The sequence below is a fragment of the Wolffia australiana genome, chromosome 13 (assembly GCF_029677425.1).
Source record: "Wolffia australiana isolate 7733 chromosome 13, ASM2967742v1".
Taxonomy (NCBI): Eukaryota; Viridiplantae; Streptophyta; class Magnoliopsida; order Alismatales; family Araceae; genus Wolffia; species Wolffia australiana.
Genome location: NC_135847.1, coordinates 13,963,551 through 14,034,588, shown reverse-complemented (window position 1 = coordinate 14,034,588; position 71,038 = coordinate 13,963,551). Strand labels below are relative to the sequence as shown.

The window sequence follows — 71,038 nt, the reverse complement described above, 5'->3', positions numbered from 1 at the left end:
AGGGTGAGGCAGAAGGAGGAGCGGCGAGGCAGCACGGGCAGTTGACCGTGGCTTGGTGGGCACAACCGGGGTGATTGATCAGCGTGGCGGGCGGATCGGTGCATGCATCCGGTGCGACCGGCTTGATGACACGAATCTAGCGGCGCGGGATGCAGTGGAAACGGTGATGACGACAACTTGGTGCAGTAGCAACTGTGGGTTCACAAACAGCTGATACAGCAAAGGGATTGTGCAATGGCAAAACAATGTAGGTGACCACGAGCGCCGTAGCGGCGAGGTTGCATGGATGTACACCTCGCGCAACCGGTGTAGCTACTGTAGAGGTGCGGCTGATCAATGGTGCAAACAGTTGACAAGTGCAGTCACGGGCCGTCGCAGCGCAGCGACGTAGTTGGAGAATCAATCAACTGGGTATTATCGCCGGAGTGTGGTCGAAGCAGCTGTTTTCAGCGACCCGGCGAGGGTCAGCGCGGATTCTTGAGAACGTCGCGCGGATCTGTGGTTGCCACTACATCGAGAATGGATGGGCAATCACACACGGCAGGCGTTGTTGGTGGGTGTTCCCACGGATGTATCAATGGCCGAATCAGCATCGTAATAATCTCGACAAACATATGTTCCGTAGATGAATAGACACACAGTCGTCTTCGATTGAATGCCAATCCAGTCTTCACCTTAGCCTGGAACGACAACACGGGAGGCATCGGATAGACCGTGGAGCTGACCAGTAGCAGATGGATCCTACCAAGGATTTTACGGACGTGCAAGGAACTCCCTGGATGTTAGAGCATGTAAGGGACGCTCACAAAACAACAACAATGCCGGCAGCTTTGCAAACTCGATGCTATAGGAGGGGCGAGCAAGGGTTTGACCGGCGGTGGCGGATGAGGCAACAGAGGTTCCCTCTTCTTCTCCTCTCCTTCCTCTTCCTCCTTTTCTTCTCATGATAAGATCTGAACACAAGGATGATAACTGCCAAAACACAAATGCCAGATCTAGAAATGAACGTGGGGCTCATCATGGCCTTAAATAGGGCCATGATGGGCCCCTTACAAGGAGTCCACTAGGGAGGTCCATTAGGTGACCCCCCTTCTTACAACAAGGATAAAAACTAGAGACATTAAAATGATGCAAAAATGACACGGACGGATACGAATATGCAAGGATACGGATGCATCACGACGAGTAGAATGCACTCGTCGTGATGAACACAAAATAGAGACTAAACCAACGAAAACAGATAACCAAAAAAAAATGCAAACATGTCCTTTACCTAGGGTACTTAAAACCAGACGTCGTCACGAAGGCTTTGACATGCCGGTCGGGCTGGACACGGACCGGCAGTGCTGCTGATGACGGCAAAGACGGCTCTGATGGCGATTCGTTGATGTCATCTGGGTGCATTCCATCAACAAGCAAACCAATACTGGCAGTCATGTTACGTAACTATTTAAGATAATTGAGATGATAATGTTTCTTTTGCTTTCCCTCTTATAATATAGCAATAATATTACCATGGTGGATGAACCAATAAATTCAAGACTTCTGCAATAAATGTGGCATGAGTTTCTAGATTCAAAATGTTTTTTTTGGTGATTTTACCAGCCCATGTGGCAAGCACTTAACTGTTGAAAAATCTGTCATTTTGCTGTTGAAACCAGCCTCAAAAGGCCGCTTAACCTTTTTTATCCTTTATAGTTGTTCTTCTTCTTGCTCGGATGACAGGTGCCAGCATGTGGTTGATCAAAGAATAAAAAAAAGAAAGGGGTGCCAAAGAATATGAAAGTGGATTTGAAACCAGCTGGAGTCCATGTGGAGGAGAGATAATACTGATCTAATGCCTCACAATAGTCCAAATTGTAAATTTTATATCTAGGGATCTAATTTTTCGATCGAGCCCATGTTTTGAGGGAAGTCTCGCCTTTTGACCCCCTACCCATTCATATAGTAGCACATTAAAAATAACATTGTGTTCTAAATACTCCTATCTGAAGGATACTCAAGAAGGACATCAAATTATCCAGATAGAATAACACTATCTAGCCTCACTAATATGATGAGTATGGTTGTTCCCATAGCCATTAGTGTGGAGACACTAAAGATAGATAGTGGGTGTTCTTTAATGTAAATAGTTCACTAAATCGATGCATACAAATCCTTGAATGGTATTATAACAAAGAGTCAATTAGGTTGATTCATGTCACGATTGTGTAAGTGGTTATTATACTTGAGACACCAAAGACGTCTTGTGAACAGACAAGTGTACTTTGAGTGTGACCTACGAGTCTCTAATCATGGTATTCTAAATAATCTTAGTTTTGGTGCATCAAGAAGCTTATAAAGATGATTGAGCAGTCAAGATGGGATCTTTCACCCTCGATATAAGAGGTGAAAAATCAAGGAAGACGATGAGATGAAGTCCTTGGCCAAGGTAGTGAATATCAGAAAAGAGTTCTCAGATGATTTCCAAATGCATCAGTACTAATTCGGACAATTGATTAAGGTTTGACAGTTGACCATACCCTAAGTCATCCTACGAACCTCAAGTGGATGAGGTGCTATGCATATACAATAACCGATGACAAACGAGTTTCATGTGTGAGATGGTATACACGCCTTTGTATTTTATAGAGCATGAGGTGTAGCTTAGAACCCCATGTTTTGGAGGTTCTATGTATCGATTGGGTTTAATCAATATGATATTGATTAATCTATATGATGATATAGTTAATTAATTTGAAAGCTCAATAAATATTATTGGGCCATTGGAGTCATTAACTACATTGATACATGGGCCTAGAGGGTCAGAAACAAATGGTTTTTTAGATATCAGAAGATACACTTAAGTTTTGGGGGTTTCTTTATGAAAAATACTCTCAGTATAAATAGCGAAGAATGGGGAATGTTCCTGAACAAATTTGTTCAGGAACATTCCCCATTCTTCGCTATTCTCCCCATGGCTCCTCCCCATTCTCGATGTGATCGGGATGACGTAACTATGATAATGGAGGTTAAATGGAGCTTATCAACATGAAGGAGGAGATTCAACGTGCCAAGGATCACGTGGATACTTTTAGAGGCTGCACACATGAAAAGATCCACCTGACTTGTTTGACGATCTTAGGAATCATGGATGTGATCTGTGCCAAGGTGAATCAATTTATGTTTTTGTTAACTTTGTTTTGAGTCTGCGACTACATGGAATCCATGTTTTCATCCATACCAAATCCTTTATAACACAACACTCTATACACACTTTTATATTTATTCATTTGTCTATGTCAAAATGTCATCCTAACTGCTCATAAACTAGTAGGCCTAGTGAAAGAAACTAATTTTGAGGTCCATTTTTTATTAGCGTCCATCATCAAAATGAAGTTAAAAAGTGAAAGAAGTAAAGGGGTCTGTCACCACTGCAAATCGCTTTGATTTTGGAAGGGTATAAGGGTCTCATATGAGTTCTTCTATTTCTTATTTTATCCTTTGCTACTTGAAATCCAGCCATCCTTATCAATGCATCCATCACATCAATTTACACACATCCATTCATATGTGTCATTATCCACCATCCTAGTTACATATATTCATTATAATATTAATTTCCTTACTTTTAATCATTCTTATATCACTCTATTTCTTATTTTATAAAATATTTTTTCATCCCTAATATCTATCAACCCTTGCTCATCACTAATTGGTAAAATTATTTATATAAGTTATTATAACTTTTATTGATTTTCTGAAATAACAATGAGGCTTACCTTTATTGAGAAACCATAATCTTACCTTTTCAACCTAGGAATGGTGCTCATTGAGGCTTGTGCTTTCCCATTATTGAGAAACCATATTCTTACCTTTATATCAGTACTTGAGAACCATCATTTCCAAGCCGCCTGCCTGCACACTAGTCTATCATCTTTCCTTTTATTTCATCTACATATCATATATATTATTAAATACGTGATATGGTATTAATATTTATCACTGCCTTCTTCATCTCACCATACATTTCATTACTAATATTTAATAAAATATTGTATTGAAATATAATAAAATGTCTTCTATAATTCCTCTATTTAATCCCACTTAAGCACAATACTGTTTTTAACAAATTAGGCCTACTTGAAGTCAAACCTTATTTTATGCTAATTGATGGCATATTTTTAAAAAAATTGATTTCTTATAATATTCATATTAAATCTTAAATGTAATTTCACCAAAAGTCAAGGTGTAAAACCTTTTTCTCAAAAGTGCTTGCGTAAAATTGAGTCTGATTCTATAATACAAAATACACTTTTGACTAGTCCAAAAGTAGGTTGATAAATGTTTATGTTTCCATTTTCTTAGAAATTATAAATGGAAAAAGGCAAGGAAAGGGGTCAAACCAAATAGAGGTATTTTAACTCAAGAAGGGCTGGTTTAAATTTTTATTCAGAAAATGTAAGGAGTTCATCAATTTGATAAAGGAGCATATGTTTTAAGGAATTCTTTTCAATTTTCTAGAGTTTAGCGAATATTTAGACTCTAATTTTTTAATACATATATACATATTAGGGATTTTGATAATAAAATTTTAATGCAATTATTTTTAAAGATGGGCAAGAACAGTGTATCCGCAGATCGATGGTGGCAGTGCAAGTGACGGTGGGGTGAAAATGGGGAAATCCATGCCTTAGTGGGAAGGAGAGAGTTGAGAGAATCACAAACAAGGTGGATGGACAACTTAGTAAACTATCAAGACTTGGCAACATATTTTATATATTTTTCCGTTCAAATCATGCCACGTGTCCATGTTACTAAATTAAATTTTATGTTATCAACCTTGTATGATTATAAGTGTATCCCCAGTGTTTATGTATTTATGTGATCTATATTGAAAAAATGAATCATCATAAAGTAATTTTTATCCTTGATGGATCTTTCATTGCTTCAGAATAAACCATAAATAGGCTTCATTATTAATTGGCCTTTCATGTCTTCAACATGCGTCATTCCTACCTTACTTTGTATGACAGTAAAGAGATCTAAACTTTTCACTTAATGAAGACATCAGCTATCTATTATCTGTATCAAAATAATGGATATCTATACCCGCTAATGATATGATCATTAACTAATTGATCTTTCACTTGAATGTTTTTTGTTAAATTGTACATTCAGATTTTGGGTCAAGTGGTTGGCTCTGGATTAAAAAAAAGAATATGGATACTACTTAGTGTGATTCCATTATATTTTATCCAAATATAGCCCGCTGCCTCTGAATTCGTGGAGGAAAAAAGGTGGAAATTTCATTCTAAGATGTCCATGAGATGAGAAATCCTCTAAGGAGAGCATATGATCCACTAGTGCCCTTCTTTTTTACTTTTCATCCAGGAAAGCATAGTAACTGTAACTGACCATTGCACACTTTTGATTCATAGATAAGCAAATTCTGGATGGGTTTTCTCTTTTAGATGATGTAGAATTAACTTGATTTCGCTTAAATGTGACCATTTTGGATCATGTCGAAATTGAGCATAGAGACTTATACTGAATTTCAGGTCTGGTTGATCACAAGTGAAATATAATAGGGCTATGATCATCCATATACATCGATATTGGTTGTCGTTGAGTGCAAGAGGCATCGGATCCAACTTAGTGCTTGGAATCATTGGAATTATCTTTGTGTAGGAATCCTCTAATTTAAAATATTTTCAAAAGTTCCCTTATCTGTTTTTCTTCAGATAAAAATATATTGGCCCTACTTTCAATAATCTAAATTACTAAAATATCTCTGATGAGGTTTCCACATAAAATGTAAGAATTCTTCTTGTTGTTTTTTTGCAGATGAATATAAAGTTATTGATGTTTATTTGGACTAAAATTAAGTCTTTTCCATATCCCTTTGAAGTTTTTATGTACATAAGTTTTGTACCAAGCCTGAAGATCTATTTTTATGCTAAGTATAGCCTTATTCAAATTCAAGAACATATTTGGTTTTATTGAGTTTTTTATTCTCGTCAATAGGTCAAGATAGTAGCTCCCTGATATTGTTCCTTTCAAATTATACAAGATCATTTTCCATGTCATTCACCCAATTTGGATATCTAAGAGCCTCATCAACTTTTCTAGGCTTTGTTTGGGATGCTAATTTCACGTCAACCAAGTTCTTCCTTGTGGATTGACTTATAATTCTCTGGGTTTCAAAGAACACATTTCTTATGGGTGATTATTTTAAGACTATACTTCTCAATACCCATACTTTCCTGCACTCCATTATCTTGTTCCTCCTGCAAAAATTCAAATAGGATCTATATGAATCATCTCATTCAATAATTAACTCATTTAGATTTATGTCCACGTCAACCTTCTTAACTTTAATGACTGATTCACTTTAGACCAACTGTTGTCTTGGAGCATTCAACAAAAAACCCTTCACAACTCAATGACTCAAACTTTCCTATATCATGTACATCTATGTTTAGAATGTAGCACTTATATCAAAATTCTCTGAAATACCCATTTGTTTATTTCCTTTCAACAATAAATATGGAGTTTTATCTCCGTGTTTGACCTAATTGATGCTATATTCTCAATGTATCTGGAAGTACTCAGAGCTTCTAAGAGCAATGCTCTGATCCTATTAAATATTGTCACATGGTCAAATCTGGAATTAAGAGCAATGCACTGATCAAATGAGTGTCAGCCTCAATGCTTGAGCCGGAACATCGAGCAAGCCTCACTTGTGCAGCGGAAGTCTTTAGAAAGCTTAAGATTGTTAGGAAGTTTAGTATAGTGGTAGAGCTAGGCCCTTAGCAGAATATCATGATGTTTCATTATAATAAGCAGAATTATATCACATATTGCTTCCACTAATGGGGCACTAGACATGGTCGTTCTGTTCTGTTCGTTTGAAACGAACAAAAAATTCCCACAAACAAACCGCACAGGGGTCTGTTCATTGTGTTGTTCCTTTTATGCGCAAAAATTAGAACAGATGTTTGAACAATTCGCACAAATAGAACAATTCACACACACCAAACAAATTCGCACAAAATAAAAAATGCGCACAAACCGAAAAAATTCGCAAAACCGAACAAAATTTGCACAAACAAACAAATTCGCGCAAAACAAACAAAATTCGCACGAAGAGAACATAATTTGCACGTAGAGTAAAAATTGCATACAATTGCTCATAAATTGCATAAAATTGCACAAAATTGTTATGCATCTACCAAAGTATATTAAACTAAAAATATTCTAATTTATTATACATTATACTAATATATAAAAGAGGGGGATAATAATTTAAATGGAAAGTTAATTACGGTGTTTTTGTTATCATGATGAAATAGTTTATTAAGATATTTTCCAATTCCAGAAGATGATAAGTGTTAGGAAAAATTTTAATTAATATTATTATAAGATGGATAGAGATTTTAGTAGGAGAGGTATTATAAATTTTAAATAAGTGATAATTCAATTAAAAATATAAATTGAGAGTTTAAATGACCAAAATGATAAAGAAACGAGCATAATAATTTATTATATATTGATAGAATGTGTGGAGAGTCGATTACAGCATGGGGTAGTAGATGTAGATAATTTATATATTTTTGGTATTAGATATGATATGCTATAATATAAATCAAGAGAAACAATATCAGAATTTCAGTTTAACTGAAGCTGCTAGAAATATTTCAAAGGAGCAATTGGATAGGTATAAGCCATGTCCTGGATCCCTCCACAACCACATAATTTTTGTTTTTAAGGAGCAGCATTTTTAAATGAAGTTCCAGAAGTTCAAATTCAACCAATGGGAAAAGAGGAGGTAATTGCAAGGAGAGAAAATACAGATCTTGCCTAAAAATGTCTGATCTGGGAAAAGGATAAGGATCCAATTTCATGAAGAGGCATTGGGGGTTCAATGCAACACTTTAGGACCCTAGATGTAAGGATTCATCATGATCAACATCCGTTTCATCTACTTTTCCTCCATTTTATATCACTTTCTCTCCCTATTTTCTACCATTTTCTCTCTTGAGAATCCAAATTGTTCACGCTCTAAAACATACAAAATCTCTAATTTCTTCATATAGGATGTCAGTTAAAACATCATTCCTATGAGGTTCTTAATTTCAATCCTGTTTTCATTTGTTCAAATCCCTTTCAGATTTTACTCTATTTTAAGGGTGCCACCTTCTGTTCCGTTATCCAAACTTAGCCAAGTTTTGTTTAAATCTCATTTGATCTGGGGGATCATTTTCACCTAGGAATCACATAGACCAGATCCCCTCTACTAAAACATAAATTTTGTATTTAATGTTCTGTATTATAATTAAATAAAATTTAAAATATCTAATAATCGTATTTATTAATTCTAGTTATTTTGGCATTTAAATAAATTCTAAAAAATGTGTAAAATTATTTTTTATCATCTCCATTCCCTCGTGCTTCTAAATTAATTCTGAAAATATTTCCAGTAATACTGTTTATCATTTCCATTCCCTTGTGCTTTTAATATAATTCTAAAAAAGTTATAAGATTTTAGTTAGTTTTTACCTCTTAAAAACTATATTATCTATAGTATTAAAAAAGCCTAGGAAAGATTGTATAAATAAATTTAACTATTTTATGATCCTTAATTCTGCTAAATCCCAGAAAATCCTAAAACATAATTTTAACTTATGAGCTTATTTCTTTCATTACTAAGCTTAGAAAAAAAATGAATTAGAATTAATGCTCCCCTGTGGATCAATCCCTTACTGTATGATATGTATGAAGCATTTATTGCAGAATCCTTATAATATAATTATTCTTTATTTTAAATGAAAATAATTGAATAAAACCCTAAGTTTCGACTCATCGGAGGAGAATATGGATATAGCAAAAAAAGACATGGAAAGCGATATAGATCAAGATAGAGATAGGACTAGAAAATGAGCCAAAGGTAACAGTAGCAACAGGTATGATTATTGATCATTTAATTAATCTTCAAACCACAACTGTTCTAGCTCTGCACCGAATTCATCCTCAGGTACTGTAGCAGCTTGGTCTAGGCCAGTCGTCCGTAGAAATTCTTCTCTGGCTGCATCCCATTCCTGCACAGCTCTTCCATCTTTGCGCCCACCTCGTCTCCTCTCTCAGCTATTATCCTTGCTTCCCCAAACTTCACCGTCTTTGACACCTCTGTGGATATAGATTCATAAATAGAAGAACAAATGTACAGAGAGATGCAAATGAGAAGGTGATATGCATTTAAGGAGAGATGCAAACAAACCTTAATAGACAGACATAACTGTCGATGAGCAGTTAAAAGATTAATAAATGAGGATATAAAGACAAAGAAAGAGAGAGAGAGAGAGAGAGAGAGAGAGAGAGAGATCACGCATAAACAACATGAGTGAAGAAAATAGGAGAGATGGTTCTCAGTTGGAAGAGCAATAGACATCAAATCATTGATTTACATAGAGGGAGAGGATGAAAGTGAGTAAGAGAGATAGGAAGAGGGAGAGGGTGAGGGTGAGTGAAAGAGAGAATAAGAGGGAGAGGGTGAGGGCGAGTGAGAGAGAGGAAGACAGAGAGAATGAGAGTGACGGAGAGAGTGAGAGACAGAGAGTAAGAGAGAAGGAGAGGGAGAGAGTGAGTGAAATATAGAAGAATAGGTAGAGGATGAGAGTGAATGAGAGAGAGAAGAAGAGAAAGAGAGGCTGAGGGTGAGTGAAAGAGAGAATAAGAGGGAGAGGGTGAGGGTGAGTGAAAGAGAGGAAGACAGAGAAAATGAGAGTGATGGTGAAAGTGAGAGACAGAGAATTGGAGGAGAAGAGGGAGAGGGAGAGGGAGAGAGTGAGTGAGAGATAGGAAGACAGAGAATGAGAGTGACAGTGAGTGTGAGAGACACAGAATTGGAGAAGAAGAGGGAGAGGGAGAGGGAGAGAGTGAGAGTTACAGTGAGAGTGAGAGACAGAGAGTAAGAGAGAAGGAGAGGGAGAGGGAGAGAGTGAGTGAAAGAGAGAATAAGAGGGAGAGGGTGAGGGTGAGTGAGAGGGAGGAAGACAGAGAGAATGAGAGTGACCGTGAGAGTGAGAGACAGAGAATTGGAGAAGAAGAGGGAGAGGGAGAGGGAGAGAGTGAGAATGACAGTGAGAGTGAGAGCGAGAGGAGAGGGAGAGCGCGAGTGAAAGAGAGATAAAAATGGAGAGGGTAAGAGTGAGTGAGAGAGAGGAAGACGGAGAATGAGAGTTACGGTGAAAGTGAGAGATAGAGAATTGGAGAAGAAGAGGGAGAGGGAGAGGGAGAGGGAGAGAGTGAGCAGAAGAAAGAAGAATAGGGAGAGAGGGAGGGAGAGGGAGAGGGAGAGGGAGAGGGAGAGGGAGAGGGAGAGAATGGGAGTGACAGTAAGAGTGAGAGACAGAGAAATGGAGAGGGAGAGGGAGAGAATGAGAGTGACAGTGAGAGTGAGAGACAGAGAAATGGAGACTGGGAGAGCGACGAGAGCGAGAGAGTGATATAGCGAGAGACAGAGAATCAAAGTGACAATGAGTGTGAGAGATGGAGAAATGCAGAAGAAGAGGGAGAGGGAGAGCGAGAGGGAGAGCGAGAGGAAGAGTGAGTGAAAGAGAGAAGAAGAGGGAGAGGGAGAGAGTGGGCAAGTTCGTACCTCGCCGAGAGATTAGGCAGCTGGTGATCCGAGAAGGTTCAGTGTCAGAAAAAGCTCCGGTGCGCTCCTCATCTGACAGCCAGAGCAATGAGCGAGGGGGGACTAGGAGAGGGACGGCCGACGAGGGATGGAGGGAGCAGGGGGGGCTGGGAGAGCGACAGCCAACGAGACACCGAGGGAGAAGGAGGGGCTGAAAAATACCTAAAAATCGAGAAGGGGATGAGAGAGTAGAGAAGATGGGAGAGCGACGAGGGAGTAGGGGGGGGGGGGAGGGGGGGGGGGGGAGAGACTGGGAGAGCATCAAGCCGATAAGGGAGGAACTAAGGAGGGATGTATTTTCTTTTTTAAAAAAAATATACAAAAATTTTTTCACAATTTGTACAAACCGAACCGCACATGGTTCTGTGCGATGTTCTGTGTGAATTTGATTTTGTTCTGTTCGGAAATCCGAACAGAACGCACAATTCGGTCCAACTCGCACAAAGCGAAAAGAACGACCAAGTCTCTGGGGCACACGGCCAATACAAAAACAATGAGACGGGGCGCAGCTCATGGCGTTGAGTAGTGGCGCTCCAGCTAGGGTGCTATGAACGATATCCATATGCGTTATCCGTAGTTGGATAGCGTGTTATCTGTGCAAAGAAAAATTCCAGACACCGATGACATCTGATCTGGATATGAATAACGGATATCATTATCTATTGCTAAATGGATAACATTCTGGATATCATTTGTTTGATAACAATATTGGATGTCAATATCATTAAGGGGATAATGATACCAATATCGAGTATGATGTCAGAACAGATAACAGATTGTGTGCATCTAACTTTGGGTTTCCCACTGACATTAAACATAATAGATATTCAGGTTCACTTGTTAGCAAAAATATGGGCTTAGGTAATATTTATTTAAAGACTCAAATATAAAGTGAAAAGTATCACAAATCCAACCAGTTGCAAACAATGTGCTTATATTAACAAAAGAGTAACAAAATAAAATGTTTTCTGGTGTTTGAAATAAAAAAATTAGATTTGTATTGCATCAGCATCACAATGCTGCACAAACTTCATCATAAGCCCATCGTCCAAACATCCTATTGCTCCAAAGCTACCGCGACATCTGAAATAAATGACAACTCACTTTACCATCCGTATGTCTAAAATATATTAAGATAAGTTAGAATCATACCAGATGGATCTGGGTCAACAATGATTTCACTATCAAGACAAATGGTGTACCAATTAGTTTTTTATCCTTGACACCAACACTTTGCACAACATGTGCCTCGACACTTGGCCTCCCCGAACGCGATCTCTTGTATGTGACAACTACTCTGCCATCTGACAACAACCGTTCTAAGGGATAACTTATAGCAGACAGTGATAGAAATTTGTGTAAAATTTTTGATAATTCTGGACAGACAAAAACACTCTTACTATCCCACCATGCACGTGCAGTATTTTCCCCTCCTTGGTGTGTTGTACGTAGGAAGGTCTCAAATTCCACCACAAGGGGAGCTGGTGATGTTGTTCTTATAAATAATTCGGTGCTAAGGGCCTGACTTTCCCAAGCCTTCAATGGTTTTTTTTAATGGGGCATGGTTGTGTCGCATTGATCATGTAATGATGGCGCACGCCATCAAGGATCACTAACGACATCGTTCGCGCCGCCCGACACTGTCGTCGAAGGTCGGGTGAAATTGCTCGATTATTGTGTTCTGTTTTCATCGTCCTTTATCGTGTTTGGTGTTCATTTTCCCGTTCTCTTCGTCGTGTCTTTGTCGCGTTCGTGATGTGTTTTGTCCGTCCACCATTTTATCGTCAAGGGAGAGGGGCCTTCCTTTTCCCCCTTTTCCCTTGTTTCTCTTCTTTCTTTTATTTCTTTAATTTCCTTAATTTCCCCTTTGTTTTGTAATGAGGGGGGCCCATTATATAAGGGCCCCCTTAATGGACCCTTTTCTTCCCCCCTTTTGACCCGATTTGGGAGCCCATTGACCTCTCCCCTTTATAAGGGAAGAGAGGGCGCCCTAGACATTTCAGACCAGAAGAAGAAAAAAGGAATCCCGTTGATTGCCCCTTCTGGTCTCACCTTTAGGAAAGAAAAAAAAGGAGAAAGGAAGAAAAAGAGAAAAAAAAAGAAGAGGAAAGAGAGTGGGGGGAACGGAATGGAATCGCGCCCATGCCATCCTGCTCGCGCGCGTGTTCTAGGGCTCCATTTGGCAGAGCCCACTCGTCGGAGCCCTACGCGGCCCCCACCGCGAGCGCGCCGCCACCGCGCTGCCCCGTGGCCGTCGCCGAGTTGCCCCAAGGCCGGCGCCATGCACCTTGAGGCCGTCACCACCATCGGCGCCCAATCGGTGGCTGTCAGACCCCCCCTGTCGTTGGCCCCCCTTTGTTCGCGTCCTCGCGTCGTCGCCACGCCATCGCTGGGCGCCGATCGGCGCCCGCAGAGCTGCCGCAGCGGCTCAGCTGCAGTGGCCAGACACCAGGGTGGCCTAGCAGCCAAAGGGAGGCCGCAGGCACCTGGAGCAGGCCACAGTCGCCTAGACCAGGCCGCAGCCCCCGAGCAGGTCGCATTCGCCAGACCGGCCGCAGCGCCATACTGGCCGCGGCCGCTGGAGCGGCCACAGCTGCCCAGCTGACTGCAACCGCCTGGAGCAGGCTGCAATCATTGGAGCAGCCGCCTGGAGCAGCTGCAGTCGCCAGAGAGGTCGCCACCGCCGGAGCGGCCGCAGCCACTAGGGCAGCTGCAACCGTCACCGCCGGTCATAGCCACCGGACATTGCCATTGCCCCCTGCGCCGCCACCGCACTGTGCGCTGCCGGCGGCACCTCCAATGCGTCCTGTGCCTCTGCCGACTGTCGCCGATCCGCGACGCTTCGTCGAACATCGCCTAGGGTCGCCATTCCTCGCCGTCCTGAAGGGGTCATTGCCCTGAGCACCGGACGTCCTCAACAATTCTTCCCCCAGCCTTAGATCTCTCCTGTGCCGAGCCGCCAGTTAAGCCGCTGTGTCTTCTCCGGCGTCTCTCCACTCCACCCGATCCGAATCGCCACCGACGTCGACGAAACCCTGCACCACGAGCCACACCGACAAGGTATGCCGCACACTCATTTGGCTCGTATAATTATCGCTTGTAGTATAATTTCAATTCGACTCCACCTGCTCAAGCTTGGTAGGTGAGAGAGGTAAATTGAGAGAAACTATGACTTTTGAGTGTCTCACCGGTACGGACGGAGACCTCTGTTACGTGCGAGCCCTATGGATAAATTCTGTTTGGCCGTAGATGCCTTCGTCGCTCTAACGAGGTTCAAGAGGCCACCGTCGCCGTCACCCGGCTACCCCGTCCCAGCTTGGAGCTCAGAGACTCCCTCGAGTCGGAGCCTACATGTACGACACGTCAGACACATCTCATCAACTTTGTCGGACGACGACACCGTCGACATTCTATGCCATCATCCCTTATCGACACCAAGCCATCATACTCAGTGTCAATCAGACGTCGTCTTGAGACGACGCCCAACATCAAAAGATCTCGATGTAGTTGGAGAATTCCTTGAACAAAGGATACAACCTTCAAATAGGATGCCTCGTCTAAAATTGACCATGTGCAAAATGGGTCAAGTAACGCGGCAATGATGACAACATTGTTCCACATCAACTTTTCATAGTCAGCTAGTTTTGTCTACATGGCGATGTATGCAGCCATCAATGATGTTCGTTCATCTTGATGTAGTTTCTTGCCGGTAAACAACATGAACTCATCAACCCACTTCATGTGATGGCGCACATGACCACGCACTATCACCGAATGTGACACCACTACCGCACGAGACATCCCATGTCATGACACATCGCCAACGTCAACTTCAGAACCAGGATCCTAGCGTCATTTAAAATTAGATTTGCATTTTATAGTTATCTTATGTTTTCTCCTTCCTCCAAGGCCTATACATAGGCCAATGCTGTAATGGACTACTTGGTGATTTTCTTTTGGGATTGAAGTTTTCTTCTTCTAAGAGAATTTAGCCCTAGCCTCCAACAGCCACCGCCGCCACCTCTTGCCGTCAATGCCGCCGTTGAGAGGAGGCCTCCCTACCTGCTCCGTCACCCGCATGTCATTGCCTCCACCCGCATGTAGTATCGCCTGCGCCCATCGCGCACGGCCGCTCCGCCCGCCGCGTGCACAGCTGCCCTGCTCGCCGTACACACAATCGCCTGCGCCTGCCCGCGCACATGACCACCACGTGCGTAGCCTCCTGCTCATTCTGCCACCAAGCGCAACCATCGCCTGCACGATTTCTTACACACAGCCGCTACATGTGCCCATTCTGCATCAACGCGATTCAGACCCTTCGTCCTGCATCAGCGCACCTCGTTTACTGTTTACCAGTTGGTTCCGTGACACCCTATCGAAGCACACGTCACTTGCCCCACCAACGATGCGTCGAGAATTTTGTGCATCACCTCTTCACACTACTCTTGTGCCAAAGGTCCATTCTTCCCTCTTTGGTGTCGGTGTTTCTCATCCCGTGTTTCTCGTATATTTTTCCACCATCGTCGAACTTAGTTGAAAAGGTTTGAATCTTCTCGTGATTGACCGTTTGAGATGTTGAATTTGGATTTTTGTTTTCACTACGGTGGTTGTAAGAAAGTCCTCCTACCCTCGATCGAGGAAGGGGGCTGCACCATTAACATCTTCATCGGATTTAAATGTTCAAAATCAATCGTGTTGATTTGTGGTCTGTTTTATCCATCCCTAGTTGAATTAGCCTATCCTACCTGTGTCAGTCCTAGGCATCCTGCATCATTATGACATCCTCCATCTGTCGTGATAATGCTCGCACATGAAGGAGGAGGTCTCCAACAATAGACTTTTTTGATCTGGTAACATGATCTATTGTGTATACAAAAAGGTCCTAGTAGGAAGGCAAACTCCTTAAGCAGCTCCCCTTTGTCATGTGAAATTTTGACTGGCCCCCCCGTCATGAAGAATGCAACCCCTACATGAATCGCACATCTCTTCACAATAGCGTCTTCTAGCATCTGATGTGTGCTACTACATCATGTTGGGCAGTCAAGTGAGGGCAATCTAGGTTTTAATTTATGTGTCCTAGAGAGATCAGAATTATATATTCGTCGCATTGTTGTTCGACGGGTAGCTTGAACTACTGGTTTCACTTTAGTCACTACGTCCCCAACAAAATGATGTCACATTGCGATGAGCCATCCTCTTCTCCCTCCATCACATCTGGTTCACTATCATGCAGGTCAAGAGTCATGCCAACATCACTCTCCTCCTCGTAGTGGGCATAGAAAAACTCTTCAATTTAGCTTGCATGACGATGTTCACTACATGTGTAATGCATGGAATGTGTCATGTGGCACTAAACTCCATGCTCTTGTCACATAATCTTCTCCCTAATATGGCCATCATTCTTTTGTTCCTTGATGTGTTATCAGTGGTCACTGCACATAACTACAACAGAAAGCACATTGAACATTATAACCTACATTCAACAATGTCATCACGGAGTAGTAGTCTTAACATTACCCACCTTTAAGTTAAGTCCAAATTCTTCAAGCACCTCGACAAGTATGATAAGTCCCATAGAACTCCCCATCGTGGTTCCCATAGAGCTCGCAAACGGTGAGGACACATTCATGATAAGTCCAACAAGTGTCGATCCAATGAACTATTATGTCCAAAAGTCCACAACCATTTTCTGTCATCAAAGCATCAGCTCTCATCGACAAACAGTTGACGTCTGGTAGTGTGATCATGATCTCCACCTTCATCCTCTCAAACAAGTTCATCATCCATGCCTTGATGACTTGTGCGCTAGGAGAGGGCACCTCAGTTTGTGTCGCAAATCTCTATGTCTCATTCTAAGCATCAGTATCAACCCAACGCCATAGCAAGTTTGTGTGACATACTAGTCGAATAATACCATCCTTGGTCTCTATTGGTGCTCGACCCCTCAATGGTCGCCTTTGGCCAAAGACACCCAATGTCTTGTCGTCTACTAAGTCGTCTATATATCGTTGCGTTCTAGTGCTACCCTTCAGCCCATCATGTTCTTTCAGATGAACAAATTTGAAATGTCGCCAAAAGACGCTTGTAATACTGTCTATTAGACGCTTCAGTTGGACAACCTTTGTCGCATTCTTCGGGCGACAAATTTCACACTCATAGTGTGTAACCCCCTACAAGTGTAAAGTACTTTAGTATGGGTGATCACTTTGCTCGTCCACGAAGCTGTGACGCATTAGTATTATGTTATGCTGGTGATTCCTCAAATGCCAACTCCTCATCTATTTGGGGTAAAGCGCTCTCGGCCGTTGACATGGCAGCTGGTTGGGTGAAGAGTAAGGTGTATATGACATGTACTGATGGTAAAAAAGGTACTCTAAATAATATGAAAAAAATAAAATATCAGCATAAATAAAATTGGAAAAATAAAATAGATGATCAAGTAATTCCAATGATAATTAATTTATTGAAACCTTCACTCATGATTGTTTTTAATATGACTTGGAATTTGGAATTTGATGATTGAACAATCGCTCCAAAAAAATAAATGATGCGTCAATTGTATATAAATATTAATGGATTTTATAAAAACATGCGTCAATTAATAGACAAATAGATGATGTGGTAGATAGGTTCTTAGGTAAGAGTGAAATAAAGAAAGGTATTTTGTGCAAATAAGTAAAATGGTACACATGTAGAGAGCTAAATGCTAATATATATTAGTAGAAACATAGGAAAATAGATGGATAGATAGATACATTGATAAATGGATGGGAAAAATATAGATAGGTTGATCTATTGATGGGTTAATGGCCAGATAGACAGATAGGTTAGAAGATCGATAAATGATAAATATGAAGTTTTATAAATACATAGATTGGGGAATTATAAAATAGATAGGTGAGGGCCTACTTAAATAGTTAGATAGATTGGTAGGTAGATATGTGGACAGGTACGTAACTAGACACTAGACAAATTGGCAAGTAGATATATTTGTGGACATGAACATTTATAGATTTATACATAGATCGAAAGAAATAAGAAAATGAATAAATATAGATACAATGACGAAGCAAAAATGAGGTCTTAAATTTGTTGTTGTTATTATTTTTGCTTCATTCAAATAAAATTTATTAATTTGTAAATTACTCTGAATAGTATAGTGTTGAGTAAGGTTGTATCCACAGGGATTGGCTCTTAGAGGTAAAATTAACTTCTGAGTTGGGAGAATGGGGAGGAAGGATCTAATAGGATAATACTAATACATAATTAAAGGAATGATGGGTATTATTAAGTTTATCTAGGTTTTTGTAAAGAGAATTCCCCATATATATTTTATTTAGACTTCAAATTTTATATAGAGGTATAAGAGGTATGTTAATGATTTTAGGATATTTTTATAGATTTGTTAAAAACCATATGGTAGAGTAACTTTAAGAGTCAAATATTGCAAACAAGTTGTTTGGGAAAATTCCTAGAAGAAGAAAATGGATTGATAGTGTATTTTTCTAGGGAAGGAAATCATTTTTTAATGTATTTTTATCTATATAATAGGAAGCATAAATTCCTAAATTTTATTGGATATTGTTATATATTTTTAATTGGTCGAATAGTATTTAAAAAGAGTTATTAAAAGTTCATGTAAGTCATGCATATCACATGTTTGAAGAAATGCTCAAATGAACGAAAATGCAATCTATAAGATTTTTGGTTGATTCTTTTTAATTGTTTTCTTGATCAATATAAGGTCTAGGTGAATGAAATTCGTGACTTACCAGACTATGCCATCAAGTGGATGATCGCCTGGGCTTCAGATCTCCACGATCGGTGACGTCGTCTTCCTGGTTTGGCACACAAATTCTTCACCCTCTTTTCTCCCTTCTCTTGGAGATCTCCCTTCAGGTCAAGGTTCTGTCACCGCCGTCTATCAAGAGAACTAAGAGAAATGAGAAGGAAGAAGGAAAATTGGATTTCTCTAGCAGGTGGAGGTCAACAATGGCTCTTCACCCCGCTCCGTCTGCATCCTCCTTCAGGTAAGCATTTCACTTTCTCTTCTCTTCTAACCCTCTCCTACTGTTCGCCCTTCAGGTCACATGCCTATTACACCCATTGACCGAGAGAATCAAGAGAAAGGGGAAGAGAATGAGGATTTTCCCTCAAAATGTTATTTCAAAAATGATATTCAGAATTTGGTGGTGAAAGATAAGTTTCTGGCAGTTGACTGAGGTTTTTATAGGTCAGGAACAGTCAAAAGAAGTTCTTGACCGATATGGGACCATCCCGAAGCTGACTAAAGTGACGAATCGGCATAAATCTTCCTTTTCGTCACTAGAATAACTGCTCCGATGACAAAGACGGTGGTGGGAAGAAGAAGAAGACAACTGAGGATCTCCTCGACCATCAGATCGTCTATGAGAGGGATCAACAGCAATGATTAAATCATAGCCATGAACCCTCTTTAGCTCCGATGGACCCGACTGAGTCAGCTGCACCACGTCAGCTCTGATCCCACATTTCTGCGTCTGATTCATCCACATCGGTGCTCTGTGATGAGGTGTCGCATGAAAATAAAAGGAAAATATTTAAAGAAATCGACAATGATCTTGACCATTCAATCTTTTAAATGAAGATCGATGGTCCAGATCAAAACCTGGATTTTAAGAAGAGCCCATTGAGATTACATTGTGGGACTTCCCACTCTAAACTCTATCAACGGTTATTTAACTCTCATCTTCTCCATGCCTTAGACTTTCTTTGATATACTTTTAGCATGTTTTTAAGCCCTTGACTTATGCAACTTGCCACTTTCCGATTTATAACAAAACTTGAAATTGATAATCAATGCACGGGTCCCAACTTCATTTCCCAAAATATTTGCAACATTTTGGCTTCACTTTGCAACTCTTTGTTAATGACTCTTTTTGAAATGAATTGTTGAATTTAAAATGAAAACAATGTCCGATCCATCTCAATTTTTGTGAACTATATATTTTTTTTCTTGTTTATTTGGTCTATTTACCATCTCTAGGAAAATATATTTCCTACTCAAATAAAGACAATTTCTATGTATTAGGAGTGCTCAACAAAAGTTATATCCTACTAGAGAACAATATAGGGTGCATGCTAGAATTTCTCACATACTGAGAGATAAATTGCTTAGAAAATTAATAAATTTTAATATCAATCTACAATAAATGGTAATACATTAATTTTGTTTTATTTTTTAAAAAAATATGTGTTCAAAAATTTTTTGGCATTGGGCTGCAACGTCAACCAGGATGCACCATCTCAACCTGTTGTCACGACAGATGATGCGTCCACAAACCAACAAGTAAACTAATAGTATAGGTACGCATACCCACTAATTATTATCTCTATCACATCTATCGTTCAGGATTAAATAGGAACACTAATCTATGTGATATGATTACATCTAGATGTTGGTTTCATGGAATTAGTAGATATAATTAAAGAGAGGAAAGGAAAAGTCCGACCGCTATATCTGTAGTCTATAAATACTGAAGTCATATGACAGCCTTCGTGCGGATTCAAATGAGTAAGAAAACTAGTCTCATCTGTTCGTGTGTCTTAATATCTTATACTTTCTTCTTCTTTCACTATCTCTCTTATATCTACATAAATATACAAGACTGTCAGCAAGGGGGCTTCACTCAGAGAAGTCAGCTAAAGAAAGTATCAACATCTCTTCTGCTTATGATTGCAGCCTCTTGATTTTTAAGTCCCACAGTAAGCCACTTCTTCGTCCGTGGATCATCCTATAGTTGACATAATTTAAGGGAAATTTGCCGAGTAAATTGAGATGGATTGGGTATTATGAAATTAAGAATAAGCATAATCCGTACATTAATATGCAAGCCTGTCATGAAATGAAATTTGAAAAGGAGATGTCAGCGAATGACGGTATCAAGATGTTTTGATAAACGGGCTTGGCGATTTAAAGAGAAACACAAATCAATTCCTCTTGATGGGTTTTTAGTGGTCAATGTTAACGATTAGTTCTACTCGGCACATTTAAAGGACAGCTCGATAGGAACTTAACTAAGATTAGTTAGTAATAATCAACTATTATATACTCGTTAAAGGCTTAGTGAATAGGATTCAATATAAGTTTAAATATAGAATAGGATTAAAGATAGAAATTAGGATCAAAGATAGAATAGGATTACATCGTAGAGAGGATGACTGTCGCACCAATCGAATGGTGGAGATCGGTGAACTCACATGTGTTATAACGGTCAAGATCACTTATGCCCGTTATAACTGATGAGACCATGATACCGATCGACGGTGGATATCGGTGCACCCACACACATTATAACGGCCACGATTAACTACAATATTTTGAATGTATATCCATTGTAACTGTTGCAACGGATATATAAATAAGAATAGAAAGTTTCTATTTTAAGATTACGATATGTTTTATATATTCAACCAATGTAAACCTTAATCTTTGAGGAATGCAACGATCCAACTCTCCACCTCTATTCTCGGTGTCCTTCTTCTTCCTTCTTAATCACTTCTACTTCTTTCTACTTCTCTCTCTATCAAAATTCTCACCAGTCAAGAGGCGTGGCGAGTCCTGGAAGACCAAATACCAGAGACGAGAGACCAAAAGAAGAAGACGATCACCCAATTGCGAGTCGGCCCGCACTTGATAGTGGAAAAAAAGACCTGGAAAAAAATTGGAGAACTTTTTCAGATGATGGCTGATCTTCTATAATATTTTCAGCCAAGAGCTCAAATTCTCGCAATTCTTGAGCACCACAAGGAGTAGACAGCAGCAAAAAAAATCGGAGGGATGAACAATCTCATCCTTACCAATGGGTTCAATCATAAGCTTCTAAAGTTTATGTTTCAACCATTTAAATAGCGATCCGAACATACGAGAGAAAAAGGATTTTTCATCAGAAAGATCAGGCCGGTCTTAGCCTTCAAGCTTAGATGATTTTTCCGCTAAACTTCATATTTTCTTGGAGTTCCAAATGAACCCAGTGAAAAAAACAGGAAATTACATTATTAACGCTTGTTCTAGGATAATTTTGAATTGTCATCGCGTCGTGAGAACCATACAAAAAATACTCAAGTGCGCGAATTCAGGATATGAAACATATCTCGCCAAGAAATATGCGGAATTCTCTTCGCCAACAAATATGCGGCACATCGGATGAAAAGGATCACCGTCAGCGCGCAAATGCCGGCAAGGAGAAACTGGAAACCGCTCTTTGCCGTCTTCTACATTAAAAAAACAAATCAACAAGTTCCATTATTCGACTTTTGAGACGACGTCCTGTGAAATATTATCACTTTCTCACGACAATCACGATAAACCTACGGCCAATAATTCAACCCAACTAATTAAACAGCAATAAAAATTAAAAAAAATTATATCATCTTAATTATGGTTGGATATTTCAGACTGATGACTGCTAAGACTGGACCAAAGGCACCATTGTAGGTGGGGAAGGACACGGTCCAGTCCCGGTCCGGTTTTGTCAAAAACCTCAACCTAGACCTGAAGTTCGGTCCGGTCTCGGTCTCGGTCCGGTCCGGTCCCCGGTCGGTCATGTTGACTAGTCAAGGTGAAATTCAATGTCATGTTGACTTGGTAAACTCATTGCATCAAACTAGACTCCATGTGAATGTCAGCTCAGGTGCAGAAGTAGTGTTTGGTAATGATAGAGAGAGAGAGAGAGACAGGAGAGAGGGAGAGAATGAGAGTGTAAGACAGCAAAAGGGGAAATAATGAGAAGGAGAGAGAGGGAGGAGGGTGAGAGGGAGATAATGCGAGAGTGATAGAGGGTGAGAGTGAGAGAGCGAAACAAGGAGAGAATGAGAGCAAGACAAGGAGAGAGTGGGAGAAAGAGATAGGGAGAGTAAGCCTGAGATCGTGCAAGATGGAGATAATACGAGAGGGCGAGAGTGAGAGGGTGAGCGAGATGGCGAGTCTAAGAGAGAGAGTGCGATTTTGAAAGAGGAGAGAGGGAGAGAGTGTGTGTGAGATATTGAAAGAGGAGAGAGGGAGAGAGTGTGTGTGAGATATTGAAAGAGGAGAGAGGGAGAGAGAGTGTGTGATAGATTGAAAGAGGAGAGAGGGAGAGAGTGTGTGTGAGATATTGAAAGAGGAGAGAGGGAGAGAGTGTGTGTGAGATATTGAAAGAGGAGAGAGGGAGAGAGAGTGTGTGATAGATTGAAAGAGGAGAGAGGGAGAGAGAGTGTGTGATAGATTGAAAGATTAGAGAGGGAGAGAAAGTGAAAGATTTAAAGAGGGAGAGGGGAACTCAGAGGGAGAGAGTGCAAAGGAAAGGGACTGCCAGAGGGAGAGAGGCAGCAGGTGAGAGGAGAGAGAGAGAGAAAGGGAGCAGATGAGAGAGAGGGAGAGAACGAGATGGGGAGAGGGAAAGAGAGAGAGAGAGCGAGAGAGGGAGAGAACTAGATGGAGAGAGTGAGAACGGGATAGAGGGTGAGAGAGATAGAGGGAGAAATGGAGAGAGTAAAAGAGGGAGAGCAGGATAGATGGAGAGAGTAAAAGAGAAGGAGAGGGAGGGGGAGAGCAGGATACAGGTTGAGAAGAGAGGTAGAGAGTGAGAGAGAACAAGAGGGAGAGCAAGGTAGAGGGTGAGAACGAGAGGTGGAGAGTGAGAGAGAACGATATGGAGAAAGGTTGATGGGGTGAGAGGGAGAGTGAGAGAGAGCGGGAGAGAGGGTGACGGAAGAGAGGGAGAGAGAGTGACGGGGAAAGAGTGAGCGGGAGAGAGGGTGACGGAGGGAGAGGGAGAGAGAGAGCAGGAGAGAGTGTGACGGGAAGAGAGGGAGAGAGCGAGCAGGAGAGAGGTTGACGGGAAGATAGAGAATGGGAGAGCGGGTGACGGGGAGATAGGGTGACGTGGAGAGAGGGAGAGAGCGAGCAGGAGAGACGGCGAGAGCGAGAGAGGGAGAGAGGAAGAGCGGGAGAGAGGGCGGGAGAGAGAGAGGGAGCGAGGAAGAGAAGGAGAGAAGGCGAGCGAGAGAGGGAGAAAGAACGATAACAAGAGCGGGGGAGAGACTGAGAGTGAGGGAGAGATTGAGAGAGGGGGAGAGGCAGTGGATGCGGTCTTCGGTCCGGTTCGAGCATCCGAACCGGAACCGGGACCGAACGTCCGGTCAGCCCTTAAAACGCTGACCGACGGTCCGGTTCGGTCCGGTCTGACCGAATTTCGGTCAGACCGTGTCCTTCCCTAATTGTAGGGCAGACTTGTTTGTCGGCCAGGTTTACGTCCTAGTAAATTGTTAAATATTTATGTAACACTTTTCAGTAAAATTCTAAAAATATTAGATCTAACTTTTTCGAGAGGTCTCTACTGAGCTTGGGGTAGCCACTGCATATTTGACTCTCGCTTCTCTATAAATGTGTCTTCCTTCTCTATTCACCTCGATAGTTCACCTAGAGAGGTGTGGACGGAGAAAGACACAGAAAAGGAGGAAGAGGGAGAGGGGGGAAAGAAGGGAATTGAGGCGAAGAGGCATTCGTCACCAGTGGTTCTAATTTCTAAAGCTGATTATGTTGATGGTACATAGCCATCAACATGATTTTTTTAACTTTGACTTTGATATTTTAACAACCCTAATCTTAATCATTGGAATGAAAGTAAAGATCAACAATTGAACTAAGACCGCACCTTTCCAACGCGAGAGCCGAGCAGCCAGGCTAAGATGACTGTCAACAAGCCAGCGGTTATCAATATACATGTCTTCCCCATTGTACAATTCCCATTCCGAGAAGCATCCTCGGAGCTATCGGAGAGCTGAGCAGAAGACGGACTCACACAGCTCTGAGGACTTAACCAAGACGCTATCTCGCTTAGCCTTTGCCTTCTGAGCTCAGCCGCGGCAGTAACTCGCGGACGTCCAAGCCAGCCGCGATCAGTCCTCTCCTTCCATAACTCGTAATCTCGCAGGCATGCGACGATCTTCTTCAAATCTTCATGCCTGATGTTCTTCGCTGTGTTCCCGCAGATCTCGCAGACTGTTGATCCGCGGCTGATGAACCACTTCAGCGCGCAGGCGTAGTGCGTGCGAGCAAGCTCGTTCTCGCAGCTGCACCCGAGATCTAGCAGAGAACTCTTTCCTGGAGAAAACCCAGATTCCAAATCGTCGCTGTTCTTGCCAAAACTTAAATCTTTTTCACTGGGTTCGTCTTCTTCGAGGTTTGAGCCAGACGGAGGAACGATGTTAAAGTAGGCCAAGGCTGAATCGATCCACTTTTCTGACTCCACGCAGTGGCAAATGCGACAAAGCGCGTTATCGCCAAATTCGTCCGCAGCATGGTCGATAATTGAGCGTTCATCAGACCGCTTTCCATGGTCGTTGGATGAGTGTTGAGTTCCCTCGTTCACTTCCATTAATTCGTCTTTGAAAGATTGGAAAACATCTTCATCGTTGAAACAGAGCAGGCTTAACCTTCAATGAAAGAGTATCATGTGGAATCAAATGCAGAGGGGTAAGGCGAAAAACCAAGAAATTTGTAGAAGGGTAAGGAATACTGAGCCGACAATGCAAGATTATCGGCTCTCGATTGGAAGATTAAGATAACTGTAATCCACATAAACTTGGGAGGAGCTTTCGCAGGAAAAATACAAATGAAATATTAGAAAATCCAATCTCAGCCAGGCCATGTTCCTCCCGGTTCGTACGTGTCTAAATGTAATAAAAAGGAAATAATACGAAAACCTGATCACAGTATGCTAATTTCCAGCCATTCCTTCTAGACCTTTCCCCATATCAGAGACACTCCGCTCGAAGAGTCTCCACGATTCTTTCCGGATTGGATTCAAATCCTACGGAACGAAAGAAAAGTTATGCTCAAACCTGCACGAGACCGGAAGATGAAACGTGACAGGAAGGAACCGATAGAATCTAGCCGAGATGATGCATGAATGGCTGAAACTCTATTATCCTGTCACAGTGTCTCTATCTTTGCCTATTTCTTATGGATGTTCTTTGACGTTATGTTATAGAAAATGGGCTGAAAGGTACGTCTCCTCTCCAAATCAGCGGCAGCGAAGGCAACTACAGAACAATGCCTCCGTGGGTTACCTCCGCTCATAGAAAATCGACACGAAGAACACCGCATCGGTCGTTATCAGTTTTTTTTCCATCTGTAAACTAATCAACTATTAATAAACAGTCACAGTCGTATTTAAGAGAGACAGAGACAGAGAGAACTATTCTTCGGTCCAGCATGCTTAAAGAGGAATATTATTTGTTTTCGGATAAACCATGGTAAGCGGTACAAATTTGACCCAGACTGTGTCAAGCTATGAGCATTTTTTTATCTTCTTATTTCGTGCTTCCTTGAAAGACGTAAGGGTCTTCAAAGAGAATAGCATCGGTGACCGTAACAATAGGGTACATTATTTCTAGAAAGTGAGACCAAACCAACATTGACAAAAAAAAGTTCTATTTTTAGTGGGGCAAAGAATTTTAGATCATTTTCAAAGAGCTATGAATATTTAGGTGAGATGATTGGCCTTTGTCATCATAAATATTTAGGTGAGATGGCTACCAAGAATCCTAGACAAGCATTGACACCAATTTGTGAGTATGTCAGACTACGATTGGAGGATGTTAGATCCGCAGGAAGCTTGAATCGATTCTCAAGGATGATGAAGATCGTATGTGAATGTAAATCAATCATGATCCATCACGTCTTCTCTTAGTTGAATCGAACAAGCTTGAGGGGAGGTATTTTGGATCAATACCGGATGACTTCCTGAAGTCTCTCTGATTAATGGGATGCTCAGGAGAAAAGTCAATTACCTTATGACCCAAGGACCTGGCCCCAATTTAAAGGAAGAGGTGATACTTAATCCTCTTTAGTCTATCTTAATTAATCACATCATTATAATTAAGATATGCTTAGCCTCTACACAGTTAATTACCATACTTATTGTTATAAATGTCTTAATCCCATCATTAAGTGAATCATATATATATTGGGAGTTATAACTGATAGCTTAACAATATGCAATTATACATACACATATATAATTGTCCATAGATTAAGAAATTAATCTAACAATCTCCCATTTGGACAATATATATGGGTGTTAATAAAATATTGTGTATCACCACTTTAGGAGCTCAAATTCATACTATCATTATCAAGACATTTCAACCAATCTCGTCCATCATAAACTATCATAGAACCATGGGACTTTTGTCACAATAATTGTGACTAAACCCAAACAATGATCACATACGCCAATTCAATGAATGACATAGATCAAGTATGAATGTGTGGCATGGAAATTACACACCTCGTGATTCGTACGTGTACATTTCCAACTTAGTCCTCCGGATTCTGAATGGAGATCAACTAAAGTTTGTTCATATGTGCTTAAATTTAGGAGATTATTCATGCATAAAAAGAACTCCATAATGTGTCTATTACTGAATGAGCATCAAAATACAAACTCCCACTGAATTACATATCCTCATGAGCTATTAAACCCAGATGAGTAGTGTGCTCATGAAAGACCATTGGCGGCAGTCCTTTCATGAGTGGATCTGCTACGATGGAGTTTGTCCCAATATACTCAATAGACAACTGACTGTCTGAACTTTTTCTTTCAGAACTAGGAACTTGAAATCAATGTGCTTTGACTTCGTTAAGCTCCTGTTGTTATTGGCAAACATAATGGCTGACTGATTATCACAATAGAGCTTCAACGGTCTTTCAATGCCATCAATGATTCTCAAGCTTGTGACAAAATTCTTCAGCCAATTGCCTTGATTTGATGCTTTATAGCATGCTATATATTCTGCTGCCATAGTAGAAGATGCCATCAATGCTTGCTTTGCACTTCTCCAAGATATAGCTCCTCCTGCTAACAGAAAAATATACCATGAAGTAGATTTTATGCTATCAACGCATCCAGAAAAATCAGAATCAGAATACCCAATGATCTCCAAGTGATCTGATTTCTTGTATGTGAGCATGTCTTTTTGTTCTATGAAGCTATTGCATGACACTCTTGGTTGCTTTCCAATGTTCCATACCTGGATTACTTAAATATCCGCCCAATACATCAACAATATGAGCAATATCTGGGCGTGTACAAACTTGTGCATACATAAGACTTCCCACAACAGAGGCATAAGGAATCTTTTGCATTTCCTGGCTTTCAAAAGTGTTCTTTGGATATTGATCGAGACTAAACTTATCTCCTTTAGCAATAGGAGTGTCTAGAGGTTTACAATCTTCCATGCCATATCGTTTAAGGATTTTTTCAATATATCCCTTTTAAGACAAACCTAAGATATTTTGAGAACAATCACGATATATCTGAATGCCCAATACATATGAGGCTTCACCGAGATCCTTCATCTCAAAATGACTCGACAAAAATTTCTTCGTGTCATGAAGCAGGTTTGTATCATTTGTGGCAAGTAATATGTCATCCACATATAAAACGAGAAATATGTATTTACTCCCAATAAACTTATGGTACAAACATTCATCTACTAAATTTGCCTCAAAACCAAAAGAGACAATAATTTGATGAAATTTATGATACCATTGACGAGAAGCTTGCTTTAAACTATAGATGGACTTCTTTAATTTGCAGACCATTGACTTTGGATCTCCGATCACAAAGTTTTCTGGTTGAACCATATATATGGTCTCATTAATGTCTCCATTGAGAAACACAGTCTTGACATCCATCTGGTGTAGCTCAAGATTATAATGAACTACAAGTGCGATTATAATTCTAAAGGAGTCTTTCGATGAAATTTGAGAGAAAGTCTCATTATAATCTATGCCTTCTCGTTGAGTAAAACCTTTTGCACAAAGACGAGATTTATGTCTTTCCATATTACCCTTTGAATCCCTTTTGGTTTTAAATATCCATTTTTAGCCAATGGGCTTCTTACGTTTGGGTAATGGGACAAGATCCCAAACGCCATTGTCAACCTGATGGCACACATCATCAAAAGTCATCATCGACGTCATCCACACCGCGCATCCTCAACATTGAAGACCGGGTAAAGCTGCTCAGTTATCCTTTTCATTTTTCTCATCTCCCTCTCTCTCTCTCTCTCTCGTGTTTTGTCTCTTTTTCTGTTCTCGTCCATCTTGTTTTCATCGTGTTTTATCGCGTTCGCGATGCTCGTCCATCTGTCGTTTCGCGATCGAGGGGGATAGGCCTTTCTCTAACCTTTCCCCCCTTGCCTCTCCTTTTTCTCTCCTATTTCCCCCTCAATTTCCCCTTTTTAGTGTCTTTGTTTTTCTTTGTTGTAAGGGGGAGCCCATTTATAAGGGCTCCCCAAATGGACCCTTTTAAGGCCCACTTAGGGGCCCATTTCCCCCTCTTATATAAGGGAGGAGATGGGCGCCCTAAGTCCTCAAACCAGGTTTATTTTCTGAAGGATGGATTTCCCGTTCGACTTGGTCTCACCGTGAATGAGAAAGAGAAGAGAAGGAGAAACAGGGAGAAGACGAACGAGAAGAGAAAAGGAGAGGTCGACGAACTCGGGCTGAACAAAGGAGGGTGAAGGCATCCCCCCCCTCCCCCCATTTTCGTCATTAGCAACACTCGTGACCCCCCTTCTCCATTCATCCACCCTCGCATGGATCAATAGTCTGCCTACCGCCGGCTAGATACCCCCAAGCTCTCGTCTCCATCGAGGGTGGTGAAGGGGGCATTCTTGACTGCGGATTCTCCCCACTAGTGATTTCCTGGGACGGTCGTTTGTGTGAGCAAGGTCAACGGCCGCTCTTTAATGCTTGGCTCTAAGCGTTTGGGTGCAATTGACCGTCTGGACGTCGACAAAACGGCCAGGACAACGACATCCGTCCGGACCGCCGATCAACATGGTCACGTGCGTGACAGCCATCCCGTCCGAACCGCGGTCTACCCATCGGCAGCCGATTGGATGATCAGTGAGAGGTTGAAGGGGACGAAACCTTCCCTCTCTCTCTTGGTGATTTCTGCCAAACCCCTCCATGGGCCTTTGAGTGGTGCAAAGGGTGTACCAGGTGGCTGACCTGTTCAGGGTTCGATCAGAGAAGACCCGGCCGCAGGATTCCAACAGTTCGGTCAACTGATCAGAACGGGAATTCACTCTAGATTGGGTAAGCAACGGCGACGATGCTACCCAGGGTTTTCGTCTGCCCACACAGGTCTTTCCCCGCGCAGCACCAAGGTCGTCCTTTCTGAGAACTGCACTCCGGGACAACCGAGCGCTTGGCGGGATTCTGCCCACTGTCCTTCTTCTCCAACCTTTACATAAAGCTCCGGCAACATTTGCATGTCGAGTCGTCGTGTCTAGTCAAGCGCCTCTCCACCCCACCCGCTCCGACACGCCATCGACGACAACGAGATTCTGCATGATGAGCCATCGTCGACGAGGTACACCATCCTCCCCCGTCGCTTGTTCAATTATTCTCTTGCAGTATATTTTCATCCCATCTCCACCGCGCTCGGCCTAGGTAGGTGAGAGAGGCTATATGAGAGATAACTACGAACCTGAGTGTCTTATAGGTATGGACGAGTATGTCCTTTATGTGCGAGCCCAACGGATTGAGTCTGTTTGGCCGTAGATGTCCTCGTTGCTCCGATGAGGTTCGAGAGGCCCCTGTCGCCCTCACCTGGCAACTCCCGTCTGAGCTTGGAGCTTGGCGCCTCCCTTGAGTCGGATCCTGCACGTAGGACACGTAGGGCATTCATCAAATCGTAGTTACATAACCCGTTAGGGTTAACCGTTGGACGATGACACCACCGTTATCCGATACATATCCCTTATCGGCACCGAACAATCATATTCGTTGTTGACCGGACGATGTCCTTCACGACGTCCGACATCACAACCATAAATTTTATCTCTTCGTTCATGGCATCTATCCACTTTTGATAGTTGAAATTCTGCATGGCCTGTTTCAAATTAAGAGGATCATCGTCCATGACCTTAAAATCAGCCTCATGTTCCTGGAGAAAAACAATATAGTTATCTGGAATTGCAGATTTTCTTTCTCTAGTAGATCCTCTTAAGGGCACTTGTATTTGAGGTTGTGATGTTTGTTTAACTAGAATGGAGGAGCATGAAGCATTATCCTGAATTAGTGGTGCCTTTGTTGGTGCACCAAGTGTGATTAATTCATCTTCGTGGTCATCAACAATAACTCGAGGGGAATCCTCTAATTCTTCTGTAAAGACAATGTCATGAACTTTATCTCCCCCTAAAAACTCAACATCCTCAAAGAAATGAGCATTTCCCGTCTCAAAAATGGCTTTAGTAGTGGGGTCATAAAATTTAAAACCTCTACACATTTCAGAATACCCAATAAAATAGCAAGTGACAGTTCTGGAGTCAAGCTTCCGTTCATTAGGCAATAGGGGTCGTGCTTCTGCTTGACAACCCCAAATGTGTAAATGTTTCAAACTTGGTTTGCGAGTTGTCCAAAGCTCATATGGAGTTTTCTTAGTTGTCTTTGTTGGAATTCGATTAAGTGAATAGGCAGCTGTATTGAGTGCTTCGCCCTAGAGGTTCATTGGAAGAGGTGATTTTGTAAGCATACTTCTAACCATATCTTGGAGTGTTCTATTTCGCTTCTCAGCAACACCATTCATGTGGGGTGAACCTGGCATGATGTATTGAGGAACAATACCACATTATGATAGATATTTAGCAAAAGGGCATGGACATTGTTCACCTAAACCATCAAATCGGCCATAGAATTCTCCTCCACGATCGAATTTTATGGTCTTAATCCGCTTGTTTAGCTTTGTTTCAACTTCAGCTTTATATTTCTGAAACATTTCCAGAGATTCTGATTTCTCATGAATGAGATAAAGGTAGCCATATCGAGAATAATCATCTGTGAAAGTAATAAAGTAGCGTTGCCCATTTCTAGTTGCTGTAGGGAATAGTCCACATATATTTGTATGAATCAATTCTAAGACATCTGAAGCTCGAATGGCCCTTTTTCCTTTTGGTTTTGTTTGTTTTCCCTTGATACACTTGATGCAAGTGTGGATATTCTTGTCATCAAAGGGATCCAGAATACCATCTGACGCAAGGCAATTGATTCTATCATGAGAGATATTATGCCCAAGTCTTTTGTGCCATAATGAAATGGAATTCTTATTTGTTAACTTCCTCTATGCCCCTTTTGCACTAGTATGCAAAATTTCATTGGATGGGACGTGCACATCAAGTATATAAAGGTTGCTATCACTTAATAAAGAGCTAGTGCCAATTAGAATTTATTCATAAAAGAGACTAACTTTACTATTTCTGAATAGACAGGTAAAACTGAATTTGTCCAAAACAGATACAGAAATTAAATTACGTCTAAAAGATGGTACAGCAAAAGTCTCTGTCAAGTCTAAACAACATCCAGACTTTAAGTGAAACGTAAACGTCCCTATTGCCACCACTTCTGCTGAATTGCCATTCCCAGTGTAAATGAAGCTTTCAACGACACTCAGTTTTCGGCAATGGAAGCAACCCTGCATAGACATGCTAACATGAATAGTAGCCCAGAGTCAAACAACCACATGTCTAAGGGCACAGAGGCAAGATTAACTTCTGAACAAACTAGAGAGATCAGATTACCTTTCTTTGCTTGCCAAGCATGAAACTTAGGGCAATTCTTTTTAAGATGCCCACTCTTTCTGCAATGGTAACAAGTCACAACTTTGTCCTGCTTTTGTTGCTTCTTATGATGTGGCCCATTTTCAGCTTGCTTTGGTTTTGGTCACTTCTTGATTTTCCTCTTTGCATTTTTTGTGAAATTGGTGCTTTCATGACACTCTGTAATTAGTTGTTACTGTTCTTGAGCACAGAGCGAAATGAAATCATTAAGGCTCATCTTTTCACGATGAACCTTGTATGCCAATTTAAATAAAGTGAATATAGCACAAGGTGAATGAGCATCTTTTCAGATACATCCATGCCCAATTATCCGATTTTAGTGGCTATAGCGGACATTTCCAAAACATGTTCTCTAATGTGACCCTTTTCATGAAATTTCATGGAAATCAACTTATATAGTATTTCATGAATTTCAGATTCTTCATGAGTTTCAAACTTTTGTTCAATTTCTGCCATAAATTCTCTTGTTGTGATGTCTTCTCGAATAAGATTTGCCTGATAAGATTCAGGTACAACACGTTGCATTGTCATCAAACTTAATCGATTTGATCTTTCCCATGCCTCCGGGTTTTCTTCATCTGCTTCGTCTGGTTTTTCAGGTCTCATGGCATAGTCAAGATTTGAGTATGCGAGGGCAAGCATTACATATTTCTTCCATGTCTGAAAGTTATTGGGATTCAAGATGGGAATTTTATGCCTTTGTACGGTGATGTACTCGTGTGCAGTCGCTGTAGAATAGGACAAATAGCCAACATAAGGAAATGAATTGCAAATAAAGTAAAAACCCATTGCAAGACATCAGGCGCAACATTAGTGTATCATCTTTGGACAATAACATTAACCACAATTGACATCTTCTTTGGAATAATAACATAGACAAAAAAGTTCCTGTTAACTAGTAAGCATGTCTTTGGACTGATTAACAAATCACAAGAAAAGTAACTGAATATTTGTCTCATGTCATTTATCACGAGTGTACAAAGTCTTCTCTAGTAGTTCCCGTCCTTTGGGCCAGCTAGTACCGACATTTGACATGTGTACACTACATCCAATATATAGAGTTAATGATTTCCAAAAAAGAGCCCACTTTCTCAGGATATTGTTTCCGTCAAAAACTCATGACAGTGGACAATGTACTGAATTTGCATGTACTGGACTGTTGTTATTTATACCTTCGATTATCCATGACGGTGGGTATTCTCAAGTCAAAATACCAAACATAATCTGCCAATCTTGCATTCAATAAATATAGACAATTACATTTAGGACCTTCTTGGGCCAGCTAGTGGTTGATTTATCCATTAACTTGATTTATCGGCCTTTCAATGGCTGATTTGCAACTTAAACTTTGATATTTCTATCTCTATGAGCCCTAATATGGACTATTATTGCTTTAGGATTGCTGCTGTTGTGGCCCATAAAGGTCTTATAGTGTCCTAGGGCAGCCCAAAAAATAGGCCACCCATATTATAATCATATATATAATTTTATATATAATCATAAATATCAAATCTGAATGTACAATGAACGAGTTTTGGGTCATAAGGTAATTGACTTTTCTCCTAAGCATCCCATTACTTAGAGAGACTTCAGGAAGTCATCCGGTATTGATCCAAAAGGCCTCCCCTCAAGCTTGTTTGATTCGACTAAGAGAAGACGCGATGGATCGAGGTATGTTTTATATTGATTTACATTCACATACGATCTTCATCATCCTTGAGAATCGATGCAAGCTTCGTGCGGATCTAACAGAGGACAGATGATGGAGTCCAGCAGTTGGAGGGATGATTAAATGAAGATATTTCCGTTATTGCTCATCAGTCATCAGTCCGACATGATAGATGAGTGATGAAGGACCATGGAAGATGTTGGGAGAAAAATGGAAAAGTAGGAAAAATTCAAAACATTTTTAAATGGATAAATAAGGTTATAAAATATAAATTGTATATTATTTAAAATATTGAAGAAAATCATATGGATTGTACAAATAATGTCTAACAACGATGATGTGTTATTGATTATGAACAGCATTGACACAAGCATTGTTGACAAGGATGATGATTATTGTTAACGACAACAACTTCAATGGCAATGATAATGATTGTTTGCTGCTCATCATGATAATGCTGAAGAATGCTTTCGACGTCATTTGAATTTCTAAATTTTATTTCATTAAGTTTGGGAACATCCACCAATATAAATACATGTAAAATCTTACTTATCCAATACAACATAAGAACATTCTCTTACTTTTGTCTCCCACTTCTGTCGTCTATTGTCTGTTCGTTCCAAACTTCAAAACAGGGACAAAACCTTGCCAAGATGGGAAATGTTTAACATTTCCTCTCTCTCTCTCTTCTCATTTCTCTCAATCTTTGACGTCATTTTCATCTCTCTCTTTGCTCAGCCCCTTTATTTGACTTTTCTCCTTCTCTCTCTCACATTCTTTTTATCTCTCTCCTCATTCAGCCCTTTTCTTTGACTTTTCTTCCCCACTTTTCCTCTTTCTTTCTATCTGTTTTCACACCCTCTTAATTGCCCGCTTTTATTAACTATTCCACCATTCTCTTCATTCTCTAATTTTCTTTCTCTCTCTCTTTTATAGACCTTTCGAACTGAGTTTTTTCAAACCTCTCCCTCATCTTTCCCCACAACTTCATCTGTGTGAACCATCAATATTTCCACTACTTTCTCTTAAAACGGTTTATTTTCTTTGTAACTGCATGTTTATTTTCCTTTAAAAAGGCCATGAGTTTGCTTGTATGGACACTTTTTATTGAGAATTATTGTCAAGTTTTTTGTGAGAAAAGAGTGATTCCTTGGTATTTTATGGTGATAACTAATGGAAATATATGTGGACGGCAAGCCAATCACACATTCCACATCTCGTTCCATGTTCATTAATAGAACATATTCATTATAGTGCACGTGTGATGCTCATAATGAAGTCCATGAATACATGATCGGACTTAGTGAATTATGATCAGATCGTAATAAGGAGATCACTAATCTTTAAACATGTATTCTAAACATTGCTATTTGAAGGATACGCGAGAAGGACATCGAAGTATCCGTATAGAATAGCACTATCTAGCCTCACTCATATGATGAGTATGGCCGTTCCCGTAGCCATTGGTGTGGGGACACTAAGGATAGATAGTGGGTGCTCTTTAGTGGAAAGAGTTCACTGATTTGATCCATACAAATCCCTGAATGGTACTATACCGAACTGTCAATCAGGTTGATTCACTTAACGGTTGTGTAAGTGGTCCTTAGACCTGAGACACCAAAGACGGCTTGTGGACGGACGGTTGTACTTTGGTTATGGCCAATGAGTCTCTAATCATGGGATTCTAAACGGTCTTAGTTCGAGTACATCAAGAAGTTCACGAAGACGATTGAGTGGTCAAGATGGGATCGTCCACCCTCGGTATCAGAGCTGGCAGCTCAAGGAAAATGATGTGATGAAGTCCTTGGCCAAGGAAGTGAAATATCGGAGAAGAGTTCTTTGATGATTTCCAAATGCATCAGTACTAACTCGGATGACCAATTAGGGTTTGACAGTTGACCATAGCCTAAGTCGTCAAAGGAGCGTCAAGTGGATGAGGGATTATACATACACAGTAACTGATGATGAACAGGTTGCATGAGTGAGTCGTTACACACTCCTTTTTATCTTCTAAGACACGAGGTGTAAATTGGCACCCCACGTGTCGGAGACTCGACCTATCAATTGGCTAAAATCGATCTGACATTAATTAATCTATATGATGATATAGTTAATTAATTTGGAAGGCCAATAAAGGTTATTGGGCCACTAGAGTTGTTAACTAGAGTGATACATGGGCCTAGAGGGTCACACGCAAATGGTCTTTTGGACGTCGGAAGATATATTTAAGTTTTGAGGGCTTTTATGAAACATACCCAATTAGTATAAACAAGGGAAGGCTCGGACCAAAATTAACCCAGGCCAGAATAGTTCACGGGCCTTTCCCTTTCTTCTCCCATCTCCCTCCCCGATGTGATTGGGACGACGTAACGACACCGACGGAGAAAGAACGAGGCTTGTCAACGAGAAGGAGGATATACAACGTGCCGAGGACTGTGTGGATACATCTAGAGGCTGCACAGATGATGCGGGATGACTAGGGAATGACGGGGTATTGCAGGATGGCTAGAGGAGACGGGATGGGATAATGATGGATATAGGATATTGGGATGACTAGGGAAGGGTAGGATAAAATCAGACAACAAATCACACGACCGATTCTGAAGAATTAAATCCGATGAAATAGTGGTTGTGCAGCCCCTTTACTCGTCGAGAGCGGGAGTATTGTCTTCAACCACCGCGGTGATGCCAAGCACCAAAATCAATAAATCTGAACGGTCGTCCACTTGAAGATTAAAAAACTTATTCGACTAGTTGCTTGAAAATCCAAAATCCAAACAAACCCGACGGCGGTGGATGAACTCTCGAGGAATACTTGATGAAGAACACGGGACACCAAAGAGTTTAGGAGTACCTCAACACCAGATGGTGCATGACGAGGTTGCGGGGAATTCTCGAAGTGTCACTGGCGAGCTCAAAGAAGAGATGATCCACCGACGGAGCGAACAAGAGCGAGTGGCCACAAGGATGATGAGGGGCGTAGGTGGTCAGGTTGGGCGAGAGCGGGGGCGCACGAGGTGCAGGGTGTGGGCGCCTTGGGCGTTGGGCGGCTTGGGCTCTGGGCAGTGGACTAGGCGCTGGGTGGCGTCCTGGGAGTTGGGCGACGGTTAAGGGGCGAGGGTGGCCCTAGCGCTAGCAGCAGCCAAGGGGCGTGCGCGGCCAGGGGCGCTAGGCGGTGGCCTAGGCGCTAGGCGGCGACCAGGGGAGAGGGCGGGCGGCCTGTGCACCAGGCGAAGAGAAATGGAACAGGCGGCCTTGGCACTGGGCAGCAGCCTGGGCGCTGGGAGGGGGTCAAGGGGCGCAGGCGGCTCTAGCCCTAGGTAGCTGCCAAGGGGCGCACACGGCCTGGGCGCTGGACGGCGGCCTGGCGCTAGGCGGCGACCATGGGTGAGCGCATGCGGCCTGGGCACCGGACGGAGGGCAAAGGAGCGGGCGGCCTGGGCGCTAGGGGTGGCCTGGGCACTAGGCGGTGGCCAAGGGGCACGGGCAGCCCTGGCGCTAGGCGGCGACCAGGGAAGAGCGTATGCAGTCTAAGCGCGAGGCGGCAACCAGGGGAGAGCGCATGCGGCCTAGGCGTTGGGCGACGGTCGAGGGCGTGAGGCGGCAACAACAGCAGTGACGACGACAGCAGTAGTCCAAGAGGGGGAAAAGGGGGCTAGGGCAAATCTTCCAAGAAGAAAACTCAATTCTTGAAAATAAATTTGCCCAAATGTTTCTTGCAACATTGGCCTACATATAGGCCTTAGAGGAAAGATAAAATACGAGAAATGACAAAAATAAAAGTGGACAACATGTTATCGTGTCCCGTGAAAGGGCAATTCTAGATCTGGCGTTGACGACATGTCATGATGTGTGACGGGCATGTGTAGGTGGAGACGTGACTGATGCCGGTGTGTTGACTTGGTCGTTGTCAAGCCAGTTTTGCAGCTGATGTTGGCGACGAGTCATGATGCAAGACATCTCAAGAGACGGCGGCGGCGTGTCCGCAGAAGGTGTGTTGATGTCGTCTCCACCAACACGTGAGCAACTTGACTCGTCTCACTCCGGGATCCAATAAATCACGGATATGATCCGTGTAAAGGTACGTTTTAATGGTTTTTATTTATGCCGTTCGATTTGTTCAAGTCTTCCACTACGAATTGTTTTGATTTGTTCATCCAGATCTAGGACTATAGAACTCAATTCTAACGGTAATGGAGCGCCAATAGAACGGCAACGACAGCTTCTCTTCTTCAACATCTTCAACTCCTCTTGGGTTCCTTCTTTCCTTTTTCTCCATGCTTTATCCTCTCCATCATTTTCCTATCATCTTATCCCCATCATCACCATCATTGACCACACTCCTTCATCTCACCTCATCATCTCCATCTAGTTCTCATTGTCTCCCTTCTTCTTAACTTCATCGATTTGCACTCCCTATCCCATCCAATTTGTAAACTATTTTCTGATGGAGCGCGTCCAAACGATGCCAAAGACTCGTCAGCGGAGCCATCTTCATCATCATCAGCATCACTGCCAGTCTGTGTCCAGCCCGATTGGCACGTCATAGCGTCCGTGAAGATGCCCGGGTTTAAATACCCCGGGTAGAGCATGTCCATGTCTGTATCTTTGTATTTTCCTTATCTGTTTTCGTTGGACTAATCTCCATTTTGTGTTCGTCATGACAAGTGCTCCTACTTGTCATGATGTGTCTGTACCACCGTGTCTCCATATCCATTCATATCATTTTTATTTTCAAGTCATTTATTTGTTATTTTCTTATTCATGTTGTAAAATGGGAGGGGGAGATCCTTATTGGTCTCTCCTTTCTGAACTCCTTGTAAGGGTCCATCATGGCCCTATATAAGGCCATGATTGGACCACATCATTTTTAGATCTAGAAGTTTCAGTTTGCAGTTACACGGCGTTTTCAGATCTCACCCAAGAGAGGAGAATAGAGGAGAAGAGGGAAGAGGGAAGAAGAATAAGAAGGGATTGATGAGGGTGGAGAAAGAGGAAGAAAACCACGAAGGAAGATATAGGATGCCTTGCCGCTGCCTTCCACTTTGGCCAATGTCCCGGCAACTCAAGCACTGATCACCGTTCCTACCGTTCGCACCACCGCTTGTGAAAGTGCCTCACTTGAATATGCAGACTCATGGCTGAATTGTACGAACTGTTGGACGAATCCGACTCCACCGGCATTGATTAGCGGTCTACCTTTGAGCTGCACGCATCCTCTTGCTTCCGCTGGTGAGGAACGTACCCAATCAGTCAAACCCGCCGCTTGTCACTATCGTAGGGTGACCGTCGACCCCGCGTTGTCCGCAAACGGGTCAAAGTGGCGTACATCCGACTGTCAGTCGTGGTGCTGAACGCCCGCACGGCCGATACTCTGAACATCGTCAGGACTAGAATTTACTCAGGACATGAACGGCCACACGAGAACCACCCAGGACGTCATCTGGCACTACACGCGATCCCTCTCACCCAGTATAGTGCCAAACTGGGGGATCACGCTTGCGCCCTCTGGCGTAGATGATCGGCGATCTAGTTCCACCATGCTTGCACCACTAGGTCACCGTTGTGATGATCTGGATGTGTGGACTCCTATACCGCGTGATATCTGCTCAGCCAACCGCCACTTTGAGCCATGGCATCCGCCCCGTTGTGCAGTCAATGCACCGCCTCACTACCAGCTGTCCCTTGCCTAGATTCTGCCCCTGCTGGTGCTGCCCATCATCACTCGCCATCGCTGTCGACTCCACGTGCCCGATCCTCCACGACTGGTGGTGGCCATTGATCTTAGCCGTTTGCTTGAGCTGCATTGCTTCTGCACCCTCACTCTCTCTTCGCCTCCACCCTCCTGTTATATGTTCCAGCGCAGCCTTCCCGCCACCAGTCGAGCTACACTAGGCCTCTTCACCGGCATTTCTCTATCGCACCAACCTGCACCGTCCAGTGCACCAACGAAGACATTGACGACGAAAGCCGCCACCAATGAGGTACGCCATTTCCATGCTTGTCACTTACATTACATCTTTCAGTATACTTTTGACTGTGCTCCACCGTGCTGTGTTAGATTAGGTGAGAGAAAATTATAGAGAAAACTACAAATTGACTTTGGTAGATCATTTCAAATCTCCTATTTCCATTAAGTTAGGAATATAATAAGTATTACCAAAGTGTCTTTGTTAACTCCCTGCTCCATTAACTTAGTCCCATTCTATAGGATTAAACCGAATTCGGATCATCCTCAAGGAACACGTGATTATCAATATATTTGTGTTAACTTATTAATTTCACGAATTCCGTTTTTCGTGTCCCACATTACCCCCTTTCTCCTCTTCTCTTCTCCTTTTATCGTTCTCCCCCTCCCCCTTTTGGTTGGCTACCAGAACACAGTCTTCCAAGATGCATTATGTTCAAACAAACACAAACGAACCGAACGCCAACACAAACATAATTTTTCACATGTTTTTTGGTCAACAAACATAGTTTATTTGGGGACGAAAAATGAACTTCCGATCCCTAGATGAGGATGATGGCTACAACCATAAGGATGATGGCTATCATTGACTATGGTTGTGGCTGTGATGAAATGATAATGATGATGATTGTATGTCAACTTGGATAGACGACCATCTGAGGACTCACACCTTGCTGACGAAAATAATTATTTAATGACAATGACCATTCTCAAAACGATAACAGCAAAAGAACTTAATGAAAGTATTGATGATGAGGAAAATAAGTATCATTAACTAGGATGATGATAATCATTCACAAATTTTGCAGAGGATGACTTCCACTTTCATCAACAATAGTCCTAGATGATGATGAAAGATGAATGTTTGTCACTAACAATAACTCTCACTATGACAATGTCACTAACAATGGCATCAACTGCCATCAAAAATGATTTTTTTGTCAATGATGATGACGAAGACTCTTGCTATGAAGATAATGGACAACATTGATAGAAACATTGTTGAACGGGGATAATGTATATAATCAATGATGAATTTTTGGTTGACTATGATGATGACAACCGCAACTGCAATGGTGATGAACAAAGTCGACAGTTTGAAGAAACTTTGTTTAACATTCATATGTTGACGCTGGCGCTTGAGGAGCATAAAAAGCCCCTCTAATTCTTTTAATTATATTTGACGATTTGCATGATAATGATTTTATTTAACACCAAAGATATGTCTTACCATAGAACCATTGGAGTTTGCTTGTAGTGTGCTTCCTACAAGTGGCATTCTCCACAAACTTAGTGTTTCCATATCTTCATTTCTGAACTTATTCTGGGAACCATCATGGACTCTGATTCAATGTTTGAATCATTCCATACACCTAAACTATTTTCATAACCTATCAGACAGTGGTTTTTAGTCATTATTTGAAAGGTACTACATTCACTTCTGCTCATACATTCACACCTCGCGTATTCTTCCTCATGCTCCTTACTACACGAGAACATACTTAAGCTCTGAATATTAGGCTAACACTCCCATCTCCTACACCCTACTAGGTAAAATGAATTCGATCATAATCAGAAACAGCCTACACTAAACTTTCAGATCTGCACTTGCTTATTTTTCACAACTTAATTGTATTATTATTATTATTGAATTCATCCGCTGTCTCAATGGAAACTATGAGTGGGTCATGTGATTTATTTGTAGATTTATTTCTCCTAATGACTTACTCCATTTTCTATTAAGAAGCTACTTGAGCGTATAATGTTGAACATTATCCCCCTAGACCCCCTTCAATAGGAATGCTTTATTTTGAAAATAAAATTTCCCCCAAAAAGAAGACATCCAAGATTCTAAATTATTCCCTTGGCCTGGCAGCCTTGAGTATCTTTTAAACACTTTTGGTCATTGACATAATATTGGGCCCCATACTTGATCAGAAATCTCTTTGTGAATCTAGATTTCCTGTATGTTTTAGTTTGGAGAATTCAGAAATTGAATTCCAAAAACCATTAAGAGATTTCCCCCTCTTCTTCTATTTGTCTTTGGGCCAAGTTGGAGCCTCGAGTTAAACACCACATTAAATATGGATTCTGGTACCATTCTTATCACCTCTTTCATGATCTTTTCCATAGGTGGAACTGTTCTGAGGGTCTAAATTTGGATCTTTATTTCTTTCTTAATACCATAAAGGGGGACAAAGCCCATAAATGAACATTCTTTGATATTCTTGTGGAAGTATTGTACAATACATAACCTCAATTGTTGAATCGGAGATCTTATGTAGTAAAAAAGAAGGGAATGCTCGTAAAATTGATGGAAATATATTTGGCTGGCAAGCCACTTATTCCATATTTCATTCAATGTTCATTAATATAACATGTTGATTAGAATGCACGTTTGATGCTTATAATGAAGTCCATGAATACATGATCTGACTTAGTAAATTATGATGAGATTATAATATGGAGATCTCTAGTCATTAAACATGAGTTATAAATGTCTAGTGGGGTTTTTTAGTTGAAAGAGTTCACTGAATTGATCTGATCAAATCCTTGAATGGGATTATACCAAACTGTCAATGAGGTTGATTAATGTCACCATTATGCAAGTGATCCTCAGACTTGAGACATCAAAGACGTCTTGTAGAGATAAAATTTTACTTTGACTATGACCTTCGAGTCTCTAATCATGGGGTTCTAAATAATCTTTTTTTGGGTGCATCAAGAAGTTCACGAAGATGACTGAGTGGTGAAGATGGGATAGTCCACTCTGGGTGTAAGAGGAGACAACTCAAGGAAGACGATGGGATGAAGTCCTTAGCTAAGGTATTAGGATATCAGAGAAACATTTCTATAATTATTTTCAAATGCATCAATATTTCCTTGGACGACCGAATAGGGTTTGACCATACCCTAAGTCATCCTAGGAGCGTCAAGTGGATGAGGGACTATACATACATGGTGACCGATGACAAATATGTTCCATAAGTGAGTCAAAACACACTCCTTTGTATCTTCTAGTGCACGAGGTGTAGCTTGCCACCCCACGGGTTGGAGACTCGACCCATCAATTTGGAAGGCCAATAAATGTCATTGGGCCACTTGAGTCATTAACTACACTAACATATGGGCCTTGAGGGCTACACACAAATGGTCTTTGGCCATTAGAAGATATGCGTAGGTTTTGAGAGTTTAAATGAAAAATATCCACATATCTTAGGGGAAGGCCCTAAACGAAACTTGATTAGGCCAGAATTTTTAGGGGCCTTACCCTTCTCACTTATCATCATAGCTTCTCCTCATTCACAATACAATTAGGACAATGAAAGGATATTGACAAAGGTTGAACACAACTCACCAAGGTAAATAAAGAGATTTGATGTGTTGAGGATTAGTAGGATACATCGATAGGCTGCACATATGAGTAGGTCAACTCATCTCGCTAGAGGATCCAAGAAATCATTGATGTGATTGATAATTCCAATTTAAGGGATTATATATCATTGTTTTGAATCAGACTTAACCAACATTTTTTTATGAAACTTTTACACTTAAATACTCTATAAGTAATATAGGGCAAATAAGGGGTCAATCCAAAGAGAGGCGTAAATTTAATTTAAGAACTTTTCTCAAGCTTGGAATGATGTGAATTTAAAAGTGAGATATATAATTTCTGAAATTTTCTATGGAAATAATTTCTGAGATATATATTTTTCATGTTTTTCTCTGTATTTATACTTCAATTTAGATCATAAGAATTTAATTAAAACCAAAAAACACTAGAAATATTAAAAATGAGAGTTAAATATTTTTTAGAATTTTTTTAGATGTTAAAAATACTGAATATTTATTATATTAATTTTAGGGATATTTTATATTTATCTGAAATTTTTAAATAATAGAAAAAGGAAATACTTTTTCCGACTATCACCGCTGCCGACGACGGCGTAGTGGTGGCGGAGCGGGAGTCCTTGTGTGGCCCGTATAGGGCTGGTCTTAGTGGGTCAGCCCACTAAGGTTAAGCCCAATTCGGCTAAGTCAAGACTTAGCCAAATGGGCTAAGCCCTATTGGGCTTGACCCAATATGGTCAGCACTTAGTCAATTTGACCAAGTCCTCCACTTTTCACTTTTTTGCCCTAAATGATGGAATTCAAACGTGATTTTTTTAAAAAAATTGAAAGGAAGCATGAATGATGATCTAGAGGGAGACTGTAATGGATTTTAGAGAGAGAAATAAATGGTTTTAGAGAGAGAAAAGAACTGAAATGAAGAGATAGAGAAAAAAAAATGAAAAGAAAGTGTAGAAGAAGTTTGAGATGGAATGTGAAGGTGAAAGTGAAGGATAATTTTTATGAAATTTCAAGAGGATGAACTAGGGATATGTATGAATATCTATAGAGATAATGAAATGATTATATAGAGAGAAATTAGGGAAAATCAAATGTTCAGAGTGACAAAATGATAGATTTTAAGGGTAAAGGGATAGATGATGATGTCAAAATGGAAACCTAGGTTCCTAAAATCTCGATACAAGTCTGGTGAGCCCTCTATGCTTCCCCTTATGTATGGATCCTTATATTTTTCCATGATCAGGCGTTTTTCGATGCAAACAAGAGATGAGATTGAATGAAAACTTCAACAAACTTATATTAAGCAGGTTGAACAAGCTGGATTCTGACATATGCATTCTCCTTCTCGCCAGCCACTTACTAGAGCATGTCCAGAATGAGGGGAAACAAGAGAAAAAGGAGTATTTATAGATTGGAAGAATTACTAAAATATCCCTTTGGGTATTTTCTATATTTTTTGCCATTTTTGCCTCTTCAACTTCTTTCTTTGGAAGGCTTTTGAGAGCCCAATGGTCGGGTAGTGGCCCATCTTCCTCTGATTTCTCATTTGAAGGCCCAAAATACTATTTTTCTCCTTTCAAGCGCCCTAGTGAGAATCACTTAACTCTAAAAAATTCTCCAACCCGTGAAGAAGTGTATCTTGTCATTCCTATGAATTTCTGAACGTGTGAAACTATAGACTAATCAGTGATAAAACTTCTTGGCTCCAAAGAAGTAAGGTTAGTAAAAAAATAACCATAATGTGGAAAAATTAGAATTTATAGCTTATGCATAAATATTTAGGTGATTCAAATAATAACATGATAAATTCTGAATTAATAATACCATTATCATTTAAAATGTATACAAATGTCCATTTATTTATCATGTTATCAATGATCTGTGCACAGGTTCTTCATTTCATGTTTTTTCGATGCCATCATGATTTTGTTATAAGTCTTCCATTGCATGGAATCCTTATAATCGTCCAGATCCAGGCCTTTAGGACCCAAAAAAAATTTTCTCATGCTCCAAAGCACCTAGAATTGCTATCTCTTAAATTCTCACTTGCTAATTAATGAGACACTAAAGGACTACCGACTTGTTGATCCTTAGCTTTGATAAATCCTAGCATTGGTGGGCACATCATGGATCATATGTGTCACACATAAGATTGGCCTTCTACCTCCAATGAACTCACCCCTTAGGAATCAAGATATTTGGCTATGACCAATGCCCACCTAGCTCAATAGCCATAACAAAGGTACCTAAAAAGGGTTCTGAAAGTGTGACTTTAAAAGTGATAAAGTGATGAGCAGAAGAAGTCAATCACCTTAAAACGTAAATGTATAGGGAGAGTTTAATTTTCCCTCTCAAGCCAGAACAATGAAATTATATCAGCTGCAATTTTTTGAATCTCAAGCTTCTCCTCAAACCACTGACATACTTTTGTGAGATAGGTAAAACAAGGTAACCCTCCCTCCTGATATATGATACTTTAATCTTGTACAGCGCAATAAAAAACATGAAATACTATTTTTTCATGCGAAATGAAACTTTATATCCCCCTGATTTAACCCTAATACCCGAAGAAATTAAAATCTGGAATATATTTTTATGATGTTAATGTGTAAGAAGCTCATATGCTTTTATTTTTATATTGACTATGTAATCATAACCAACAGCGCAGTTGGAGGATAAGTCCATGAAGTAAGATGTTCCTAAGGTGTGATAGTGCTACTTTAGGCTCTCCTTAGATCGATGAAGCAACAATGCGATGAGCAAAGAAATCAAATTTACAGAACTGTAAAATATGTGAAAGCTTATAGAGTGTGTGGTCTTCCTAAAGTCCACATGTGTTTTGTGTTCGAAAAACTTTAGACACATGATTCTTGGCCAAAAAATAAATGAATGCATTTCAGTTATTGGTTCGTCCAACTTCGCAGCATCCATGAGTCAATCATTCAATTGTTCCACAAAACAATGTCGAGAACTGCCATACAACCTCCGTCCTTTTTTCTTAGAAACATTACATCTGATTTTCTCACCAAAATCAGTCGCAACAAGCCCACAAGCCCCTTGCACGACTTTAGGAGGATTTACAATTGGGTGCGATTTTAGGCATGAGTTCATGTGTGGGAGCAGTTATGAGAGAAAAAAAATGAAAAAAATGGACTTCTACAAGGGGCAATGCCACATAATACTTTTGAGGGAAGTCGCATATGTCCCATAGCAAACACCTATAATGTCATGATCACTTATTTGAGAACCATTTTTGGTAGTTAAACAATAATTACCAATCCAATAATAATAGGTAAAAATATGGAAACTTCTATGGCATTTCGATTGGAGAATTTATGGAGTAAATTGGGTTTCTAATTTCTAGAAACCTTACTTTATATAGCCAAAGGGAATACAACATCGAGGATTGGCAATACACCATGTGTATAATCATCCCAAGTGTCGCTAATGTGGCTATTGCACAAGACATAGCTCGAAGTAACTACTTCGCAAAAGGAACGGAGCCTATGTGTATATATGGCCTCAAGTTCCCTACTTACAACCCAAGCCAATCTGATGTAGCCTAAAAGCCTATTTATTGAGGCCCATTAGAGACTGGTAGGTTAACTAGAGATCATTTTAAAAGCTAGTATTGTTGGATGGATGACAAACTGTCTCAGACTATCTGAAAATTGTCATCCATTATCATCCAGAATGATGGACAGATGACAGAGCAAATGTTATTCAGTCATCCATCACAGATGACAGATGACTAACCACGGAAATGACCTAAAGGATAACAATGATGACTGATGATGTTTAGGGATGATGAAAAATGTGAAGAAATATACATTGAATTTATGGATAAATCATCGATATATGGGGGTTATGAGCCCCGAGTACAAGAACAACAATGAGCAGCAAGGATGGGAACAACAATTGTCAAGGATAGAGATAGTACCAAGAAAAAAGACCACCAAGGAAGGGAAGGTACAATGTTGATAACATGACTTCATATGTGGTCATTAAGCTAAATCACACCATGATGCTTTTATTTAATTTTATTGAATGAAACATTTGTTTATTATTATTCGATTGTAATATTTATAATGAAATACGTGAATACATGTAATGACTTATTGAGTTATGATAATATCATAATATAATGATCACTAGTCTTTAAACATGTATTTTAAATATTCCTATTGAATGGATTATTGAGATAGGCATCAAATTAGCCTTATAGAATAGCACTATATGATCATATTTATATGATAAGTGTGGTTGATCTTGTGGTCGTTTGTATGGAGACACTAAAGACAGATGGTGGGTGCTCTTTGTAGATAGAGTTTCAATGAATTGGTCCATATGAATCCTTGAATGGCATTATACCTAAACGAGACAATCAAGTTTATACATGTTACACTTGTATAAGCAATCTATTAACCGGAGACATCAAGGACATCTCGTGGATGGATGATTATGTTTTGACTATGGCTTACGAGTCTTTATTCATGGGGTTTAAACATGTTTTAGCTCTTATATAGTAAGAAGCCCATGGAGATGATTATATGGTCAAAACAGGATTAGTCGCCCTCGATATAAGAGGATATTGACTCAAGGAAGATGATGCATCTAAATCATTGGCTAAGGTAGTGAGGATATTGGAGAAGACACTCTCCAATGACCCATGTTATGCATCAGTACTAACCAAATGAGGGATTAGGGTTTGATGATTATCCATATCCTAAGTCATACTAGAGTCTCACATGGACGAAGAATTATACATGAATTGTAACTAATGACAGACAAAAATACATAATAGAGTTCAAATAATACTCTATATCTTATAGAGCAAAAGGTGTAGCTTGGCACCCCATGGGCTGGAAACTTAGCCTATTGATTAGGTTAATTTGATCCTTCATTAATTAATATATAATTTGATATGTTTAATTAATAAGGTTAGTAAATAAATGTTATTAGACCTTAAAGTTATTAATTAAAATGATATATGGGCCTAGAAGGTCACACTCATACAACAAAAAGGACACTAAAAGATATACTTTATTGTTAGGGTTTTGTGAATAATCATTGATGAGTATGAATAAGGGGACGACACCCATTTTAGGTGCCCATGCAAGCCAGATCTGGGCACCCCTCCTTTTTCTTCTTTTTATACCTTCTCCTCTTATTCCACGAGTTACTTTGATTGTGATACAAATCACAAGATCTTCAAGGAGCGGCGAACAAGGAGAGGAAATCTAGAAACCTTCTATTTGGATGGATACTGCTGGAGGTCAAACAATTGATCGACTTGAAGAAACTCTCCCAAAAAACAAGTCAAGGGTGGAAAAAGTTGCCAAAAAAGTACTCAATGTATTAGATATTTTAGAAAATATTAACGAAACAATCTAATGCTTCTGCTAATGAAAATAAGTTCCATGCATAAAAATATAGTCCCATAACCCAACATGCCATCTTTGGACACAACACTGCCTACAATGTTATATCTCTCTACTCCGTCGACCACACTAGAGATGCCTAAAAGTCACTGGTATACGCTCGTGACTGCAGGAACCATATCTGCATCCGCAATAGCATGGACATGAAAGATCATCCACTGTGATCACAGCTCCACCATGATCCTTGCCAAGCTATAGGACCTTATTTAGCTTTCTAGCGCCACCACCATGATCTTTGCCAACACTACCAACATAGATGAGGAGCTGATACAGATAAGCACCTCATCCCTACCACTATGCTCTGGTAGAAAGCATCAAGTGTTTGTATTTTTGTGCAATAGCAGAATTATCAATAGACCTCATAGGGAGCGCTCTCTCTCTCACTCACTCTCTCTCTCTCTCCCTCCCTCTCTCCCTCTCTTTCCTCCCTCTCTCCCTCTCTTTCCTCCCTCTCTCCCTCCCTCCCTTCCTCCCTCCCTCTCTCTCTCTCTGTGTGTCTCTCTCTCCCTCTCTCTTTCTGTCTCTCTTTCTCTCTCTCTCTCTCTCTTTCTCTCTCTCTCTCTATGTCTACCTCTCTGTCTCTCTTTCTCTCTCTCTCCCTCCCTCCCTCCCCCTCACTCTCACCCGCTCCCTCTCCCTCTTCCTCCCGCTTCCTCCCTTCGCCCTCTCTATCCATATCTACTTTGTGAGTCATCCGTCTGTAATCAGTACCATTGTACGTAACATATGAATGGCGGAAAGGGACTGATGAAAAAGTTATGACAATGATCAAACATAAATGGATGACCAGGCATCGTTTCATGGGCACTATCATAATAGTCATCGATGCACCTTTAATGGCCTATTCAAAGCCCCTAATACCCTTAAAAGAGTGTTATTGAAATATCTTGATTTGTCAAGAATTATGTTTCTCCACTCTGAGTGTTCTATTCATTAGAGACTGCTCCAATGCTAGTAGACCCAAGCACAACCCTTTTGCGGACCCAAGGACTTGGCATCTTCAAGTAAAACAAGACTTGTGAGTTCAGCTCAAGTTTCTACGCGGTTATTGTACTAAGGCTGTGTTACAATTTCCTATTAGTCCTGCCCCTACTAAGAATATAGAGCAATCATGGGTAGAGATAAAGATAGGGATTCAACAGCATAGACGAAAATGACACAATGACAATGTAAGGTACTTTACCACATGCAACCTTCGGAAACTTTTTTACTGAAGGCATATGCCACTGACATATTTTTTCCATTCTGATTATCTCATGATTAAAACAGTAATTTCTAATTTATCACAAACAAATAACCTTAGAACCTATTGCTATTAACAAAATCAAAGCTGCTGGAAGAAATGAGATCTAAAAGGCTTTTTTCCTCTGTGTTCACCTTTTTCGCTGGGATGGGAGGAACCTTTTGGAATAGGCCTCCGCCAAGATGAAGGAATTGAATTGGGGAGTTTCGAGAGAGCAGCCCATATCCAAATGTCAACAATTAGGGGGGAACAACAACCACCCCCAATAGACAACAGAGCTGTAGGACAGATGATGTTTCATCATCGTCCATTCAAAAATCGTCATCTATCATCATCCGGAGCGACGGACGGATGACTGAACGGAGGGCAATCCATCATTTGTTATTAGTCATCCGTCATTAATGACGGATGACGAAAATGACGACGACTTTTTCTGATGACGAAGGAGGAAGAGAGGAAGAGGAGCGGCAGGGCAGAGGGAGGAGAGGGAGGGGGGAAGGAAGGATTGAGAGGCTCAAAGTCGTCTTTGCCAAAATCACAGCTTTCTCAGGTCATCCTTTGGATCTGGGTAGAGAGAGGTCGCTAGGACAGAGAGAGAGCAAGAGAGAAGATAAAGAGATATAAATATATGTATATTGTATATTATATAGTATATATATATATAGAGAGAGAGAGAGAGAGAGAAAGAGAGAGGATAGAAGAGAGAGACAGGTCTAGAGGAGAGGAAGAGGGAAAGAGAGGGGAGCAGAGGAGAGCAAGAGAGAAGATGGAGAGGACGGGAGAAACGAGCTCTGCCGGAGTGGCCGCCAGTGTCACTCGTCCATTGAAAGAGAGGAGGGGGGGATGATGCAGGCAGCGGAGGAGACGGCACCGCCTGGCCGGCAGAGGAGCAGATCCACCAGTGGCGGGCAGAAAAGCCAACGAACGTTGCGTCATCTGAACATCCGTTCCGTTCTGTTTTTTCTCAATGGACGAGTGACGGAACGGACGAATGACGGTCTTGTAACGATGACGAATGATGAAAATGATGAAAAAAATTTCAACAGACCGTTCACCCATTCCGTCCGTTCGAAAACGTCATCTGTTTTCGTCCAACAGCGCTAACAGCACGAACAGGAAGAACAGAGCAAGAACAGGAGGACAACAACAACCACCCCAACAGACGACAATCAGCAAGAACATGAGGACAACAACAACCCATCCCCCCCCCTACAAACAGACGACAACCAGCAAGAACAGGAAGGCAACAAAAACCACCCCACCGCCCCGGAAACAGACGACAATCAGCAAGAACAGGAAGAACAGCGCAAGAACGACAACGAGGAGGAGAAGAAGCGAGGAAGAAGATGACGAGGGAAGAGGAGGAGTGGAGGAGGAAGAAGCTGGAGATATGCGTGTACCTCATATTCGCCACGCTGTTCCTCTTCCTCATCGCGGGGGGAGTCTTTCTAGTGCTTTCCCTTGTTCTGCCCGAGTCCGACGACACGGCCTGGTACTCGGCAGCCGGCATGGCCTTGGTGGCCGTGCCGTGGCTCTTCTGGGGCGTCACTTGTCTCTACCGAGCCTTCTCCGACCGAGCCACCCCCGCCCCCGGCCCAGGCCCGCCGGCCCGCGCCCCGCCCGCCGCCGGCTCGCCCCCGGGCGCCCGCCGGGTCCGCTTCGGCGCGACCACCGTGCTGGGCGACGCGCCCCCCCAGGAGCCCGGCGCGCCCCCCGCCGACGGGTCTTCCCATAACTCCCGCGAGAGCGAGATCCCCCTCGTCGTCCAGTCTTGATCAATCAGATCAATCAATCAGGTTTGTTCTTGATTGGAATTCAGCGGAAATTTTCAGCGAAAGTTGATTGATGTTCTCTGTTAGTTGTATGCCTCTTTCTCTGCTCTGAATTTCGTTAGAAGGCAAGATCGGCGAGATCCTGATCGTCGGAAAACAGCAGCGAGAGTTCCTCGTCCGTCCACTGAGGAACAGCAGCCTTCTGGGCATTCTCTACGCTTCGTTCTGCCTCTGTTTTCCTCTTTGGACTTGAGCGCGAGGAGTTGAATTTTTCGCTGACTCCCTCTATCAAGAAAAATTTTGAATATCAGACACGTTACGGTGAGAGAGAAAGAGTTGGAGAGAGGACGAGAAGAGAACCAGAGGAAGTCGGGGGAGGTAGAAGGGTAGATGACGAAGGGATTCGTCTAAGGGGAGGAGGCCCGCAGTCCTTGCCAAACACCTGTTCAAGGGAACGTTTTGAATTTCTTCTGTAATATCAGACTATGAACTGCCCTGAGAAAAACTGTTCAATTTGATGTAGGAATGATGATTCAAATCAAGTCGGATGGAGAGGGCTTCAGTAAGCTATCTCAAGCATTTTAGGTAGGAATGAGTTGGTTTTGTTAACTTTGTTAATGATAAGTTCTGAGGAAGACAAGAGGAAGAAACACATTTTTCCCAAAACCAGGAACATGGCTTGAGATAGTTATTTTGTAATGAACTGCTTAAGATTCTCAAAGACACTGTTATTTACATCAGATGAGGTCAAGGATCATTCTATCGTTGGAGAAAAGTCGTGTTTGATTGGGAGCAAGAGATAGACGCATACCTTGACCATGTTGTTCAAAGTTATATTCAGATAGCTTGTGGATCGTGTAGGGGAGAAAATAGCAACCTGAAAAATGAGATTATTGTACTGTTGTCTAAGAAAAGTAAAGCTAATTTCAATAAGATGTGGACAATGATTCTAAATTTATGGAGAAAAACCTGCTTTAGAACAAGAACACAGCCGACCGACAAATCCACACCAAAGTTGCCATCCGTGAGAACCTTCCGCTGGGCTGATGCACCAATGGTTCCAGTGGGATCCTAATGATAATCCACACTTAAGACGGATTCAACAGAAAAATGCGCGAAGAAAGCACAAAAAATGCTCACCTTAAGAGACAGAAAAGCATCGCCTAAACCATTAGGTCGACAAGATGTGACGATTCCCACGATCTACACAACGAACAGCAAAGTGAAATACGCCTTCAAATTAATCAGAGAAACAAATTCAGAATGAAACTTCATCAAACCTGAGCAATTCTCTCGGTTCCCCGCAGCGCCTTAATAGAAGCTATGGACTGTTCCAAGGAATTTCGATCCACACCTGCATCTCCGATTTCATAAGATCCAATAATCCAAAGGAATGAAAAAAAAACTGGATCGAGATAAGAATCAAAGCTTCAGGTTAGCGTAAGCACCGATAAAATCTAAAGCACAAAGCCAGGGATTCCGCGTGAAATCCTCGTCAACCTCCTCATCCCGCTCATCCGAGCGCCAACCACCACGATCTTGCTCGAAGGCGGCTTGCCGATGCATGGCCGCTTGTAGAGCTCCTGCAGGACCGGGAATGCGCTTCCGCTGATGAAATGGAACAACAACGGACTGCGAGCACCGGCGAAGAGGAGAGATATCGGAGAGGGAGGAGGAGCGGACGGCGCCGGAGCGCGATGGCAGGAGAGATGGGAGATCTGAGTCGTCCACGTCGAGATCTTCCTCCCACCCTTCTTCCATGACTTCTCTGTTCAGCCCTCGCGTTGTTCACAGATGCTTCCTTCATCCCGCGGAAGTTCAAATTAGTTTGCGCGGGAAACTGAGGATATGAATCTGGGCTGGATTTGAGTGGGCCTCATAGCTCCCAGATAATGGGCCTTTCTTTCTGATAACTTGTCATTATTAATACTAGTTCGTGGACGGATGACGAATTAGCTGGGACGGATGACGAACGCATGGGACGGAACTGGTTGTTCTGTTCTGTTCGTTTCTCCTAACAGTTGTCAGTAGACATGGTTGTTCTGTTCTGTTCGTTTGAAACGAATAAAAAATTCGTACAAAAGAACCGCACAAGGTCTTGTTCTTTGTTATGTTCTTTTTTATTTTAAAAAAACGAACAAAATTCACACAAAGCGAACAAAAGAACTGCACACGGGTCTGTGCGATGTTCTGTTCGAATTCGTTTTTGTTCTGCTGGGAAAACCGTACAGAACAAACAATTTGCTCAAATTTGCACAAAAAGGACCAAACGACCACGTCTAGTTGTCGGTATAGTGCATGGACGTCGACGTGAGGATTTTTTCATCCTAGGACAAAAAAATTATCCCGGCCAAGGGTATGTACGAAATTTGGGATGAAAATTCGTCATGGGACGACTGGACGGGACGATTTTCTTCATGCGGGACAAAAAAACCGTCCGTCCGGAAGTCTAGGGCGATGGATGGACAAATACAGAACGAAAAAACCGCAGGATTCACATCCGACGGTTGAGATGTAGCCACATGGCCTCCCTTTGACAATTTGCATTAAAGCCCCTGTATTTTTATGCGCGCCCAAACTGACAGCGCTCAGGAATAATTGTACATAAGCCCCACCACATTATCTCCCCTCCGTATTTCCCTAGATTTTTTTGAAAAATCCTTATTAATTTAATGATACCTTGGAATTATTTTTATTGGATATTTACGCCTCCTACACGCGACTGTCGGGGAAGCGATCTCCGACGACGAGGATGGGCGTGGAGGATGTCAGGGAAGCGTATGCCGACGGCGAGGACGGGAGAGGTGGTACTGGAGGGGGTGGAGGAGGGGGAGGGGAAAATAGCCACCCAAAACGAGTCGTCGTCGGCCTTTTTTCTTCTTTCTATTGGTATGTTGCGCCCTAAATGGCTCAATGGATAACGATATGGAAAAAATGCTAACATACCTTTAACTAATTTTTAAAAAAAGTAAAACAGGTTTTTTTTGTCCGGGACAGTTTTTTCACCGGACGGGACAAATATTCATCCAAGGAGGACTCGACGGGAGGGTTTTCATGCCTTCGGTCAAAAAATTCATCCTGCCCTTCGTCCCTGCACGGAATCCGGACGTCGGATGGGACGGAATTTGTCCCATCCAGTCCATCGTCCACGTCCAGGACGATCCGTAAGTAGGGATTATAGTGCATGAATGCACGACGGAACGGTTATTTCATCTGTAGAAGAAAAACTTGTTCCGTCTGGGAGCTTTTCGTCCATGGATGAAATAACTGTCCCATCCGGGATCTTGGATGGTGGACAGGAAAGTCTCTGTGCCCCGCGGGAATCAATTAGGAGCCTGCATGCTCCAGCTGGCCAAGTATGTGCTGAGCCACATGTCAAATTCTGAGAAACCCAACGCTAACAGATAGTGGGCCTCTCTTTCTATTTAAATGTCATTTATGTAGACTCGTGTGAGGGGTTGATTTAGATATTCAGTCTTAAACATATTAAAAAAACATATTTCTGGCTGATTTGTTAAGTCATCAACAGGTGCTACCACACAGGGTATACACACAAATTATTGCCCTGTGGCCGAGTGGTTATGGCTGGTGGGCAGCTCAGGTTTCCCCCCCAAAACTGCTTTGATCACCGGAAACTCACCCTCATCAGCTCTTGTTCCGTTTGGGATCCATTCTTTCCATCATCAAAATCTGCTTAACTAGTCTATTTGAATTGCCCTCCATTCCATCATCTGTATAACTGCAAAGCAACGACACGCCCTGTGACGGGTGAGTGACGAAAGGCCTATTCAGTCACATTCCATCTGTTCCGAACCGTCAATCGTCATCCTTCACCCAGCATTCCAAAGGAATGCATTTTCTGACAAATAACTGATAAAACTAATCTGTTAGGCTTTTATGATAGTACGAGGTCCTGTTGCTGCCAACGTTGTAAGGGTCTTCCGAGGGGCACTTACCCATGGACAGCCTGCAACAGCAAACCTCCATGGAGCCGACACGTGTTCCGGGGAGGCGTAGGAAATGCCGACGCGCGGGCCCGCCAGAATGCCCTCAGGGCTCGACCCGTTAAGCAGCTCGAGACCACCTGTTAGAAAATCCAGTCACAGAAGAAAACGAAGTACGAAGAGGAGGTGAACTTACCTGGTTCATAGAGGGGGTGACCAGACCACTTTGTTGAGAGCCCCAACGCTTGACCAATCTGACCATTTTGCATATAGAAAAAGTCAACGCAGCAGAACTGAAATCAGAACTCACAATTTACACGATTTTTCTCAGAAGAATTTTCTTAAATAAATACCCTTCAGGATAAATTCGCAGAATAATCAATTAGCCGGATGAAGTAAAAATTTTAACCTTGCCAGGACCGGTGAGGAGAATAGGCTTATCTGTTGTATTTTTCCTTCGTTGCTGGATAGTCGCCAATCCTGTAGACTAACCGGGACGAGGAGACACCAAAATCCAGTGTTCGATGTTAAATAAAAGAGACACAACATATTTATTTATAAAAAAAGAATGCATCTTACATATGAAGAAATAGAAGCACCGAAAAATACGCACACACTCCAGTTTTATTTCCACTCCCTTCATCAAAGTTTTGTACCTTGTAAAACATATGACTGAAACAGGACAACAATTAATGCCCCAATGATTTGGAAAGACGTTTTCTAAAGCATCAGACGCGATCCATATTATACACCAATCACTGGATAATTTATCGAGAGGGTGGGTTAAAAGTAGGAAGAAAAATTTACGGCACCAAGCCAAACGATATTTCCTTCGGGACACTTGATGTAGCACTCGTTTGCCCCGTTTATCTTGTAAGATAATCGATCTCAGGAGAAATAATTTTTTCCCCCAAACTGACATGTCGTAATATTCTTCCTAGACCAGGATTGCAATCAGATTCATAAATGTTCATGACCGCACTAATCACCAATTCAGAACGAACAAACGCCTGCACATTAAGAGACCCACGCCCAAAAGAAGAAAAGAATAAGCTCATAGAGAACTGATGGCATCATATTTATTGTATCTGAATTTCTGATGCACAGAACAGCCGCGTTCACATTACGAGAAGACACCAATTCACATTACGAGTGCTGCGTTCAAACATATAAAAAATTGGGAATTTAAATAGCATAGACTAAGCGCACATCTGAAAAAAAAACGAGACAAAGGAAGGATTTTAACCGCTGACAGGCTCACAAGAGCGAATCAAAACAGCTGCACCCACTCCTACGTTGTCAGCTACGAGGTTGAGCATCATATGCATACCGTAGCACATGTAGACGTAGGCATGTCCCCCGGGCCCGAACTGTAGAAACGGCTTAAAACAGAGAAGACGCAAAAAAAAAAAAATTCAAGCAGTTCGAGTCCTTCGCGGCAAAATTAACTCACCAAGGGAGCAGTTCTAGAAGTAACGCCGAAACGGCCATGGCAGGCGGTGTCATTCGGTCTGTACGCCTCCACCTGAAAATCCAGCAACAAGAACATCTCATACGAAGATCATTCCAAGAAAAATACGAAAAAACTATCGCCAGAGTTCAGTTGTTTCACCTCGGTGATGCGAAGAACAACATCGTCGCGGCGAAGAAGCTTCCCGAGAAGGCGGGGCGCGAGATCCAACGAATCCGAAGCGAAGAAACTCGGCGGAAGGATCGTTGATTCCGACAACGACCGACGAACAACCAACCCTAGTTTCACCTCCCCCTCTCCTTCCCTTCTTCTCTCCATAGCTCTTTTTTGACCCGCCGCGGTATTTCAAAAAAATAAATTTATATCCACCAGACCTGTGGGACCCACAAGAACCCTGTAAGATAAGGACACGTGTAAAGGTTGACTTAGAATAATCTGGTCAACTGGGGAGCGGGTTCCCCCACGGAAGCATGAGTTGCAGAGAAGAAGAAGAACGCTCCTTCCTCTTTACTCCATTTACTCGCCATGAGAGCTTCAAAGCTTGGGGATTGAAGGAAGAGGAAGAAGAAGAAGATGGCGAGAGAGGAGATGGGAGTTAAGGGGAAGACGATGGTGGTGGGGATGAAGACCATGGATGGAGCAAGCATGGAGCTTCTCACCTGGGCTCTTGTGAAGATGGCCGCCCCTGGCGATCTTGTCATCGCCCTCCATGTTCTTCCCTATTCTTCCTCTGGTACTCCCCCTTCACCATCATCATCATCATCATCATCGTCATGGGCTTTGTTTCATGCAGACTCTTGCTCGTCTCTGCTTTGCACGATCAAGACCTTCGAGTCCATGCTGGCGGCTTACGAGGGATTCTGCAACTTGAAACAGGTTTAGTAGAAGATGAAGAAGAATATGAAGAAAAGGAGGAGGATTGATCATGGGTTGTTTTTGGAATTTTTTTCAGATTGATCTGAAGCTGAAGATCTGTCGAGGGTCGTCTCTGAGGAGGATTCTTGTCCGCGAGGTTCGCACCTTCGCCGCCAGCAAACTCGTTCTTGGGGCGACGAAGAACCCCGGATTGCTAGGGTTTGATCTTCGATCCTCTTGTCTGTGATCCTTGATTTTCTTTGACCTTCGTCTCTGATTTTCTTGATTGATGATCAGATCATGGAGCTCCGTTGCGAAGCGCTGCGCCAGGCGGCTTCCTCGCGCTTGCTCGGTGATGGCGGTGAAGAACGGGAGGATTCTTTTCCGGCGAGAATCGCCGCCAATCGACGGAGATTATTCGCCGAGAAGCGATTCTTCGTCGGAATCTTGGCCGTCTCTTTCGTCCTTGGGTCGATCGTACCGAATCTCTAGCCGTGAAGATTCGATGAGTAGTAGCGAAACATTCGTCGAAGATGATGAAATTTATCCAAAGAAGTTGAAGATCTTACCGGCGGAGTTGGAATCGCTCGTCTCGAGATGTTCTTCCACTTGCAGATTGTTCAGCTACCAGGAACTCCTCGACGCAACATCCAGTTTTTCGCCAGGTTTGTCAGTTCATCTTTCCCTATGTCTAATCCGAGATCCAATCATGTAACAGTTCAACATCCGGGAAGAACAGTAAATGGATTTGACGAATTGACTGAAATAATTGAAAAACCTCCATCATATGCAGAGATGTTGATAGGGAAAGGAGGAAGCAGCAGGGTTTACCGAGGTGTTCTTCCCGGCGGAAGGGAGATGGCGGTGAAGCTCCTGAATCGATACGACCACGTAATTCAAGATTTCACTACAGAGATTGAAATCCTCACCGCTGTGCACGACAAAAACATCGTCTCCCTCCTCGGACTCTGCCTGGAGAATGAGAATTACGCAATGATCTACGATTACTACCGGAGAGGAAGCCTGGAAGAGAGCCTTCACGACGACGCCTCCACTCTCGGCTGGACGGCGAGGTTCGATATCGCCATTGGAGTAGCTGAGGCGCTCGATTACCTCCATGGTGAATCAGGAACGGCAAGATCTGTAATCCATGGCGATGTGAAGTCTTCCAATGTTCTTATCACCGATGATCTCCAACCAAGGTTGTCCGACTTCGGCCTCGCGAGGAGGAATTCTTCAGATACGTCGCATCAGTCCGGCAACGACATCGCGGGGACCTTCGGGTTCGTTTTCGTACATCCTCGGCCATGGACGAATCTCGATCTTAATCTTGATCTGATTCTTGTTCTGTTGCAGATACCTTGCCCCTGAATATCTGATAAGCGGGAAGCTGAACGAAGAGGTCGATGTATATGCCTTCGGCGTGGTGCTTCTGGAGCTTCTCACGGGGAAGAAGCCGATCGACACCGAGAATCCAGGCGGCCATGAGAGCCTGGTGATGTGGGTGAGGAATTATCTCCAATCAATCAGATCTGTTTGACGAACAGATCTAGATAATCAGGGATTTCTCCGCTTCGATCATGACGCAGGCGAAGCCGTTGATGCGGAGAGGTGAAGCGACGAAGATCTTGGATCCGCGTCTCGGAGGCAACTACAACGCGGATCAAGCCGAGAGAATGGCGCTCGCCGCCGATCTCTGCATCAAGAAAGCTCCCAAATCGCGCCCTAGAATGAGCTTCGTAAGTGGCAAAAATCAACTCCGGATCTTGAAAAAACATAGCGATTGCGATTTCTGACGCCGATTTGGACCGCGATCGGCAGATTTTGAAGCTTCTGCGAGGTGAAAAAGGCGCGATCGAGAGGGGAAGGGCGATCCAGGCCGAGGCGGAGGAGGATGCGGCAGGTATGGATGATGGCGAGGAAGGTGTGGATTCGGCGAAGAACTTTCGATCGCATCTCAGCCTCGCCCTGCTCGATGTGGAGGACGATTGCTTCTCCGTTTCGAGCTCCGATCATACGTCGGACTTCATCCTGTCGCACGGCTCCCTCGATGATTATCTCCGCGGGAGATGGAGCGTCCACTCCAGCTTCGGCTGAGCTTCCTTCTCATGCACTTTTCGCTTGTGTCTCAGTCTCAGGTATTTATATGTTCATCGGAAGGTCCATCTGATTTTACTGGGCCGTAGGGAACGGCACGTCCGCCCCCGGACGTTAGGGAAGTGACGGATGACGATCGGTGACGTGAGAAACTGTTGTATCACGTGTCACATGTATCCCGTTTCCCGTCCCCTCACATGTCCGAAAGTTTTGAGAAAAAATAAGTCACTGTTGCATGGCATGTCATGGGCCCTCCCTCTCTCTCTCTCTCTCTCTCTCTCTCTCTCTCTCTCTCTCTTTCTCTCTCTCTTTCTCTCTCTCTACCTCTATCTATCTATCTATCCCTCTCCCCCTCCCTCTCTCTCTCCCTCTCTCTCTCCCTCTCTCTCTCTCTCTCTCCCTCTCTCTCTCTCTCTCTCTCTCTCTCTCTCTCTCTCTCTCTCTCTCTCTCTCTCCCTCTATCTATCTATCTATCCCTCTCCCCCTCACTCTCTCTCTCCCTCCCTCCCTCCCTCCCTCTCTCTCTCTCTCTCCCTCACTCTCTCTCTCCCTCCCTCCCTCCCTCCCTCTCTCTCTCTCTCTCTCTCTCTCTCTCTCTCTCTCTCTCTCTCTCTCCCTCTCTCTCTCGTCCTCTCTCCCTCACTCTCTCTCTTAGGCATCAGGGATCGGATCGGATCGAATCGTTCAAATCTTGTTCGAAATATTCTAACGAACAAATGCTGATTCGAACTGATATGTTCGAATCTTTCGATCGAACAGACACTCTGTTCATGTTCGATCGAAAGTATCGAACAAACAATGTGGTTCGTTCGTGTTCGCTCGGCCATTTATTCAAACTGTTCTAACAAGTTCGAAAAAATGGCCACGGGCACCAGCGACCGCTAGTGACTCTCTCTGGCAGTCGCTGGCAGCAATGGCCGCCGCTGGGCGGCACTGGCAGCTGCTGGGCGCTGCTCGCGGTTGCTGGGCGCTGCTGGCCGACGCTGGCGGCTGTTGAGCGCCACTGGGCAGTGCTGGCGCCCGCTAGGCGCCGTTCGCCGGCCACTGGCCGTCGCTGGCCGCTACTAGCCGCCACTAGCCTCCACTGGCCGCCGCTGGTGGCTGTTGGGCACCGTTGGGCACCAGTGGATTCAAACATTCGATTCAATCCGATTCAAACAATGTATTTGAATTGGATCGAATTCAAACATTCGATCCGAACAACCATCTTGTTCGAACAATCCGATCAAACCGCGATGCACAAATCGTGTTCAGATTGGATCTGAACTGGACAGATCGGTGATCGTTCGAATGCCTGATCCAGTCTAACATTCGAACGATCTGTCCGAATCCCCGATCCCTCTCTCTCTCTCTTCCTCTCTCTCCCTCACACACACTCTCTCTCTCCCTCATTCTCGCTCTCTCTCCCTCTCTCCCCCTCTCTCTCCCTTTCCTCTCCTTCCCTCCCTCCCTCTCTCTCCCTCCATCTCTCTCTCTCTCCTGTTCTCCTTCCCTTCCTCTCTCTCTCCCTCTGTCTGTGTGTGTCCCTCTCCCTCCCTCCCTCTCTCTCCTCTCTCTCTCTCTCTCTCTCTCTCTCTGATGGAGCGGGCAATCCCGCTCCCTAAGAGATGTTGATGAAGCCCACACCATCGTCATCAACGGTCCATCGGTTTTAGCCCGGCCTGAGCGTCACGCCAAGGGGAAGGCGACGCTACGCCACTGTTCGTGAGTTTGATATTTTTCGGGCCATATCCACTAGCACGACCCCTTTTTGAACCTTCATTTTATTTCTTTGTTGTTGTTTATTTTGGGTTTTAATGGGGCCCCATGCTTATTGCCCCCCCCCCCCTTTGTTGGAGCTCTTTCAAGGGACCCATCACCGTCCCTACATGAGGGATGGAGTGGGCGCCCTAGCAACTTGGTCAAGGTCAAAATGTTAGTTTGGAAGAAAAGGGCCCCACCACTCCAGGTTCGTGAGAGAGAGAGGTAGAAGAAGACGAAGAAGAAGAGGAAGAAGAAGGAGAAAGGGGACGAGAAGGAAGAAACGCCGTCTGCTGCCGACGCCGGGTTGCTGTCATGGCCGCGGAAACGCCGCCGGTCGCAGAAACGCCACCGGCCGCCGAGTCGTCGTCTGATCGCATTGCCGCCACCGTCGCCGGATTGTAGCCAGAGTGCACCGCCATCTACGCTATTGCTTATCACAGGGTCCGCAGTCAAACCTTTCACCGCTGCCCACCACGGCCGCTTCGCGCACCCTACGACGCCACTGACCTGCCAGGCTGCCACCGCCCGCCACGCGCGCACTCGTGTCGCCACCACTCGCATAGTAATGCGGTCCTCACTGCCCACTGCCGTCGGGGTGCCGCCGCCCGTCAAGGCTGTCCACGTGACCCTCTCCGCCCATGTCGTCGGAGCGCCACCGCCCATCGCAGTCGCCCACGTGACCACGCCGCCGTCACTAGCCATCGCGCTGTCGCACCGTGCCTCCATCAACTGTCGCTGACGCCGAGCCTCCGTCGCGTGTCATCGTCGTCGCATGACGTCACTACCGCCGACTGCATCGCACCGTCGCCTGCCCCTGACAGTCGCCGACCACCGCTGATCATCGTTGGCGCCCGCCGCCGCTGATCCGCCCGGCCCTGTCGCCGCTGAGCCGCACTACCATTGCCATCAACGCCACGTCTGCGCCGCCGTTGCCGCACCCACGCGCCGTTGCCGTAGCGCCCACAAGTCGTCGTCCCTGCGCCCACGCGTCGTCGCCGCCGCGCCCATGGGCCGTCGCTGTCACACCCACGAGCCATTGTCGCTGCACCCATGCGCCGACGTTGTCGCGCCCACGGGCCACCGCCACCGCACCCACGCGCTGTCGCCATCATGCCCACACATCGTTGCCACCGCGCCCACACGCCGGAACACTGCGGCCTCGCCACATTGTTATTGCCACATCGCACACCACCGTGCCTTGCGCCATTGTCATCGCGATCTGCATCGTTGCCTCCGCGCACTGTGCACCCTCTTCTTTCCTTCCAATGTCACATCTCCTGAGCTGCACTATGGCTGCCAATCGAGCGATGCCGTGCGCACCTCTGACACGCCTCCACCGAGTTCGCCCCGCACCAGCCACTACACTGGCGAACTGGACGACTTCGGACGACTCTACCCACGAGGCACCTCTGATGTAACTGATGGATATTATGTGGCCGTCAAGCCAATCACACTACCATGATTATTTAAGTTCATTGAATAAATTATTTGCATTCATTATTATTCTGTGCGATGTTTATAATGAAGTCCATGAATACATGCAATGACAAAGTGAATTATGATGAGATCATAATACAGTGATCACTAGTCTTTAAACATGTATTCTAAACATTCCTATTCGAGGATAGTCGAGACGGACATCAAATTATCCGGGTAGAATAGCACTAGCTGATCCTACTTATTCGATAAGTATAGCTGATCTTGTGGCTATTAGTGTGGAGACACTAAGGACAGATAGTGGGTGCTCTTTAGAGAAAGAGTTCACTGAATTGATCCGTATGAATCCCTGAATGATATTATACCTAAACGTCAATCAGGTTGATTCAAGTCACGGTTGTATAAGTGATCCACTGACCTGAGACACCAAGGACATCTCGTAAGCGGACGACTACATTTTGACTGTGATATATGAGTCTCTAATCATGGGATTCAAATAAGTTATAGTTTGGATGTAGTAAGAAGCTTACGGAGATGATTGAGTGGTCAAGACGGGATCATCCGCCCTCGGTATAAGAGGAGATTGACTCGAGGAAGACGATGCAAGAAAAATCCCTGGCCAGGGTAGTGAGGATATTGGAGAAGGCGTTCTCCAATGAACCCCGTTACGCATCAGTACTAATCGAATGACGGATTAGAGTTTGACGATAAACCATGCTCCAAGTCGTTCAAGAGTCTCGCGCGGATGATAGATTATACATATACGAAAACCGATGACGGTAAAGGTTCCATGAGAGAGTTCGAGACTACTTGGTATCTTCTAGAGCACGAGGTGTAGCTTGGCACCCCACGGGCTGGAAACTTAACCTGTCGATTGGGTTAAATTGATCCTTATTTAGTTAATCTATATGTTGATATAGTTAATTAATAAGGTTGGTCAATAAATGTTATTGGGCCATTTAAGTTATTAACTAGAACGATACATGGGCCTAGAGGGTCACACGCACAAGGTCATAAGGGCATTGGTGGATATATTTTTCTTTGGAGGGTTTTTGAGAAAAACCTTAAGTGAAATATAAATGGGGAAAGGGGTCTCATTTTAGATACCCAATGCAAGTTTAATTTGAGAGCCCCTCCCCTCTCCACTCTCTTCTGCACTTCCAAGGAAGAGTGTCTTCATGGTGAGGAGATCTTCAAGGTTCTCAAGAAGAACTGAAGAACAAGAGGTGGAGATCCAAGCTCCGAGTGATCGCGTGGATACTTCTAGAGGCCGGACACGTGAACGGCTTCAGAACGATCTCGGAACGACAAAGTCAAGGGTGGAACGTGTTCCCCAAAAGGTACTACAACGTTTTGTTTTATAGATCGATTGAGAATCGATCGACCATGCTTCAGCATCCATGTAATGTGTTTTTCATGGATGAACCAAACTACATAACCCAACACTAACATGACGGACACCGGGGTCGTACAGCTCGTGTAACATACAGGGAGGGCAAAGGCAGTCATGTCATGTAGTGAAGACGACTAATGCGGACATAATGCAAGTGATGATGCAACGATGAAGATCACTGAGAAGTAAAAATCCGGTGTCGACAGACACAAATGACCACTAGGCTACCGTAAGTGTGACTTGGGAATGCCACTAGGCTCCCGATGACCTAGACGATGGGTTTAGGGTTGACGGTGTGAGTACGACTATCACCGTTCGTGTATGCATCATACAAAGCGCCAACCAAGTTCATATCAATAGAAACCTAATCCCACTGACGTATTCCTATATATCACTAACCTAACCCCAGCGGTGGAGAAATCGTTCGGAGGTATTGAAAGAAATAATATAACGCCGAGAGGGAGTTGACGAGCGTACCAGGAGTGGTAGGCTCAGGCGGTGTCTAATTCAGCAGTCGTGGAAGGTGAACAACATGTAGGCGTGATGACGACGCAAGTAGATGCAGCGGCGCAAGTAGGCACGGCGACACAAAGAGGCGTGGTGAAGTAAGGAGGCACGATAGTGCAAGTACACGCAGTGGCACAAGTACATGTGGCGGCGCAAGTACACGTGGCGGCGCAAGTACACGTGGCGGCGCAAGTAGGCACGACGGTGCAAGTACGCGCGGTGGCGCAAGTACACGCGGCGGCGCAAGTAGGCACGACAGTGCAAGTACGCGCGGCGGTGCAAGTAGGTGCGGCGGCGCAAGTACACGCAGCGGCGCAAGTACACGCATCGGCACAACCACACACGGCGGCACAAGTACACGCAGCAGGGCAAGTACCCGCGGCGGCCCAAGTAGGTGTGGTGGCGCAAGTAGGCGGCTAGGCATGGCGACACACACGATGACAAGGCACCGCGGCGATCGGCCCGACGCCAAGGCGTAGCGATGGCTGTAGCCACGAGCACGATGGCAAAGTGCAGCTACGGGCGCAGTAACTAGCGTGGCGATGGCTGGGCGCGGCGGCAATGGCAGGGCACGGCAGCGGCGGCATGGTGCGTCAATGGTGGTGGTTGGCAGCCGTAGCGGCAATGGCAGGGCACGACATCGGCGGCATGGTGCGTCAATGGTGGCGGTTGGCAGCCGTAGCGGCAATGGCTAGGCACGGCGGCGATGACAGGGCAAAGCGGCGCCAACAGGCGGCTAGTGACCGCGGCGGTGATGGCAGGGAGCGGTAGTGATGGTAGGCGGCTGGCGGTCGTGGCGGCGGTGGTGGCTGGCGGTTGTGGTAGCGGCTGGTGGGCGTGACTTGCAGCCATGGCTAGCGGTTGCCGTTGTAGCTGCAGCTACGACGCCCATAGTTGTGGTTACGATCACGGTTAGCGGGCACGACTATGGCTAGCGGTCGTGGCTGTGGTCACAGCTGTAGCAGGCGGTTGTGGCCACAGTTGGAGGCTGGAAGGCCTTGGCGACGGCATGGCCGGCCGCACCAGCGGCACGGGTGCCACCTGGGACGGCAATCGAGGGCGGGAAGGGATCGCGTTCGGGTTAATTAAGTGAGAGAACAAAACACCTCAAGGGATTGTTTGTAAGGGATTCTTAGGTACGGGTCTAGCGCGCCCGTTATGTGTGAGCACCAACATACCTAGTTTGCTCAATGTCGTAGTCGCCATCGTCGCTCGGATGAGAATCAGGAGGTCACCGACATTGTCACCGGACACTCACATCAGAACTTGGAGATCGGCGAAACCCCACGAGTCGGGGCCTGCACTTACTCACATTTAGGAACTTCACATCTTGCAGTTACATCCCGTAGGTTATTACCCATTGGACGATGTCATTGACGACGTCCGACATCACTCTCTCTCTGTCCTTCTCCATCTCGCTCCCTCCCTTGCTCCTTCGCTCTCTCCCTCACTCTCGCTCTCTCCTCCCTCTCCCTCTCTTACACACATTCTCTCTCCCGCCCTCCCTCTCTTTTTCTTCTTGCCTTCCTCCCTCCCTCTCTTTCTCTCTCGTCCCCTTCTCTTTCTCTCTTCTAAAAATCATATCACCACCATCATCTATGAAAGTTATCCTATCATGTGACCCATTTGAGACCCTACATCACCATCACATCATCCGTGATTGGTTACCATCACTTCATCCATTATGCCTCCGTCACTATGACAGATGATGTTTGCCATTCCTTAATCAGAGACATAAGGTTTTATTTTATTTAACTTAGGTTCATGTTCTTGTAAATATTACTCAAATATGTAATGTTGAATCTTTCAGGTAAACATTGGGGCAGAAGTAGTTTTGATGATTTACTTTTCTAATGCTCTCATTTTGTGCACATAAGCTCCATACATTTATGATGAACCTGATTTTAGGACTAAATATGTTATTAAGGATATTTGGTTGAAGCAAGAAATCTTACAAATCCCTTTATTTAACACAGGTTATGGAGGGGTCAAATTCACAAGAAGCAACATTACTAAAATGAATGAGTTTCTATGAGAGAACATATTTTTAGGGTTTAGAATTTTTGTAATTTCTGTTCATTTCCTAATTTATTTTGTGACTAAATTCAAAAGCAGAGGTGAAAACTAATGTAAATTAATTTAATGTGTTTTATATATTTGATATGAAATTGGGGGAAATTTTCATATATATATCCCCCAATTTTATATATATATAATTTTATTCATATGGATTGATTCATTAAACTAGTTCTATTTGTCTTTATTCTCCACATTAATGCTTCAAGGTAGACCATACTCACCACATGGGTGGTACCAGATAACACTATTCTAGCATAATATCTTGACGTCCTTCAAATTATAATGTTTAGAAGACATGCTTAAAGATCGATGAACATATTACATTGATGAAAAAGGAACACGATACAGAATGTGTGATTAGCTTTCCAATCACATATGTTTCCATCAATATATACATGGTAAGCACTGGAAAAATAGTTTCAATGAAAGATTTGATGAACTTCGTTGCACCGTTTAGCTTTCCAACTACATGATGCCCGCCATGCGAGATGCCACCTAGGTGGCGCCCGCCACGCGGGACAGCCGATTCACAATGGGGCATGCCGTTAGTGGATCGGGCTGCCCCGGTCTACCAGGGTCAGGCCCTACTGTTAGTGGACCGGGTCAAACCCGATCCACAAATCGCGAGCCCACCTTGGTTTGGTCGGGTCAAGCCAGTTTGGGCTGCCGATGAGCCACCGGAGGCAGCCGTTGCAGATGAATATATTACATTAATGAAAATGGAACAAGATATAGAATGTGTGATTAGCTTTCCAACCACATATGTTTCCATCAATATATACATGGTAAGCACTGGAAAATTGTTTCAATGAAAGATATGATGAACTCCGTTGCACCGTTTAGGACACATGGCCTAGCTTGGCAACTAATGTGTTGGGGGCTCACCCAATAGTCACATTAGATATGGCTAATTGTTTGGGTAGAAAATAAATAGTTATCATACTCTTTTATTTATTAACTAAATATAATAGTAATATTTGGTCACACACATAAGGTTCATTATATGTGGGACGAGTTACTTGAGTCGAACTTTTTTATATGAAAACTCTGTTAAGTATAAATGCAGCCTAAAGCGTGAGGGATATACACATATTTAAGTTGATCCTTCCTCATCGAGTGCCCTCGTCTCCTAGTTGATGGAAATATATGTGGTTGGCAAACCAATCACACATTCCATATCTCGTTCCATGTTCATTAATGAAACATATTCATTATGTGCACATGTGATGCTTGTAATGAAGTTCATGAATACATGATCTAACTCAGTGAATTATGATGAGATCGTAATACGGAGATCACTAGTTTGTAAGCATGTGTTCCAAATATTCATATTCGAAGGATACTTGAGAAGGGCATCAAAATATCCTGATAGAATAACACTATCTAGCCTCACTCATTTGATGAGTATGGCCGATCCCCTAGATATTATTGTTGAAACACCAAGGATAGTGTTGGGTTCTAGAGGCCTTGACATGGATGAAGAAATCAAATCAACACGCAGAGGAAGAATTTTACGAAATCGAACGGCATCATTAAAACCATGAAACGAAGTACCTTTACACGGATCGCATTTGTGATTTCTTGGATCCTAGAGTGAGCCAAGTCGAGCTGCTCAAGTGTGCAGCCTCTAGACATATCCACGCAATCCTTGGCACATCGAATCTCCTCCTTCTCATTGACGAGCCCCCGTTCTTTCTCTGTCCTCATCATTATGTCGTCCCAATCACATCGGGGTTGGAAAGGGGTGTGGGGAGAAGGGAGAAGAAGGGGAAAGGCCCCTGAGTGGGTGTTATTCAAAAAACCCCCAAAAATTAAGTATATCTTTCGACGTCTAAAAGACCATTTGCGTGTGACCCTCTAGGCCCATGTATCAGTCTAGTTAATGACTCTAGTGACCCAATAACCATTATTGGCCTTCAAAATTAATTAACTATATCATCATATAGATTAATTAATGTCGGATTGATTTAACCCAATTGATAGGTCGAGTCTCCAACACGTGGGGTGCTAAGCTACACCTCGTGTTCTAGAAGATATAAAGGAGTGTGTATCGATGCACTCATGGAACCTGTTCGTCATCGATTATTGTGTACATATAATCCCTCATCCACTTGAGGCTCCTTGGATGACTTAGGGTATGGTCACTGTCAAACCCTAATCAGTCATTTGAGTTAGTACTAATGCATTTAGAAATCTTCTCCGATATTTCACTGCCTTGGCCAAGGACTTCATTGTATCATCTTCCTTGAGCTGTCACCTCTTATACCGAGGGTGGACGATCCCATCTTGACTACTCAATCGTCTTCGTGAACTTCTTGATCTACCCAGACTGAGACCATTTAGAATCCTATGATTAGAGACTCGTTGGCCATAGTCAAAGTACAACCTTCCGTCCACAAGACATCTTTGGTGTCTTAGGTCTAAGAACCACTTACACAATTGTGATGTGGATCGACCTGATTGAAAGTTCGGGATAATATCATTCAGGGATTCGTACAGATCAATTCAGTGAACTTTTTATGCTAAAGAGCTCCCACTATCTATCCTTAGTGTCTTCACACTAATGGCTACGGGACCGACCATACTCATCATATGAGTGAGGCTAGATAATGTTATTCTATCCGGATACTTCGAAGTCCTTCTCGCGTATCCTTCGAATTGGAATGTTTAGAATACATGTTTAAAGACCAGTGATCTCCGTATTTAGATCTCATCATAATTCACTAAGATTGATTATGTATTCATAGACTTCATTATAAACATCGTACGTGTACTATAATGAGTATGTTCTACCACTGAACTTCGAACGATATGCGGAATGTGTGATTGGCTTGCCGGCCACATATATTTCCATTAGATAGATAGTGTGTGTTTTGTAGTGGAAAAAGTTCACCGAATTGAACAGTACGAATCCATGAATGATATTAAAGAGAACCTGACTTAATTCACGTCACATTTATGTAAGTGGTGCTTAGACCTGAGACACCAAAGACGTCTTATGGACGAGCATTTGTACTTGGATTATGACCTACATGTCCCTAATCATGGGATTCTAAATTGTCATAGTTCGAGTGCATCAAGAAGTTTATGAAGATGTTTTAGTTGTCAAGATGGGATCGTCCACCCTGTGTATAAGAGGTGACATCTCAAGGAAGACAATGCAATGAAGTCCTTGGCCAAGGTGGTGAAATATCGAAGAAGAGTTCTTTGATGATTTTCAAACGCATTAGTTCTAACTTGGACGACCGATTAAGGTTTGACAATTGACCATACCCTAAGTCATCCAAGGAGTGTCAAGTGGACAAGGGATTATATGTACATGATAACTGATGATGAACATGTTCCATGAGTGAGTCGATGCACACTCTGTATCTTCCAGAGCACAAGGTGCAGCTTGGCACCCCACGTGTTGGAGACTCAACCTATCGATTGGGTTTTAAATCGATCTGACTTTAATTAATCTATTTGTTGATATAGTTACTACTTTGTTGATATATTTACTAATTTTAAAGGCCAATAAAGATTATTAGGCCACTCAAGTCATTAACTAGACTAATACATGGGCCTCGGGGTCATACACAAATGGTCTTTTGGATGTCAAAAGATATACTTAAGTTTTGGGGGTTTTTATGAAAAATACCCGCTAATTATAAATAGAGGAAGGCCCTAAAATTCAACCAAGTGAGAATTTTTTAGGGGCCTTCCCCTTCTTCTCCCTTCTCCCCATGACTCC

The 71,038-nt window shown here is 42.9% G+C and overlaps 5 protein-coding genes across 11 annotated transcripts; 2 read left to right on the top strand and 3 right to left on the bottom strand.

Annotated features, from left to right (window-relative positions):
* Positions 1-21,073: 21,073 nt before the first annotated feature.
* On the bottom strand, positions 21,074-25,651 carry LOC144711425 (uncharacterized). 4 transcript variants are annotated; one of them, XM_078585423.1, is made up of 4 exons: positions 25,544-25,651; positions 24,355-25,135; positions 21,878-21,931; positions 21,074-21,370 (listed from the first exon to the last, which is right to left on the bottom strand). In XM_078585423.1, exons 2-4 carry the CDS (start codon positions 25,075-25,077, stop codon positions 21,260-21,262), a joined length of 888 nt encoding a protein of 295 aa, XP_078441549.1. In that variant the 5' UTR covers positions 25,078-25,135; positions 25,544-25,651; the 3' UTR covers positions 21,074-21,259. The 4 variants fall into 4 exon arrangements, with proteins under 4 accessions (XP_078441549.1, XP_078441548.1, XP_078441547.1 ...); XM_078585422.1 differs by having other exon boundaries at positions 25,406-25,544; XM_078585421.1 differs by lacking the exon at positions 25,544-25,651 and having other exon boundaries at positions 24,355-25,534.
* Positions 25,652-50,580: 24,929 nt separating this feature from the next.
* On the top strand, positions 50,581-51,882 carry LOC144711187 (uncharacterized). Its single transcript, XM_078585113.1, has one exon. The coding sequence runs from the start codon at positions 51,354-51,356 to the stop codon at positions 51,780-51,782; it is 429 nt and encodes a 142-aa protein (XP_078441239.1). The 5' UTR covers positions 50,581-51,353; the 3' UTR covers positions 51,783-51,882.
* On the bottom strand, positions 51,734-53,771 carry LOC144711185 (nuclear localized protein). The gene is made up of 7 exons (XM_078585109.1): positions 53,228-53,771; positions 53,060-53,133; positions 52,920-52,982; positions 52,749-52,850; positions 52,591-52,656; positions 52,140-52,221; positions 51,734-52,064 (listed from the first exon to the last, which is right to left on the bottom strand). The coding sequence occupies exons 1-7, from the start codon at positions 53,538-53,540 to the stop codon at positions 51,898-51,900; spliced, it is 867 nt and encodes a 288-aa protein (XP_078441235.1). The 5' UTR covers positions 53,541-53,771; the 3' UTR covers positions 51,734-51,897.
* A 1,494-nt stretch (positions 53,772-55,265) lies between these two features.
* On the bottom strand, positions 55,266-57,994 carry LOC144711186 (DNA-3-methyladenine glycosylase (MAG)). 3 transcript variants are annotated; one of them, XM_078585112.1, is made up of 8 exons: positions 57,854-57,994; positions 57,336-57,568; positions 57,177-57,248; positions 56,970-57,093; positions 56,133-56,203; positions 55,920-55,977; positions 55,736-55,863; positions 55,266-55,649 (listed from the first exon to the last, which is right to left on the bottom strand). In XM_078585112.1, the coding sequence occupies exons 2-8, from the start codon at positions 57,510-57,512 to the stop codon at positions 55,596-55,598; spliced, it is 684 nt and encodes a 227-aa protein (XP_078441238.1). In that variant the 5' UTR covers positions 57,513-57,568; positions 57,854-57,994; the 3' UTR covers positions 55,266-55,595. The 3 variants fall into 3 exon arrangements, with proteins under 3 accessions (XP_078441238.1, XP_078441236.1, XP_078441237.1); XM_078585110.1 differs by having other exon boundaries at positions 55,266-55,863; XM_078585111.1 differs by having other exon boundaries at positions 55,266-55,863; positions 57,336-57,588; positions 57,854-57,993.
* LOC144711184 (protein kinase STUNTED-like) lies at positions 57,702-60,387 on the top strand. 2 transcript variants are annotated; one of them, XM_078585108.1, is made up of 8 exons: positions 57,702-57,927; positions 57,988-58,070; positions 58,147-58,268; positions 58,347-58,714; positions 58,843-59,332; positions 59,406-59,553; positions 59,639-59,788; positions 59,871-60,387. In XM_078585108.1, exons 1-8 carry the CDS (start codon positions 57,768-57,770, stop codon positions 60,144-60,146), a joined length of 1,797 nt encoding a protein of 598 aa, XP_078441234.1. In that variant the 5' UTR covers positions 57,702-57,767; the 3' UTR covers positions 60,147-60,387. The 2 variants fall into 2 exon arrangements, with proteins under 2 accessions (XP_078441234.1, XP_078441233.1); XM_078585107.1 differs by having other exon boundaries at positions 57,702-58,070.
* The last annotated feature ends 10,651 nt before the right edge of the window (positions 60,388-71,038 follow it).

Excerpts from the sequence above, each read along its gene's own strand:
- LOC144711425 (XM_078585423.1), bottom strand. The coding sequence starts at position 25,077 with ATGGAAGTGAACGAGGGAACTCAACACTCATCCAACGACCATGGAAAG. Across the intron at positions 21,932-24,354 it reads TCGGCTCTCGCGTTGGAAAG|AAGACGGCAAAGAGCGGTTT; the intron begins GTGCGGTCTTAG and ends TTTTTAATGTAG. Across the intron at positions 21,371-21,877 it reads CCGGCATTTGCGCGCTGACG|GTCTTTTTTTCCACTATCAA; the intron begins GTGATCCTTTTC and ends ATTTTTTTCCAG.
- LOC144711186 (XM_078585110.1), bottom strand. The coding sequence starts at position 57,512 with ATGGAGAGAAGAAGGGAAGGAGAGGGGGAGGTGAAACTAGGGTTGGTT. Across the intron at positions 57,249-57,335 it reads TTGTTCTTCGCATCACCGAG|GTGGAGGCGTACAGACCGAA; the intron begins GTGAAACAACTG and ends CTGGATTTTCAG. Across the intron at positions 56,204-56,969 it reads CTCTTGTGAGCCTGTCAGCG|GATTGGCGACTATCCAGCAA; the intron begins GTTAAAATCCTT and ends GTTAGTCTACAG.
- LOC144711185 (XM_078585109.1), bottom strand. The coding sequence starts at position 53,540 with ATGGAAGAAGGGTGGGAGGAAGATCTCGACGTGGACGACTCAGATCTC. Across the intron at positions 53,134-53,227 it reads TTGTGCTTTAGATTTTATCG|GTGTGGATCGAAATTCCTTG; the intron begins GTGCTTACGCTA and ends TCGGAGATGCAG. Across the intron at positions 52,851-52,919 it reads ATGCTTTTCTGTCTCTTAAG|GATCCCACTGGAACCATTGG; the intron begins GTGAGCATTTTT and ends GATTATCATTAG.
- LOC144711184 (XM_078585107.1), top strand. The coding sequence starts at position 57,768 with ATGGCGAGAGAGGAGATGGGAGTTAAGGGGAAGACGATGGTGGTGGGG. Across the intron at positions 58,269-58,346 it reads AAGAACCCCGGATTGCTAGG|ATCATGGAGCTCCGTTGCGA; the intron begins GTTTGATCTTCG and ends ATTGATGATCAG. Across the intron at positions 59,789-59,870 it reads CGCGCCCTAGAATGAGCTTC|ATTTTGAAGCTTCTGCGAGG; the intron begins GTAAGTGGCAAA and ends CGCGATCGGCAG.
- LOC144711187 (XM_078585113.1), top strand. The coding sequence starts at position 51,354 with ATGACGAGGGAAGAGGAGGAGTGGAGGAGGAAGAAGCTGGAGATATGC.